We start from the raw sequence: 72,089 nt of genomic DNA on the forward strand, positions 1-72,089 counted from the left end.
GTTTGTAGGTGATAGGATGGGTGTCTGCTAATGTTAAGTGTTTGAGAATTTGGTTCGCAGCATATTGTGAGGCATTAGTGATGGTTCAAGAAGGAAAGTAATAAACAATGTGAATGATGAACAAGAAGTCAGACAAAAATCAAAGGGAAACTATTTAGGGGTCTCCAACTTAGCTATCATGTTACAATTCTCTTCTCCTCCCAGACAGCGACTCTAAAAATCACTCCATCCTGCACTTTCACCACCACCCATAGACTGTATGACTAATGGACATACCTACCGTGACATCACCCATTGGTTGGTGGACTGCCATTTTGAAGCCTGGAGTTTGGCATTTCGGACATCGCCATTTTGTTTTTTTGGAGCAAGTGACCAAATTTGGACAAGAGAAGGACAGCCTGTCGCTCAAGAAGCCCGCCCTTAAATACGCGCAACCTTGGACCTTAATAAAATGTTAATGGGTAAGTTACATAAAAACTCACCCCCTGTACAGTTGTCATGAATGTTGAAATTAGTTAAAAAGACCAAAATTGTTTTTTGTACCACGCTGTAAACACATTCATTATTGCTGTAAAGTTGGGCATTTAAACATAGGGGTCTATGGGGATTGACTCTATTCTGAAGTAAGCCTCAAGTGGCAGACATTAAAGATATACAACGCAGGATTTTCCCCAACAAAAACAATGTACAGACTGATAAGGAAGTACTTATGACCCACTAGAAGGGTGTGGCTGTGTCTTATCTGTATTTTGTTCAATTCTCTGTTTGGGATGTTTATGGGTGTGTATCTCCACAGTGCACAGGTGAGGTTGGGGCTTTATAAAAACATAGCGACCAGGTACCAGACCGTGAGCAGCAGGTATGCAAAATAATGCAAATACAGTGAGATGAAGCGCAAAACTAGAGAAAATCTGGGGTTGCTTTCATTTTTGCTGGCGAGCAGGTTTACAAACGGTAACTGACAATCCCACATAGTATATCTTTGAATCAAAATTTAATAGACACAGACGTCTAAAACAGAAATATACTCCTTACCTTTCTAAAGAGAAATTTTTGATCTGCAGGTATAGGCTGCCCTCGTTTTCTACACAGCTGAAGAGTCAGGTAGGTGCTGATGTTGTCACCCACGACACATCCAGCAGGTTCCCTTGTGTTGTAACGGATCTCACCATCCTCTGAGTACTCAAAGAACTGCGGGAGGACCAAAGCAATCATGAAAATTGTGTCATGGCAAATAAAAGCTGAATGGAAACATTCTGTGTGTGGGTGTGGCAGTGTGGGACTCAAACCCTGGCCACTGCGAAGGATATACAGGGCGCACACTCTACCAGGTGAGCTAGAGGTCACCCCAGCTTTTGCAATATTTCAGTGTCTATGTGTGACTCTGGAGAGAAGACATGCAGGAAGAAGGCAAATGGACACACTGTACCAAGAGATCGCTTGTGTGTGTGTGTGCACGTTTGTGTGTGCAGACTGCGAATCAAAGTGTGAAGTGATTCTGCAACCTGCAGAGCACTCCAATAAGGCAGACAGCACAAGCACGGCTGAGCCCACTTCCTACAGAGAAGACATGAGTGTGTGTCCACAGAGGGCTGCTGGAATAACAATGGTAAATTTCAGAGAATACTTCCTGGACTACTGTCAGCCACAGAGGATAAATGTGTTAGAAAAAGTACTTTCCTTTGTATCAGCGAGGCCAACATATCATTTTTCAACCTGGGATAGGCTATCTAGTCCACTATTCCCTGATTTGTAAAATAAAAACTACAAACCTTTGTGGTCTACGATGGAGTGAGACGACTGTATTACTTTTGCTATTGATGAATATGATTACTGCTGTCTTAGGGAAATGGAAAACATACAGTATGCTGTGTTTTTATCCATAAATTGTCATGCAGTTAAGTGGGAAAACATAAGCAACTAGATGTGAAACATAAAGACATTTTCATACACATTACAAAACACTGTAGTGACTTTTCACCAGACAATACATCATGAAACATTTAATGGCTGATGGCGTGAAAGACTGATTACCTGGTTCTGACCCATGCCGTGACACGGGTACACGATAACCCTTTGGCCCACCACTGTGTGTTCATCTACAGGATTGTAATCAAAACAGTAGTTGGTCTTCCCCCGGTTCTTCAGCTGTAATAAGCAAAAAGCAGGAACGTCAATAGATCTTTTTTTTTTTTTTTTTTACATATTAATAAAACTAGTACAGTGCATGGTCTGGCCTGTGGTATTGCTGCATGCATCTTTCTCAAGAACCACTTCACAAGAGACAACTTCATACTCAACGCTGTGCTTCTTTTGGTCCTGAGCAACACACCTGTGTCCCAAACAGCTATAGACTTACTATGATAAGTAGACATGAAAAATATTATATTATGTTGCTATTCTGACTCACTGTGCCCCGAAATAATGTCAAAATTGTAAAAACATGCAACTCAACGGTATATAGTTACTTACTGTGGACTTGTACTTCTACTTAAGAGGAAAAATATCATATGTCTACAATTACTTTACCTTTAGGCTACTAAATATGTAGTACAATGTACAAATCAGGCATTAAAAGGGAAAGCTTTCCTATAAAAATATGTTTTAAGCAATGATTTAAAAATAGATAATGTGCTTGCCAGCCTGATCTCCTCAGGCAGAGAACTGCAGACTCTCGGGGCCTTGTTAGCGAAAGCCGAGCACCTCTAGTTACCAGCCTTGATCTAGGGTCGACCAGCGAGGTCAGGCTTGAGGATCTCAGGTCATAACTTCGAGCATAGGTAGTGAGAAGCTCAGCTATATAACTCGGTGCTAAACCATGCTGAGCTTTAAAAGTTATTAAAAGAATCTTCAAATCAATTCTCAAGGTAAACTGGCAACCAGTGGAGGGAGGCGAGAATTGTGGTGAAAAATAAAAAAGTACCAGGTCACGGTTACAAACACTGGTGAAATACACTGAGCAAATGTATTGATCTCCAAAGCGCCAAATTAGTTGCTTGCTTTGACATAATTGCCGCAGTTATAAAGCAGAGCATGGATTATACAGTGGAGGTATTTTGCTTGCGGTAACATTATTAAGACATGCGCTACTCAGTCCGCACAACCTCAGCCATAAAGTAGAGCATGCATTTGTGAAGGGCTTTTTTTGTTAAGTCTCTTGGATGCATTGCTCAGCTTGATTAAATTCAATCAAACTAGTGAGAAGCGGTAAATTCATACTCCAATTTAAACCAGACAATTAGCGACTCTGAAGTGTTCTCACCATTCCAAACATGCCTGGCCGATCCTCTGGGACATGAATATCGGGGTAAACGTTATCCAGATACCACCTGAAGTTCTTACAGCCCAGCTTCTCCCTGAGATTCTTCCGCTCCGTCACGTCTCCAAAGGCTTCCTGGAAACAAAGACAGCAGATGACGTTCCGCCGTTTTATTTTAGTTCCATCTTTACACCCTTATGTGTGTACACCTGATGCAGTCGGTGTCAGACAGCTGCAGTGTCAGAGGATGTATTTATAGCATATATTTCTGCTGAAATGCAAAACAATAGCACCATAGTTGTTCCTCTACACAGTCTCATTCCTAATGATAACATGCTTCTTCACACGAAGACAAACTAGAATTGCCACGCCGCGGTTGGATGCCTCCGTGCACCAGTCAAGTTCCTCTCACAGTTTACATCCATGTCTGTGAAAACATGGATGCCTCACATCCAAACACATATTTTGTCAGTTACTGACCTTTGTCCACAAAATTCTAATCAGTTTATTCTTCAGTCCGAGTGGACATTTGTGTCAAATTTGAAGAAATTCCCTTGAGGCCTTCATAAAATATTGCGTCAACAAGCATGGGACAGACAGACAAACAGCGATAACGTCTGCAGTCACGGCCATCGCCACTTGGAGGCATAAAAACAATTCCTCCACCTTAATCAAACAACAGCACAATGGTTGACTGTGTGTGTGCTTCTTAGTAAATGCAAATAATATGTGTTTGCTTACCTTATCACCTTTATCAGGGCTTAAAATGCCACATGCACATGTATGATAGTGCACCTAAAATTTGTACCAACTCCCAACTTCACATGCAACAGTCCATGCAACTCAGGGCTGCCAAGTCTCCCGCACTGACTGTGAAACTCACGTAGTTGACACTTTGCACATGTCTCATGCCACACGTCCATTTTATCACCCAGTGAAAAACAAATTTATACCTGATAATGTTGCAGTGCAAAAACACAAAACTGACATGGCACACAGACAAGACAGAGCACTGTAAAACTTTGGTCAAGCCAGGTGCCGCTTGGACTTTGAGAAGTGTCAATTTGTTTGCTGAAATTGTGATCTGACCCTACCACAGCTGTGGTGGAAGTGCCAAGAAAGAACGAAAAATACACCAACTGGTTCAGGTAACAAAAGTTTTGGTGCATGTCATTTTAAATGTTTCATGCATCAGTGTCTGTACACAGCAAAAAAAGTATTCCGAGCCCTGTTTATGCCGACGCAGTTATGCATACACACCACAGTGAACATGATTAGTGATTTAGAGTGCAGAGAAGAATACAGTCTCCACTTTGATTTGTGAATGAGCATATGCTCGTCACACCTTCCCTGCTGGAGGAAGAGTTCAGCAGCACTACAGGATGATGGATGTTGTCGGTTTGCCCAAACACAGCTTTAATTGGCCTGTCGTCAATTTATCTGCTCAAGAGACGGATTCTGTCGTCAACTGGTACGACCGGTATAGACCATCAAAGACACTGAGGGCCACTACAGTATGCGAGGACTAGTAGTCGAGCTACTGAAACAACAATGAGCAAATGTGAGAGTGACTAGCAGTTTGATGACAATCCAGTACAAAGATCAATAAGGGGTTACTAAGGACACTTAAAGAGCAACTAGAGGCCAATGTGATGCACACAAGAGGCCGATGAGGTGCCAATTAAGGGAGAATAAAAAGACATTTAGAAAACAAGACACATGCTTACAGATTCGCTCTTTTGTCTGAGTCATACCTGAAAATCATACGCTGTTGCATTTTCAATCTACTTGCTGTATTACTTATTGACTAAGAGTTGTAAACATAACTCACATGGACTCACAGGTGACTCATTAACTTGACAGTTTCAGTGACCTGTTATCCTGCAACCCCAATGTACTGCTTTTTTTGCTCTGGGGAGGATGCACTACCTGAACCTGACTGACTAGAATATTAAAATTAACCGTCAATACATATTAGACTGACTCAGGTTTCCTAGATTGTGGGCTTGTAACCAAATCAGGACTGAAGGTTAAATAAAAATATGCAAATAAACACAATTAATACTACCTGAGTGCCGTCCTGAAGGGACAAAAGGAGAACTTTGTGTGCGTGTCGACTTCTAGCTCTAAGGGATTAAACAGGAATAAGCAACGAATATCTTGAGAAATGTGCTGTTTAAATTTACAACAGGGATTAAAACTCTGTTTATAAAGTTTGCCAAAATCTGCATCTGGGAATTGAAACTCATTAAACTGCTAGAAATGCTAGAAAACAACAGCAAACATAACAACAAATGACAGGTAAGATAAGACTGCCAGCCACTGAAAATCTTACAATATCATTTGAATGAAACCTCATTTAATATAAGATATCACAAGACTGTGTATGTATGAGGGTGTGTGTACCTATCAGAATGGGAGCACAAGAGTTAGTTTGGAGGCTTTGGCATATTGAGTTTGCCAAACCACCGCAAGGTTGGCAAGGCTACCTCCTCTCAGGGAGATGAGCGCCACCTGATCTGTGTTTAGAGAGCTTCTCCTCTTAACTACACTGTCACACACTGGCCTGGCTCCTCCCACACACACACACCAAAGCAGGGCACCCCATGGGTTTGCACTGCTCTCACCCTGTCAAGGACAGGTGGGTGACACCCGCTGGCACCGAGTGACACGGAAAGGTGGTAATCACACACCGGAACGCCCTGACACCCCTGTCACCTTGGGTGTCTGCCGCTCATGTATCCCAAGCGTCACTTAATCAGGGGAGCTTTTACACCACAGCGGGAGGGCAGTGTGTGTGTAGTTTGTGTTAACATGTAATTTTGTGCATGTTTGGCACTCAGAGAGAGTGTGTAAGAAATCAAGTGATTGATCAGTCTGACAGTTTTATGATGAGTGCAGCTGTGTAAAAAAAAATCTTCACAATACTCCATAAAGGAAACATTCAGTCATAAATACGCTGCAATGCAATGCTTAAAAAACAGTTGTGTTTGATACCACTCGCACAAACTGTACACACATGCACACGCACACCATCTGTGCAGACTCACCAGTCTTGCGTGGGGGTTTCGATGGTAGTAGATCTCCTTGTATTCATCCATCCAGACCTCAGCAGCTCTCACGCTGTTTGCCAGAGCTTTGCTCCGCGAGTACGGGGCCTTTTTAGGGAACACATGACCCACATGGGAGCATGGGTGGATCTCCAGGCTGCCCCCACACTGCCAAATCTAGGAGACATCAACAACGCCGCCGCCACCACCACCACGAGGATTTGGTTTAGCCTCTCAGCCATGATTCAATCACTCAACACAAAGCACAGCCTTGTTGTGGAGGAACTTGGAAACAGAAAAGCTGTTTTGTTGTTGAAGGGAAATATTTTTGGATCCCTCCCTTTGGGAAATTGCGGTTAATGAAGAAGAGGGATGTTCAAATTCTTCACTGCAATTAAAGTATTATAATCTTTGGCTTGTTTTCACTGGTTATTTAGTTATAATTCTTTCAGGATGGTTTTCAAAGGGAATGAGGAGTCGTCACATGATGCAGCTCTTGGTAATATAAACCAGATCTGGACGACTTTTCAGTGCTGTGTGCGGTGGTGCTAAAATGTGCATATTTCATGTCTATGCGGAGACATTAAGTGAATTGTGCCTATTTAGCATTAAGCTAGGGCCTTGCACATTCAATATGTACACACATAAATGCTCACCCTAAAGGAGAATTCCAGATTCTCTCCTCCCCAAACCTCCATCCCTGTGTCGTATGTCCCCAGGTAATGGAAGTAGTTCTTGCTCACAGCAAACAGACCACCTGCCATAGTGGGAGACCTGAGGAGAAAATGATTGGACAACTTGAAAACAATTTTCCTGCATCTTATAAATTATAGTTTATCTGGAAGAGACAGGTGATAAATCAGCTTTCGAAGTATTCATGTAGAGACTATTCTGTGAAGTTATCTCACAAGTGTTCACAGAATTGTTTTCTCAGCAGGTCCCAAAGACACACCTGATGACATCAATGGGCGAGCGACGGCGTTTCTGTTCATAGTCTGGGACTGTGTGCCAGGTAAAGACTAACCGCCAGTCAAACCCCCCAATCTGGGGTTCACCAGAGTTCCCTAAATACTGAAAGGTGTTCCAGTCGATCACATCAATGACAGGACACACCACGGCTGAGGGCTCCTCTTTGATCCTGGGAACGAAAGGAGAGAGAAACTGTTGAGGGAGAAGCGGTGCTACAAAGCAAGAAAATTGTTCATCTTTTATGTGCTGCCCTCGCTCTAAAGAGAGCCCAGTTACTGAGCACACTGAGTCTGAGTCAGATAGATAACAGCACTCCTTTAGCCGGCTGGTGGAGATTCAGCGCTTCACTCTGTGACACTTCAGTCGTGCTAAAAGACAGTCTTTCAAACCACGAAGCCACACTTTAACAAAATACTCAGTGACAGAGTCAATTTTTCCTGCTAACCTGTGGAGCAGGGGCTCTAACCAGCCTTCATGACACTCGCAGTGGCAGTCCAGGAAGGTCAGCACATCACCGGTGGTAATGGACGCCCCCAGCAGCCGGGCACGCACCAGCCCCTCCCTCTTGGTGGCCCGGATCAGACGCACCTTCCTCAAACCTGAGATGTACACTTCCAGTGGCTCCTTCAGATGGTCTTCAGGAAATTAAACAAAACAGATCAACCATCAGGTGTCTCGCCACTAGAATAGCACAACAGTACTTGGATGGGTTTGAATAATAAAATGGGCTTTGGGAACTTATCTCAGACAGTCAGCACTCCCTAAATGCTGTTTTGATGGGTTTGTTGATTTATGAGATTGAATACAAACATGTCTGTACCTAAATCTCTAGTCCACACCTAAAATGAGGCAATCTGAAGTAAGAACATTATTCTTTGGTTGATGTGTTCACCACTCTGCACATGCAGCCAATGCTCGGGCAGAGGGAGAGGCAGGCATTGCTTCATTCATATGGTCATGAGCCAAAACGTTTTAGAACCACTCCCTCAAAGTGTCTCCGCTCTTCACACAGTCTGAGTACAGAAGACAAAACAACAAATGACTACAAATTAGAACACGCTCCTGCTTGATTTTACGACTGTCCTTGCAACTTGAGTTTGATGAATGGCGCTGTGCTTGAAACAATTTATCACACTTCCAAATTACAATCCATGCAATTCATATGTCATGTTATTAATTAGCGTTTTGCAAGATGTTTTAGTGGTTTCATATGGAGGGTGAAAATGTGTCCAGATGTGCGACATTGACATCTGAGTCTATCTGGATGCGTATAAGCTTTCCCTGTATCTGCATCTTACGCTACCCACCTGTCACCAACTTCCTGTATCTCTGTTTGACTTTCCTAATTGCCAACATGTCAGTCTGTCCTCCACCCATCCATCTATGTGGCAAACCGCTGATTGTCACCTGTCTGTGCGCCACCTTGTGTGTCCCTCTGACAACCTCTCTGACTGTCAATCACAGCTCACAGCTCCTCTGCCTGTCCTTCAGTCTGTCTGTCTCAGCTCCCCTTCATCAACCCGTGCTTGCACCTCTGTCACTGTAGTCGTCCACCAGCACCACCTCCTTCAGCAGGATGTCGGGTGACGTCTCCAGCACGCTGTGGACCGTCCGCAGCAGGGTGGACCAGGCCTCGTTGTAGAAGGCGATGACCACAGAGGTTGTGGGCAGGGACCTGTAGTCATACTTAAGCTCTCTGCAGCTGCAATGCAAGGAATGTGAATGTTAGGAGACAGGTTGAGAGGGAGGAGGTGAAGCTGGGTAACTGGGTTAAGACTGCACGCTGACATCCTGGAGAGAGCTTACGCCTGGTTACCTCTGTTAATACTCAGCTACCATTAACCAAACAGAAGTGAACACACATTTAGATATGGCAAGCAGCCACTGCAAATGACTCACTGCAATTGCAATTAGTGAGCTTTGCTTTTCCAAAAAAAAAAAATCCACTTAGCCTATATGTAAGTGTGATAGTAGTGTGTCTTTGGTAAAATGGTTGACACCAATCAGCTGGTAACTTACAGTGGGTTCCATCTCTCTGGCAGGCTGCGGTGCAGCGACAGTTTCTCACTGACATAAATGTTAATCTGATGTTTTTTGATGCTTTCCTCCTCCTTCTTCTTCTCCTCCTCGTTCAGATTGAGTTTGACGGCTCTCCCCATTTCACCCAGGGCATTTAAATCCAAGGGGGGCTTCTCATAGACGGGTCTCTTCAGCTCTTCATTATCCACCTCGCGCTCTCCGGGGGCCTCTCGTCGATTTGTCGCGCTCACGTCCCCGGGGCTGTTCCTAAAAAATATTACATATCCCACTAAAGTGGCACCAAAGAGGAAAAAAAGTAGCTTGGGTCGACTCCTTCTTCCGCATAGTGCCATCGTGTCGCTTCCTGCCTGTGTGCAAACTTGTGCTGAAGTTTCATGCCCTGAGGAGCTGCTCTCCGCTGGCACCTACTGCTGCAGTGACCCTCTCACCAGCCTCGTCACGTTTCCGTTTGACGACTTCAAGTCTAGTCCGCATTCTTACAAACGAAATAAATATACAAGTACGGTAAAATAAGTTTTCATTCGGTGTGAGAGACGCCAAACTACCAAACTTTTCAGCTGTGTAAAGTAACGTTACTTGTGAAGCGGAACCTTGAAGTCTTTATCTTGACGGACGTTGGAACAGGACACTCCTCCTCCTCCTCCTCCTCCTCCTCCTCTCCTCTCGACGGTGTGCTGAGGAGAAGTGTCAACGGATTAACTAACTCGGATTAAGCTAGTTATCTGGGATTAGCTAGCTAAACCCCCCTAACCTGTAGGCTCCCACTGGCAACAAAACAAATCTAGGTCAAGTTAAAAACTCCGTCCACTTTTCCGTTTAGTTTTCAGCGAAAACATTAAATATTTCAATAAGGAAAACAAATTTCAACTCCTCCTCCGTTATAATGTACTCCAACTACTCGCTAAACCCGTTATCTGCCGCCGTCGATAAGAAGTTTGCGTCTCGGATACTTGAACTTCAGTTGAAGTTGAGCCGACAGTTAAGTGAGCCGAGCTAGCGATGCTACTTCCGGTTTGGGAATGTCAAAGTAAAATTCCGCAGCGTGCCTGAATTATAGGGGAGAGCAGGGTGACTGGAGTCTGTGGGGAAGTTTGGCCACCCCTTGTTTTTAGGCCATAAGGTTGATAAATCAAGCTTTCACCAAATCCAGTCAGACAGATGGTGAAAGCGTCTTTTCCTCTGAGAAACTCAGCAAGTGCATACTCTTGTTCTTGTTTAATGAAGTTAATGTATTAACTTAGATTCGGGAGCAGGGCCACCTGCCAAGCCTTCTTATACCTGCCAACCCTCCCTTTCCCTTCCCTTCATCCATCATCCTCCCTACCTCAACCCTACCGACATTTCTTCATCCCCTCTTCCCTTCATCCCTCATCTCCCCTTATTCAGTCTGGTGCCTACCTCTCTCGTCTCATTCTAGGTACCATCTGGGGGGCCTGTAATCAGCTCGGGTGCTCAGTTTGACTCAGGAGTAAACTCCGAAGGATGGCTGCCATTGCTGCTGGTCTGTGAGAAATGCATTCTGGGATACCTGGCTGTCAAAAGTCCACACAAGTCATCTCCCGATGCATCCCCGATGGAACGCGCAGAGCAAGTTCACTTCCAGGCATTTGGACTGTACTTGGCTAGATGCGAACTTTGAATTGGAACAGTACGCAAGTCTGCACGAACACAAGTACAGGCAAGAACGCAGATTAAGAAACGCCTTGAGTCTCCCCCTGCCCAATCTCCAGTTCATCCTCCCAGACCAACCCAACAGAAGACAGCCCTCTTCCACCTTCACCCCCACTTACATCCATTCACCAGTCCTCAACAGCTAACACCTCCTGTATTACAGTTAAAAGACATATTGTGGCGGCGTGGTCCTTGCTAGAGAGGGTGTTGTTATTGACTTAATTTGTGCAATAACTTTACTTATTGCTGTGTTTACTAATGTTAGACATAGCACTTGTTGCTGCAGGAGACACCATGACTGTTCTGCAAGCTGTGGACGCAGCGAGGAGATATTTCCCCAGTGGCTTTCTACCAGAAAGGGATCTCTTGGTCAAAGTAATGGTGTTTGTTCCAGATCGCATACTTCTTCTTTTTACTTTCATTATGAACTGCAGCTGCCCAAAAAGTACACACAGTTGCATGCAGTATGCACACAATCAGGACATACTACTTTCTCATAACATTATACACTCAACTTTGACCCTCTTGCTTTTATATCCCTCACTGTGAGATAAAACAAACGCTGCTTACCGAGTGCCCAGTCCCTGCTCATGTAATTTATTATAGGTTGCAATATTTAAGGAAAAGATATAAGCTGTTAGTACCACACATAGCTCAGCAACACACTTTTAATTTGAAGGCGGAATAGTTAAACCGGAAGTGTAATGTATGAGCATCTGCAATTTGACATAGTTGTAATAAAGCGCCATCATAGCGGCAGGTAAATCTTTATGAAGGGAAATACTATGACCTGAGATACTTAATCACGAATAGACGCTTTGAGTTGACTCCTAGTGAGTGTTTCCTAAATATGAGATACAGAGAGTTGATGTATTGACCTCTTCCTTGTTCCTAACATGCAGTAACAGCCTAGGTGGGCCATGTGACTCATATTCACCATTACTGTCCCACCCTTTAAACTTATCGCTGAGCTGATGATAATAATAACACGACCCTAAAGCTCTTTATCTCCGAGCCCTCTTCACTGACCCTGGGAGAACTCAGCACCCAAGTTTAGAAATCATTCACCACGGCGGTGGTCTCATTTCATACGCAGCCAGTTGTCACTCATATGAAACTGATATGAAAACTCTTGACACCAAAGATGAAATCTGACACAAAATGTATGTAAAAGCAAATTAAAATGCTAAATAATTAAGGCGACCGTTCAAGGCGAGAAGGTAATTCGAGTAGCATACTTTTTTTGATCGAGTACTCATATTGTGAAAACCACAAAGAGACACTGGAAGGCAACAAGTCAGCCGGAGTGTTGTAATATATCACGGTAGACTGGGCCTGACGGTGTCTGACAGAGACACAATATTAATGTTAATGCATGAGGGCGTTTTCATTTAGGACCGGATGATGGATAACATTTTCCATGCAACAGATACTGTATTTGGTGCAAATATATTAATGGGAAAATCAAACAATGGTGAACTGCAGCGCATGTGCACCTTTGGGTGAAGGTATGATCCTGTCATCTCTATTGTAACTCCATTATGGATAGGTACATGTCTGACATGCAAAAATAAATAAGAAAATAAATAAAATAAGTTTAGCCACTCAAGACTTTAGGACAGGAATGCCACTGATCATCAAAATATTACTTGTATTGCCTTTATCTCTGATAAATAAATTGGTTGTCAAAAAAAGAAGAAGCAATTTGAAGAATTGATTATGTGATGGAGAGCTTTTAATTGAACCACTCCATCTCCACTAACTTTTCTCTGACACGAGGAAATCAGTTGTTCCTGTTTGTCGACCTCATGTCAGCTGTGTGCGTTGAGGACTATGCTTGAATGTGTGCTTTCTTCAAGAGTTTTTCACCCAAAGCTGTCATTAAGCAATTTAAGGCATCAGTGGATATGAGTGGCATGAGGCGGGACAGGATCAACCAGTTTCCTGTTATGTGAGGACCTGTACAATTTAAAATGGAGTCCAGTACAACCAGTTTTACAGATTCCATGTGTGATATAGAGATAATAGGGAAAATTCAGTGCTGGAGGAAGAAGACTCGTGTGAATTTGGAGAAGTAGTTGCAGCAGGTCACACAGGGACAGCTGCGGCAGCATCAAGAGGATACAGTAGGCAACAATTAGAGCAGGTACTATTTATAGCATAAATACAAATCTGTACAGTGTGATTCAGTTTGTCTGCGGCCAAACTAAAACAATGAGTCCTCTGAATAAATCATCACAAATGCAGAGTGCTTTTATGTTCTTCTTCTTTTCTTTTGGTGTCCTCCTTTCTCTGGCTCATTATGCAGGCGAGGCCTCACTCTGACCTTGTGAATAAAGTTCCTATTTTTCCTGCTTTCTCTCTCGATCCCACCTCAATCATCAAGTTGTAAGAACCCTACTGCCCCCACCTCTCACCTCCATCAGATGATGAGGACATAGATTCCCAGAAAAGATCAAAACATTCACCTGTATACCAAAATATACAGGTTTGCAAAAACATCAGTGCAGTTTCACACTGTTTAGTCTCAGCTGTTTCCACCATCATCAGTTAATATTCCTCTCCTCACCTTGACCCTGTGGTCAGTATATAGACTATAACATGCCATTACTAGTCAGTGTTATTTGCTTTCCAACCAGTAGGTGGTGCCAAATGATTGTGCATGCTGTTATCCCTGTCTGCGTAGAATGAGGACCAGGATGCTTGGCAGATTTTCAGTGTAGGCCAGTCTTTTGCAAATTCACTCATGTTTAACGTTGTTATTCAAAGCTCCTCACAGTTAAAAGGCACAAGTAATTCACCTCCTGCAGCATTTCTCTTTTGCTGTATGAGGCATTCTTAAACCAGCAAGCTGAAAATAAGATAAAAGCTTTTGCTGCTGCATTACTGACAGTTTAACTGTACAATATATGTGTGCATACATGGATGGATCACTGAGAGCACAGGCCCAGGGGCCCAAAGTGTCAGGGCCCCCCTGGTCTTCACCTACAAAATGTCACTCTACCACATACCAACCAGAAAAAGATGATGACAAAGGAGAGATGCAAAGCAAATACAAAAAGATGCAAAAATAACTATAAAAAGGGGCAAAACAATGATGAAGAGACCCAATATTACTACAAAGACACAAAAAGACCCCTAAGAGAGGACAAGGAACTGCAAAGAGATACAAAAAGACCTCAAAGAGATGACAAGGAACTGCAAAGAGACACAAAATAACTATACAAAAGAGGCAAAACAATGATGAAGAGACACAAAATTACGACAAAGAGACACAAAAAGACCTCAAAGAGACGAAAAGAAATTGCAAAGAAACTGCAAAAAAACATAAAAAGACCTCAAAGAGAGGACAAGGAAGGCAAAGAGATACAAAATAACTATACAAAAGGGGCAAAACAAATGAAGAGAACGATGAAGAGACAAAATTACAACAAAGAGACACAAAAAGACCACAAAGAGACGAAAAGGAACTGCAAAGAGACACAAAAAGACCTGGAAGAGATGACAAGTAACTGCGAAGAGACATAAAAAAGACCTCAAAGAGATGACAAGGAACTGCAAAGAGACACAAAATAACTATACAAAAGAGGCAAAACAATGACGAAGAGACACAAAATTACGACAAAGAGACACAAAAAGACCTCAAAGAGACAAAAAGAAACTGCAAAGAAACTGCAAAAAAAACATAAAAAGACCTCAAAGAGATGACAAGGAACTGCAAAGAGACACAAAATAACTATACAAAAGGGGCAAAACAATGACGAAGAGACACAAAATTACGACAAAGAGACACAAAAAGACCTCGAAGAGACGAAAAGGAACTGCAAAGAAACTGAAAAAAAAACCATAAAAAGACCTCAAAGAGAGGACAAGGAAGGCAAAGAGATACAAAATAACTATACAAAAGGGGCAAAACAATTACGTAGAGACACAAAATTATGACAAAGAGACACAAAAAGACCACAAAGAGACGAAAAGGAACTGCAAAGAGACACAAAAAGACCTGGAAGATATGACAAGTAACTGCAAAGAGACACAAAATAACTATACAAAGGGGCAAAACAATGATGTAGAGACACAAAATTATGACAAAGAGACACAAAAAGACCACAAAGAGACGAAAAGGAACTGCAAAGAGACACAAAAAGACCTGGAAGAGATGACAAGTAACTGCAAAGAGACATAAAAAGACCTCAAAAAGATGACAAGGAACTGCAAAGAGACACAAAATAACTATACAAAAAGGGGCAAAACAATGATGTAGAGACACAAAATTATGACAAAGAGACACAAAAAGACCACAAAGAGACGAAAAGGAACTGCAAAGAGACACAAAAAGACCTGGAAGAGATGACAAGTAACTGCAAAGAGACATAAAAAGACCTCAAAAAGATGACAAGGAACTGCAAAGAGACACAAAATAACTATACAAAAAGGGGCAAAACAATGATGTAGAGACACAAAATTATGACAAAGAGACACAAAAAGACCTCAAAGAGATGACAAGGAAGGCAAAGAGATACAAAATAACTTTAAAATGGGCAAAACAATGACAAGACATAAAATTAGTACGACACACAAAAAGACCACAAAGAGATGACAAGGAACTGCAAAGAAACACTAAATAACGACGAAAAGGGCAAAACAATGAGGAAGAGACACAAAATTAGTACAAAATGACACAAAAAGACCTCAAAGAAAGGACAAGGAACTGCAAAGAGACACTAAATAACTATAAAAAGGGGCAAAACAATGACGTAGACACCAAATTACTACAAAGAGACACAAAAAGACCTCAAAGAGATGACAAGGAACTGCAAAGAGACACTAAATAACGAAGAAAAGGGCAAAACAATGACATAGAGACACAAAATTACTACAGAGACACAAAAAGACCGCAAAGAGAGAACAAGGAACTGTAACGACACAAAATAACTATAAAAAGGGGCAAAACAATGACGAGGAGACACAAAAAGACCTCAAAGAGAGGACAAGGAACTACATAAAGATACAACATATGTACAAAAACAACCCCCAAGAGACACAAGACCAGAAAAAAATGCATAACGACTTCAAAGAGCTGCAAAACAAGAAAAAGAGCCCAAACCACCGCAATGTCTCTGTATGTCTTTTGTTTCCTTGTAGGAGAGGTGGAGGGGCCTTGTACATATCTGTGCCCAGAGGCTCATTGTCTCATAATGCGCTCATGTGTGCAAAGCTTTTTAGAAACAAAGCAAAACGACAATGTCCTTTTGTGGTTAGTTTTTTATTCTCTCAATCATCCCAACAGATTTAATCATCATCGAAACATCCATCCCATTCCAGTCACCCTCTTCTTCATATCAAGTAATCCTCCCCATCATCCCTTTATGCATTATCAGTAGTTTTAAAGGTGCTTCGCGACGGCACTGTCCCACTCTGGTCCCTTTAACCAAACATTATGTACAAAAGTAACACAAAACAGGAGTCAGCTTAACATGTTGACTTGTATGAATATCTCATATTCATGAGCTCAAGGGAGCACAGACACCAAACATTGCTCAGTGATAAGCAGTCGCCGGCAAATACAGCTGCGATTCAACAAACATCGGCAACAGTTACACTGCATTTCTTGGTCACTGAATCCCAGTAGCAACACCAACAGGGGAAAGAAAAATAAAACACGAGTGTTTCTTATGCTGCTTCAAGTACAGTTTACACACAGGAGTCTTCACAAACAGTCTGGCACTGCCAAGTTAAAGGATTAAATTAAACAGGCGCTCCCTTTAAGGCTTTTTGTGTCTAAATAAAATCAAGTGTATCAAGCCAGTGTTGTTTTTAGCATTTCAACACATCTCTAAATACAATTGACATCCGCTGGCACATTTCATTTCGGCACAAACGAGTTCTTTAAGGATGACAACCTTCCAAAGGCACAGTGACAGATGAGTTTAGAGGGTATTCTTAATTTTACACAACAGGGAAGAATAGATTACAACATTCCTGTCAACTCACTCAGCCCTCGGGGGCAAATTGCACTTAGTCCAAATGCTTAATGAATGCTTCAAGTCTTGTTCAGGCAGCATTATGCCGTGAAGCGGGCTTCACAGACACGACATGGAATTGAGAGGCGGTCTAGTGTGACCGCGGTGCTCTCTTCCCGTTTTCCTCTCACATGATGGAGCATGTTAGGAAGTAGCTGGTTTGGGGCAAAATGCTGCTGACCTCACATTCCTGGCACGTCTTCTCTGAGCAGCCTGTCTTTTATTTATTTTTTTATTTTTTTTGACAACCCAACAAACAAGAATAAGGATTTAACAATAATAATTAATATTAATTGCACATCAAGGTAACATTTTTAGTGCAGCATGATTTTGCATGTTTTCTAGGAAATGCTTCAACTCTCTTTGAAAGGCACTTCTTCACGCTCTGGACTGTCAAATCAGTTTCACTGCTTTCCAGTTGTTGCATTAGATAAAAAAACAAACAAAAAAAAAACACGTGACAATAATGACACTTCGGATGTGCACTGGACTCCGGTCTGGTTGCAGAGGCACTTGGATGAAAGCAACACGAAAGCAGAAGTCTCAAGTTCATGCTGAACAAACCTTGCCTTGCAATTCTCATTCACTCTGCTGGGATCGGCACTTATTCAGTCATTCAGCTGGGTATAAAAGCAGTGAATTGGGTGATTCATTGGCTTAAAGTGACTGTTTCACCACCTTTCATTTGCTCGCCATTCCCATTCAAATGGAGAGCAGTTTTGGAGAGAAGACATCCACTGTAGTAATTGCACTGTGGTAAAAAAAAGAAGGTCACTTGAGGTTCTCTGCTACTTTCTCTCTTCCTCCTCCTACCACTCAAACTTCCACTGCTGATTCTTGTCTCCCGGGGAACACCGCCTCATCTGGGTGTCTGTGCGGCCCTCTGATGTGCGGTAGGCTGTCATGCACATGTCCGAATGAGGGTGGTAGATGGTCCCGTCCTGAAAGGATATAAATAGGAAGTTTATATTTGACGTAGGATGAGAATGTGTGTGAAGTGTAGTCTTGTGGAATCAGCGTGTGAACCCCTACCATTCTGAACTCCCAGGTGATGCTGGCAGGTCTGAGCTCCGCATCATTGGGGCAGTGTCTCATACTGATGGAGGTCTGTCCCTCGGGTACTTCCGCACACAGCTCTGTCACCGAGTTGAAACGGATCTCCTTTTGTGATGTGTATTCAAAGTACTGGAGCAGAAGAGAGACCTGATTATGTGACTGTTTGCTCTGTACATGCAGCATGAATCTTTTTTTGGAAAGAAACCCAAATGCAAAAGCAGCAGTGACTGAGTGAAACACTGCTCTGCCTCCTTTCCAATTGTTTTGGCACATCTCCCGTTCTACCTTAATCTCTCTGCTTTATTAAGAAAGCTTTTCAGCGAGCACAATAGTGCAGTTTGGCATGTTTTTTTCCTAATAGGATTACAGGATGTTTTTCTCTTAATGCTGCAGTGGGATCAAGTCCTGCCTAAGCCACCATTGCACGGCGTGTCTGCATGTGTGTCGAGGGAGCTCATCAGTAAAGACAGGGCCGTGGCCCTCTCAATCAACCAGACGTAAACATAAACCCAACTCTCCCCTCTCTGGTGTCATTTCAACATCCTGGCCCCTCGGGACAAAAGATGCAACAGTCCCTGGGCTCCCTGTTAAACAGAGGGTCAGGTAATCAATCTTTATACTTCCCCATGCGTCTCTTTACATCTCATACATCTTTCAGGTGCATTAGGGCCCATAATGGTAGTTTCTAATAAAAGACTCACTCAAGGCCCCTGTGTCTGGCTTCAAACTTATTTACCCAGGCTGTGCCATTCATTCTGCCGGCGAGGCTCATGTATCTTTTAAATGGAACGTGGTTCTTATATGGGCCAGGGAAGGGGGAGCAGGAGGGAGGCAGTGAAGTGCCCTCGTGGTTTTTGTTTCAGCGGAGAGCCATTCAAACATTGATTTTCAGTCACACATGGTGCTTTTTGTGGCGGGGGACACCTGATGCGGTGCATCAGTGGGGTAATCAGAGATATTGAGCAGGTTGGAGATTCACAGAAAGAAGCTCTGCATCTTGTCTGACTCTGGCATTAAAAATACATCCTCGCAGACAAATAATCTGCTGGTTACTAAAGCATCCATCACTGGAGCTGGCAGACATTCAGTTTAAAGGTACCCGTGATTTACTTGCACAGTGTTTTTTTGGGTATATGTGAATACGATTCCAAACTTAGTTTTTCCCTTCATTAAATTCAAGTCATGCTGGACGGACCAGCAGAGAGCAATTTTCTAGTGTGAATCAACTGTGGCAGCTTGCTTTAGGGGTTAGCAGAAAGCGTTGACATTTCAAGATACATCTCCCACTGGGGCCAAGGGAGGTTGTACGATTGTGACAAGAGAGAATACGTGCATGAGAGGGAGGGAGAAAAAGACAGAATAAATGATGTGTGAAACGCTCAACTTACCTGGTTGCCTCCCTGGCCGTGACAGCCGAAAAGAGAGAGGTGGGCACCAGTGGGACTGTGCTCTGGGGAGTTGTAGTCCAGACACTCGGACTGTATCCCTGAGCTACGCACCTGGTGGAAAGAGAACAATATGTATCAATGAAAATTCAAATGCAGTGCTTTATTGATTCTTGTGAGGAGTTTCTGTTGTTGGTTTTATTTCTTTTCAGGCAGGACAAACTGCAAGGTCACACACACAACAGCACCACAGACGCTGGTAGACTCAGTCCTCTGATTAAATCAAAGTCTCCAAAATACAACGTTGAAACAAAAGCAGACTGCTGCCTGCCGTTTGCTTATTTTCTACATAAACACACACCTGTTAAGCAATCAATATGAAATAGACCATTTTCCCTTACTTTCCTATCAAACTGCCAATATTTCTACTTCAGAGAAAATACCCTATTTTCAGGTTATGTTATTGTGTGTTAGTAGGCATGCAGGCAAATTTTAGATAGTAATACCATTTCAGATGTTTGGACTTCTTTACATATAACATGTGACTTCACTGCTGTCACGTGGCAACATGGCAAGGTGTTCGATTTTTGGATGATAAGGCCTTAAGAAATCCGCTGGTAACACTTTACTTGAAGGTATCTACATAAGAGTGACATGACACTGTCATAACTACAACATGACACAGTGGTGAACCTGTCATGAACATTATGTACATGTCATAAACATCTATGACTGCTGTCATTAAGTGTCATTCGGTTTTTGTAATGACAAGTTGACATTGTTTGGTTGTCTTGATTATGACAACTTGACATTAATCAAAGTGATATTACCAGAAGATGTCTTTGTCATAACAACTCGACATTAACAAGAAATGCACCTCTTTTTGTGTTTATGACAAGTTGACATAATGATTATTATTGCTATGACAAAGACATCTTCTGGTAATGTCATCCTGGTTAATGTCAAGTTGTCACAATAAGGACATACCAAACAGATTTAATGTCAACTTGTCATGACAAAGACAACTTCTGGTAATGTCACTTTGATTAATGTCAAGTTGTCATAATCAAGAAAACCCAAACAATGTCAACTTGTCATTACAATAACTGAATGACACTTAATGACAGCAGTTATAAACGTTTATGACATGTATATAATGTTCATGACAGGTTCATGACCATGTCAGGTCATAGTTATGACAGTGTCATGTCACTCTTATGTAGATACCTTCAAGTAAAGTGTTACCAATCCTTTTCTTCTTTCTTCACACACAGTGGTTAAATCTTTGTTGCTGAAACTGAATCACTTTAAAACCCTGGATTTCACTGGTTTTGAGTCCAGTCCAAATGGCTTTCAGAGCCTTTGTTTATCTTCATCCAGCCTTCTCACTTTCGACAGGATTTTCCCATATCCTGCCCCAGCCTGACACCCAGTCACAGGCTCAAAAAATGGAATTAGGAAAGAAGACTGCAATGCCATTTCTTTTTTTCGCCAATAAAGGTTAGTGCAAGATCTTCGATTGGTGTGAATGAAACACTGCTGCATCACCTGATTGTAACAGGACAAACAATGGAACACAGATACGGACAGCAGACACTCACAGCCCCGTGCCAGCCCCCTCTGTCCTCAGGTACATGTAGGTCAGGGTAGATGTTCTTTAGATACCAGTCAAAACTGTTGCATTTCAGCCTCTCCCTCAGCAGCAGCCGCTCTGAGATATCCCCATAGGTCTCCTGGAAAGTAAGCACACAATGATAAGTCACCTTAACCTGCAAGAGAGGATGCTAAACACCTGACAACATCACTTCATCACCACCTTTTGACTGTGATAACATTCATTATAATACACACACTGTTCTTTTGTGGCGCGTGTAACATTGTCTAAGAAAACAACTGTAACAGTTGCACTGTAAAATTAAATATTTACATCCTGGATATGACGGGATTACCAGGAAAACAACTAGCAGGTTATTAGTTGCACCTTATGTCCATATATGTCAGATAGCAGTGTTTGCTGAGGTGGAGGACTCCATAACTTGTGCAATTCAAAGTCCAGAACATTCACACACCTTTGCACTGCCTGAGGGTGGAATGTAACGACAGCGTCTCACAAATACACTATTTCTGTCACAAATTTTTCAAATATTTTAAGATCAGAACACACAGGAAATGTTGCTGGGATAAACAGTCAAGGCATTGAGTTTCTTAAACAAACACAAATAAATATTTTAATCCTTTAAACAGTTAAAGATTTGTCTCATTCCCAGGTTGTCAAATACCGACGATGTTGCGTTGGTAGTCGGACTGAATCACCAACCCAAAGCATCAGATTTCTTCAAAACTGTATACTGAACCTTTAAATCATTCTGCTATAAATCTTCACATCCAGGATACAAATAGTAATTAAAAATGAATGTTGGGTGTTCTTGTAAAAACAAGTAGGCACAGCAACTCAGAACGTGATTATAACAATAAATCTGGAAGACACGGTGAAGTGGTCGTCAATCTGTTTGAACATCTTTAAAAACTTGAATATCAAATTAATACTACTCACTAAATGTACTTTAAGAAAAAGAATTGAGCACTATTTCAAAACTAGCTTATTATCCATGGCTCCGCAGTTTGTTAACATAATGTAACAGCAGCATATAATACTTAGAGCTGGTGATCTGCTCCGACAGTGCTGTGTTCAATCTCCCCCTGACCAGGTAATTTATTGTTTGATCAAAGATCCCCGACATTAATAATGTACCTTTTTCAGATAGGTGAAACTGAGATACATGAATTTTTGATGGTGCCCAATACTCAGAACCTGAGAGGCACGAGGCACACTTACCACGTGCGCATTCGTGCACGTCCTCTCGTACATATGCCTGACCCAGTCAGACAGACAGCGTTTCATCGTATGTTGACACCACGGGGGAATCATATCATATAAAACATCTAAACCTAGCAGCAGAGGTGAGCCATTCACTGCAGCTTATTGACATGGTGCTATGAGGTGTAACATGGCATCACTGCAGGGCTTAATTCAGTCGAAGTTGAATGAAAACAGTAATATAACAGGGCTCTAGACCAAAAATCTGTCATGTGCAACTTCACATTTTCATTCCTGACATTTAGCAGATCTGTCAGTGTGCATTATAAAAAGACCCGCCCCTGGGCGAAAAAAATTAAGGTGTGCGTTTGTGTGAAACAGTGCACTGTATTAAAACATATCAGTAATTCAAAATGAGAACCAGAACAATCATGTATTCAGAAGTCAGACTGAAAGACACCCGCAGCTCACAGGAACAAGTAATAGTCTATCGTTAAATATAATATTGAGTAAAAGAAATAAAGTTTTAACAGCTTGTGTGTTCTATCCTGCAAATGAGAGCGCTCGCTTGTTTGGGTGTGTGTGTGTGGGGAGGTAACCACTTCCACACCCATCTCCTACACCCACATTTTACATGTATTATTGCAGTGCCAAAAAGCGCTGAATGAAAATGTTTGTCTACTACAGCTTATGTAAAAAGTTAGTCCTGAGCCCTCTGTAGCAAGACAGAGCTGAGCGCCTACAGTTGAGAATCCGTTTGTCCAAATATTATTCCGACAGTATTATAAGGTCAGCTTCTTGCATTCCCCCTGACAGCATCACGGCAGCACATCTAGCTGGACATACTGTTTAAAAACTTTGCTCTTTTGATTTGCAACCGTCCTACCTTTTTGGCTGGGGGATTCCTGTTGTAGAAGTGTTGTTTATAAGAGTCCATCCAAACCTCCGCAGCTCGTACGGTATTCTGGAGGAAGTTGGGCCGCGCGTAAGGGGCCTTTTTAGGGAACACGTGGCCCACATGAGAGCAGGGGTGAATCTCCAGGCTGCCCCCACACTGCCACACCTGGGAGGGTTAAACACATGGCAGACGTTGCACAGGACATCCTTTTTAGCTTCCTTTAGCCTTATATATTTCATGAGATACAGTTTTTATAAATCCACTATAAGATTAAATAATGATAAATACAGAACAACAGAAGCCAGTAATGAACTCTAATTTATGGCAGCGTTATTAATCTTTCAATGTAGGCTCCTACAATGATTTACACTATGACAGACAACCAGCTGTAACACGGATTAGGTTAATATTAACCACATAGTACATTGTCTAAATGATATCTCACACAACTGGTGAACTTTGGCACTTAAATTTGGTATTTATTACTTTGTCTGTTTGACTTTCCTGCCAATAAACTAGCAGGTAGCAAGTAGTAAATGTTTTGACAAGAGTGATTTGCAGTGTGTCTGCTTGATGGGTGTTGACTGTGATGACTGATGCAATGCTAGAAATCCTTCCTGAATGACAAACAAAGCTCGTCACCTTGAAGCTATGAAAATTCAACCCCTGCCTCTTGAGTCATGAGGCTGCATTTGAAAACAGCCTGGATTTATGGTAGAAATTTGCATTGTGTAATTGCTTGATCTTCCACCATGGAAAAACAAAAAGGTAAAACAAGAACAGCCTTTAAAGAATGAAAGGTTGTGATCACGATATTTCTTAATACTTGGCTGAGATATGTTCCAATAGCACAAGGCAAAATTATGATCATACGTCCATAGCCAAACAGCCATTACATTACAGCCCCTTCCATCTTAATTCACTGGGCATTTTACCCCACACCATTTTTTTTTTTTTTGCACTCAGGGTTGAAAACCAATTCACTAAACATAAATTATGTATGCCAAAAAGTCCCAGCGAGACGCATTTTTATTTCCACATGCATAACACATCGCTCAGGGGAACAGCCTATTCGTCTTCACAACAAAACCACATACACACTATAAATCATGCACAAACAATTTACATTGCCTACCCTTGCGTGCTCCTGCGACAAACTCACACATAGCCTAAAATCTGGGCCAATTTGATTGACGCAAACAAGTGAAAAGCGACACCGACGTCACAACAAGGTATCAGCCAATATCAGGGTGCGGTTTCAGATGGCTGACTGTGATCTGACACTGACATGTGTCTCTCTCACACCAACTACCCACTGACTGTCAGCTGTCAGATAAATGAATCAAATGATCAGGGGCATACCCTTTGACAAAAACAATTCTCTTCAAGCCAATCAGCATCAGTGATGTTTCTGCCTACTCCTACAGTAACAAAAAAGCAGAGTCAGTGGATGTTCTGTCTGTGACTAAGAGCTTTTGGTAACAAAGTAAGCTAGATTAGTCACTCTTTCCCAGACATAAAAGCCGTACTCTGGTCTCATATTGCTTCGTGGCACTGTAATGGCAAAGCAGTTCTCCTTGAGTGAGGACCACAGAGTCACTGAACTCACCCTGAAGGACAGCTCCAGGTTTTCTCCTCCCCACACCTCCATGCCCATGTCATATGTGCCCAGATGCTCAAAGTAGGCCTTGCTCACAGCAAATAATCCACCTGCCATTGTTGGAGACCTGGGAGAAACAGTGAAAATACGGTGACGTTATAATGGTAATGCTCAATTTCCTTCCACAGACATAATTTAGCTCTTTGTTTAATTAAAAGTTAATTCACTCACTTGTCTAATACACCACCTTTAAAAGACGTAAACCACCTCATTTAAAAAAAGCCTTTAAAGAGTAACTATATATAACTCTAATGGTCATCCTGCTCCACATGAAGTGCAACAGACTTAGACCGTTCAACCCATAGATGTCCATTTCTCGCTGCGTTCTAAACTGCATACTTTTTCTCTTTCCTTTCCATAAAGCTGCCCTTACAGAGTGCATACTGTTGAGAGAAATACATATCCAGTTGGGACACATAACATTATCATAAAGCAATCATCATGCGCCTTGACCTTTGACAGATCCTTATGTTATCACCTAACGGTACCTTGGAGATTCAACAAAACGGCATTTGCCAGAGTCAGAGGTGAACGCAGAGCTCCTGACAATGTGTGCTAGCTACTTCCTGACAGGGTGAGCGAGTGCAAAGATCTGTCTCGGGATGCCGAGGAAGAGCCTTGACTGTGTTGACTGACAGCGGTGCCCGTTAGAGGGTGTAGCGGGTACAAAATGTACACTTACAATGTATTATTCTTCAGGAAACATTACACATGAGCTCACTGATAACGGGGCTGTATTCAGAGCTTAAAGGATATTTAGGGTTGGCAAACAGTAATGTGAACCCCCCTCACTCATCTATTGCATACAGTCTGAAAAAGAGGGAGTTCTGGTAGAATTTGAGGGCAGAGTTACCCTTCAAGACCTCAGGAAACTGCATTAACTTTGAGGGCAAAGCCTAATTGTATCTTTTCATTAACAAATCCCATGAAAAGTTTAAAACCAGCAACCAGTTTGCATTAGTAGTGATGCAACAAAACTCTGCTACAACTGAAGGAGGGTGATCAGTACACAGGAAGACTTCTATCAATGAGATAAACCTTAGAACAGTGAAGCTGAAGTACATTCATGCCTGGTTTCCTGTTAATCTCTGACATTAAACAAACATTCCATTGGCACATCAGCTTGTTTGGCCTGCCGGGCTCTGAGAATCATATTTATATCTGGCAGACACACAGAGCGTTTGACAAACAAAAATCGGTATATTTAGTGACTTGAAGACATCTGGAAATAGGAAACACGAGATCACAACTCCGGAAGCCAAGTGCAACTACCCAAAAAAGCTCAAAGAGCACCTCCAGTTCACTTGTGCCTGAACTCAAAGCTTTGGAGAGAGACTTACAACTTAAAATGAGCTGCAGAGAAGAAGAGAGAATTACGTGATGGTCAAAGAAGAGTCCAAAAAACAAGAAAATGCTTTCTGTGCCCAGGAGAAGGCCAAGATCTCTGAGGGAGACAACGTCCTCCAACAAGTCAGATGTGACTTGGAAGAGAAGCTCCAAACAGACAAATTAAAAAGTCTGGATATGCTCGAAGCTTTATTCGAAGCCTTGGAGAGGGAGGACAGAGCCTTGATTAGTCGCATAGAGAAACTTCCAATGAGCTGAAAAGAGAATAACTTTACTTTCAAAGGAAGCACAGAGAAAGTCACTGCAATGCAGCAAGACGATGACATTCAGAAGCCCCATATAGTTGCTCAAGAAGAAAACGATGTCCACACCCAGGAGGAGCTCAAGATCTCTTCTGGGGGGACAATGCAACATTTGAATTGGAAGAGAAGCTTCAAACTGTGTCTGGATAGACCTGGACCAAAACTGGGAGCTTTGGAGAGTGATAACAAGGCCTTGACCAGTGAGGTGAAACAGCTTAAAATGCATTTTGAGCATATGGCTGAAAAGTACACAGCAGAGAGGTAAGAAGAGGAGGCCCTGCAGATATAAATCAAGAGCTTAACAACAAGCTCCAAGTTTGCTTTGTTCAAAACGAAAAAATTATGTCAGTATCAGTTTCATTTTTGGTCTCCAGTACAATATACGATCTCTCTTTTGGCACCAGTGGAAAGTCTTCAGCTTCAGGGGACCTGGGAAAGACTGATACCTCCCACACAACAGTTACAGTAGTCAAGACATTAGGGCTGTTGAGGGGGATGTCCAATTAACCGGTGGTGGTTTTAAGAGACACACCAACACCAATTTACACTAAAAGCAACTACCTGCCTTACATACCCTTCCTGCTGCGGGTAATTAGGTGGAAAACACAACTTACTATCAGTTAATCAGTAATACATACACTCATCTTAATCAGGTGCTTGAGCCTTCCTCACACTTCTGCCCCCCTGCTGAGGAGGCAACCAGGAAGAGGTGAGTGCTGCCATTGTCTGAATCAGCTGTGTGAGTTGGCTTTGACAACAGCAGATGACACAGTGTAGAACAACACAAAATACCATGCCCCAAACTGTGAACACTGCTAATCGAGGTTTCATTTTACACAGGCAGGATGGCCCGTCTCTCTGTGCTTCCTCAACCATTCAAAAAGTGATATTGTTAGTATGAATTGTATTACATTTTAGCTGTTATTCTCATAGATATTTCATTTTGTTGTTATTAACTTTATGATTATTTTTGTGGCTTCTGTCAGCAGTCAGCGAGCTGTCATCTGCAGTTCAGTTGATGTGACTTATCTTTAGGACTGTGGGACAGAACAGCCAGAAAAGCATGCTGGCTTGGATGCAGTAACACATCTTGGTATTTTTGGTACAGTGCATTTGACACATTAAAAATAGTATGGTAGTATGGGTATTGGAATGCACTTAAGATTCTGTGTGAAGTTTCTCTTTATTTAAGTATGAGCTGGTTAAAACCAACATATTTAAACAGATTCTCCTAATTACGTTGCTTTATTGATCCTACTGTTTGAGAGTTCAGTCTAACATTGTCAGGGTGTAACAGCAGTGAAAATGTAGGAAGTAATTAATACAGTAATACAACACGTGCAGTGACAAATTAGCAGCGAGAGGTGTATTACATTTTTGAGAGCAGAGCTCTACACTGGTACGTGCCAATCTGATAAAGTGATCTCCCCCTGAGAGCAGACTTTGTGAAGTACCATACTGTCACCTGATGGGGTCAATGCGAGACTTGCGCCTCTTGCGTTCCACTTCGGGGACCGAGTGCCACTGAAAGGTGAGTCTCCAGTCAAAACCTCCGATCATTGGCTCGTCTGTTTGCATGTAAAACTCAAAGGTGTTCCAGTCGATGGTGTCGATCACTGGGCACACAATGGTACTGGCATTCTCCCCGATCCTAGACACAAAGCATGGCCGGTAACGTTCAGAGAACAGGAAGAGAGTAATTTTTTATTCAGTCGTACAAATACAAAAGATTCTCAGAGAGCTCTTAATCATCTAATTTAGTAAACCTACCTTTCCAGCAGAGGCTCGATCCAGCCAGGGACACACTCACAGTGGCAGTCAAGAAACGTCAGTACGTCACCAGTGGCATAAGTGGCACCGATGAGACGTGCCCGGACCAGTCCCTCCCTTTTGTTGGTGCGGATGAGACGCACGCGTTCCAGATTACTGATGTATTCGGCTAGTTTGGATTTCAGGTAGCCTATTTTTACACCACAAACACACACAATTATCACATGTAACATTAAATTGATGTTATTTCTTTATCCTACATGGAGCTTATTATTCTATAAAGCTGCCTTAATTGCTTGTCAGCCACTAGAGGACAGGAAAATGCCAAAACCAGCTGAGAAATACACAAGCTACTGCCAAATCAGTGGCTCATAAAGCTTGTTGAGCCTAACAGATAGCTTAAATAGGATCAAAGGTTGTAGAGTGGAGTGATTATTGTCTTTAGAAATACCAGGAACTCCTTTTTAGTTACATATTTGTGTTGCGACATGAATGAATTACTGCTTTTTAAATACATTTCACAGTGACGTAACCTTAAACATCAGGTGAGTGGCATAAGCAATGCTTGGTATGCTAGACCCTGTTCAGTCACATTAGAAACCTTAGAGGCAGTCCTCCAGTCACTGTCTGTCTGTCTGTCTGCAGTAACCGTTCTGGTTCGGGAGTGGCGTGTCAGGCATTCCATTTGGTCAGGGTGGTCAGGGGAGAGGAAATGATGTCATGGCAGCTCAGTGCACACTGAAGTAATCATTATGGTGTAATGTCTCCTATACACACAGACTAGACTCCCTGGGACCGAATACTAATTCCATTAAGACAGGCAGACATCAAGCGACTCCTATATCTGGTTTCTGAGACAAAGTAGTATCATTCACAGGGGTTGCTGGTGGAGACCGTGAGATGCGGCTGAAAGCTAGGAAAAGCTAGTAAGTTGACCTTTGAGTTGTATACGATTCAAACTGAATTGCATACCTGTGTCATATAGAGGCTAACACTGTGCAGCTACATTCAAGACTCAAGAATGATAGGCAGTGCTTCATGTTTTGCCTTCTTGTTTTTAAGATTAAAAGAAAATGTCCTGGAAATAAGAGCCTGCTATCAAAGGGAAACCTCATATTAACGCATGCACGCACGCACGCACGCACGCACGCACGCACACACACACACAGACAATTAGAAGCTGGAGCAGAGAAGCAGGGGGGCTGACATGGAGTAAGACAAATAATTAGCAATTACGTTGCCAAGAACTTGCTCTTTTCTATTAATGATTGCAGCAGTTTTACAAAACCCCCTGCGGTTTAACCTTTAAAGGGACAGTTCACCCCAAAATTAAAAACTCATATTTTTCCTCTTACCTGTAGTGCTATTTATCAGTCTAGATTATTTTGGTGTGAGTTGCAGAGTGTTGGAGATATCAGCTGTAGATATGTCTGCCTTCTTTCCAGTATAGTGGAACTTGATGGTACTCAGCTTGTGGCACTTAAAGTAGAGCTGTTGCCATAACCACATTACTGCAATACCACACTACTGATAAGCCAACGGCAGGTGATGACAAGCAGCTGCCACTACCGCTTTGTTTAGGTTTTTTAGTGTAATTACACTTTGCTACTCACACAAGCAGCGTGACAAGATGCTGAGTGTCTATTCTGCACTGAGCGCTGCACGTTTGCCATTTTTTGTAGTCGCTAAGAGTGGAAACTTTAACAATCACAGTGGACGAGGGGCAGGACAAATACCACAAAGACCAACTGTCACATTGCTGAACAACAATGGAGGAGAAATTAATGCTGAACCCACAAAACCGATGGGTTCATCCTCACTATGTGCATGCTTCAGCTGTCCCTTCATCTAGAGGAAGAGCAAGAACAAGTAGGTACCTAGTGCTGAAATTTTTACCTCCAGATATTCTGTACGCGTGCCTTATTGTGCCTCATTGCCCTTCCGTGTAGTGTGCATCTAATGCTAGCTCACCTAGCACCCTGAGGTAGCTAATGTTAAAGCTCAGTCCAGGAAGATGCCATTAATGTTTACATCTCGCGCTGTCACAAGAACGAGCTGAAAATGTATTTTAGATTTTGGGGTGAACTGCTCCTTTAAAAAATACCCAAAAACAAAGTAAATCACTTCCAGTACGCCTGCAGGTAACTTTACACATTATTTCATCATTAAAGGAATGTGTCCAAACCACTTCTGAGCATGTTTTTTCTAATTGCTTTCAGAATATATCAAGAGGCATTATTTATTCACTGCTCTGCAGATAGCATCTTTTATCTTAATATAGCAGAGTCCTGCTCTCGCTCACTGTCAGTGTGAAGAAATCAAAGCACAACTGAAATTTAGTTTGTCCGCTTTACTAAACTAGGCCAATGCTGTCAGGCCTCTTTGTTTCGGAGCCTGAAAGACTTTTTCTGTCAGTTTAAATTTTTACAGACAAAAAACAGCGCATTGGTTTATGTATCAGTGTAGTGTGTCGGACCTCGGTCACTGTAGTCATCGACGAGGATGATCTCTTTCAACAGGATGGCAGGTGTGGTCTCCAGGACGCTGTGAATGGTCCGCAGCAGGGTGGACCAGGCCTCGTTGTAGAAGGCTATGATCACAGAGGTTGTGGGTAAACGCCGGTAGTCAAACTTCTTACTTCGGCATCTGAGGTATGATTGCGTGGGTGGGTTGTTGAGTTGGGGGAAGACAGACAGAGTTGACATAAGCAACAGTACACGTATACAGTGCATATTTATAAAAAGAAAAACAAAAGCATCCTAAATGAACTCATACAAGCAAGACATGATTTTTTTCCATTCGGTCAGAGCAGCTTCAGCAACTATTGTGGCAGGAGGAGGTATCTGGTCTTAATCCAGATGGCAGTCATTAAAACAATAAAGAGCCGCAGAAATATGGATGGGGGTGGGGAGGGTATCACACCAGTGAGCAACATACCACAGCAGTGCTCTGGGAGAGACCACAGAAACTTGAACAAACAGAGACGAAAAGAGCAGAACAGAGAGAGAGGACAGGGGCAGCACTGGATGAAAATCAAAGCGAAAAACTATAAACTAATAACTCGAGGGGAAGAGAACAAAAGAGGGCACGAGAGAGAGAGAGAGAGAGAGAGAGAGAGAGAGAACATGAGAAAGGGCAAACTGGCTCTATTATTTATGAATCAGTGGCGTACGACACAGAGAGTGTAACCACTGCCACAGGCTAGATGACTTCTGATAATTTTGTAGCCAACGGCTAAACCCACAGCAGTGACACTGGTGTGTGGTTTGGGATCAGAATAAATGTGTTACGCCCTAGCATTAGTCATGACTAATCAAACAAGATAGTTTCCCTTCCTTCATGAGCAGCAGTCCAAAGTCTGCCACAAAACCTGCTCCCTGAAGGAAACTGATGTCATTGTGCAGGGTTCAATATTAATGGGCTTTTTTCTCTTTTTACTTGCCTGGTCAAGCAAGTGGGTCGGAAATCCACTTACCCGAAGTCAATTTTTAATAGCCTTTATACAAATTGTTTTATTTATCTATGCTTATCACATAACAACAAAGACTTAAGTGAATTGTTATTCTAGTGCGCATGTGCAACTCTCAACAGAGATGAGAAGGAAGCTAAATGGCTCACGTCTTCGCTGCTTCTATCATCAGCTGTGGAAAAAACACCGGCCCTCATTTATCAACCCATCTCACAAACCAGTGCAAGCATTAAAGTCGTCTTACAATAGGGTTCGTGTGTGATTCATGAAATGTTCTTATCTCGCCAGTCACAACATAGGAATAATCTGGTGTTGATAAACGTGGCATTTGAAAACAATTGTCATTTAAATATCCCGCCCCGATATATTCTCGGTTTAGAGGCCTCACCCCTAGAGTTAACAACATGGAGAGACAAAACACGGCCAAGAAGAGAAACTTCACTAAGCTAGAAATGGAAACGCTGACGTCCCAGGTCTAATTTCGCCAACTGGTTCTGGTCAGGTTGTGGCAAAGTTTACTTATTTCTTTTTAATGATGATTCAATGATGAATGACATAGGTTTGTCAGTGTTTAAAAAAGAAGTTTCAAATAGAGCTGGGCACAAGCAATGTTCATCCTTCAGTCAGCCTGGAGCCAGTCCCACAGAGCCAGGCAGCTGCGAGCTGTGATAGAGAGTGCACGTCGATGTGGCGACTATACATTTGTAAGATGATTAATACGTGGCTGTAAATACCTAGATGTCAGTCAGAATACGGTCTAATAATTCTCCAACTCAGACAGATTTACTATGCTGCACTGCCAGCCCAACATGATTCAAACTTGCATACACGAGGTGGGACAGCCTCCACTCATTTCCACATTGATAAATGCCGAGCTTTGTGTGGAAATAACTACACCCAGTTTTCTGTCGTCCCTTTGTTTAAATGCCTTTAAAGACACAATTAGTGACTTACATAAAAACACCTTCTTGTCATACTTGCTGAAACTGTCACCACATCCACAAGGAAGCACATGAGACAGATAGTCTCAGGTTTCACCTCCCATTCACTGTGCATCTTATGACATTTGCTAGAATCTACCGCGGTGCTTGAACACAGCCGTGAATCATGTCAATCACTGCTCGTGAACTGCGGTCAAACTGCCAACCTAGGCAGCTGTGATCAAATATGAATGCAGATTCTTTACTGCATTGCCTATTTCTCCTCCTCAAATGCTTTTAGAAACATTTTTTAGTGCACTGTTTAGCTGTAAAATGAGAGAGTCGCTCCAGCGGGTGGGCAGCTCTGAGTTTTTAGCTTGACTGCTTCCAAGATAGCGGCCGAGACACTCTCTTTTATAAGTTCCTTGTCAGCTGATGACATTCGCATACACTGCATAACATTCCAACAGGACTGCACAAACGGACCCATACAGAATGTTAATGTTGTCAAGTCTGAAACAGTCTATGAAACATGTAATCTCTCATGCAGTTTAAGTTAAACTAGCCCGCGACTCATGCACAACACAAGCCTCTTAGATCATGAACATGTTGATGCAAAAATAGCAGAGAGCACCACTGTGTCTTGAATCATGCACCTCCGTCATGGTATGGGCGGACGGACACTGAAGCATATGAGCTCCATGACACCAAAACTGCACTTCATCACTGCTACAGCTGTAACTCACTCCTCTCTGTGTCTTTTCAATTGTGCACTTTTTAAAAATGTCACTCTGCACAGTGCGGTGGCCCTGTTTCAAAACATTTACATGTTACCGCAGAATGCCATTATGCTAAAGAACTGATAAAGATATCTCTTGTTTGAACACTATCCTTGCATAAGCACACAGGGTCTGACTTTCAACCTTCCTGGCAGTTTCCTCAGCCCACTGAGAAGATCAAAGCATCTTATCAGTCTACCTTTGGATGTGCAGACGTCTCGCTGGTAAAATGCTTTAATTCAGTTTCACCATGGCAAGATTAATTTCTCTGTGTCTGTAATTTTAAGTCCAATTTGGAAGATTTAGCATGACATGTTTAATGCCAGCAATTTGGGAAAATATGTCCTTAGATGTAATCATAGGACTGCTAAAGAGAGGCCGTGCTTAACTGGGACACTCCAGGGCATTTATAACAAACACATGGTTTTTACACAAATGATGATTCCCACCACACCGATGGATACCACATCTGGGTTTCATTAGAGCCAGTCAGGGACGAGGCGAAGGCGGAAGTAGGAACTATTAATAAAAGACATCATACTTTGTGTGTCATCACAGGGGCTGAGCTGAGAATAGCTGTGGACAACAACTGTGGATGGAATAAATCCATTCAGGCAGAGAGCTGCTTACACCAGCCTCAATAAGCCCTGCAATGCATCCCGAGAGCTTTCATCCTTGTTTCTAACTGTCAGTGGAAAACTGATCCCAGTAAAGAGCTCAACTTAATCTCTATTGAGTAATTTATCCCTGACACAGTTGTAGTATAGCTATCAGCTCCATGCAGCTTCCAAAACCAGAGACACATATATGTTAGAACTTCAAACACATTAGCAATCAATAGAAGAAGAATTAGTGATTTTCTGGAAAACAATGTGTCAACTTTCTGTCGTTCATTTGTGTGATGCCTTTTTGGTCTACTCACTCATGCATCCTGTGGTCCTGGATGTGCCGATGAAGTGAAATCTTATCACTGACATAGATATTGATAGCATAGCGCTCCACACTGTCCTGCTCCAGCTTCTTTTCCTCAGGGCTGAGGTTGAGGTGAGTGGCCCGACCCCACTCCCCTGGTGCATTGTTGTCTGGTGATGGCTTAATGTACAGGGGCCTAGCCAGCTGTCCATCAGCCCCATTCTCCTCTATGGAGAGCTGTCTCACCAGGACATGGGGGTCTTCGTCTTCTTCCTCCAAAGAGGAAGCGGAGGGGAAAGAGGAGCGCGCTAACAGAAGGTAGCCCAGCCACAGCACCCAGAGCAGGAAGCCAGCCTTGGCCAGCACACCAAGTTTTCGAGAGCAACGCCCCCTCATGACAGAAAGCCCAAGGAGGCACCGTGACTGGCTGAGCTTCGGGGTGCCCTACGGGACACAAACGTCTGGAGAGGAGAAAGAGACACAGAATGATATAAAACCTGATCATTCAGATGTTCTATACAACATGGAAGAAACATAAAATGGAGAGAAAAGAAGGAGAGTTGTGAGGAAAAATCCAACCGTTGCACCAAGTTCCTACCACTGACAGGAGGAGATTTACAAGATTGAACTCTTTAATCACAGCTCTCCCTATAAGAATGAGGTTAATCAAGAAACAAACCCATTTACAATGAAGTGAAGTTAGTCACCTAAACGCTTACACCCAAGTAAGACAGTGCTTGCCTCTAAATTTGCAAGTGCCCCGAGGACACAGCTCCGACAGAGCAGGCCCGTAGTAATCAACACCGACATCATAAATATAATCGCATGCTCAGGGCTGCATTAAGATGCTCATCAAACACAAATTGCAAAGATGGAAGAGGCTAAATTATGGCTTTCAGTACAGTAATGTGCTGACTAAATTAGGACTGTGATACACTCCAATGAGAGATGTGTTAACCAGATGAACTTCATTACAGTGCTGCAGTTTCAGTCACACTGCAGCACAGTATAAATAAGGAGTTTTACCCAAACTGTGCACCACTACCAGGAAAACCTTTAAGGTCCAGTGATTAGAATTTAGGGGGATATATATTGGCAGAAATGGAATATAATAAGAATGTTTTCTTTAGTGTATAATCATGAAAAAATAGCTCTGACGGCGGAAACGTGAATAGCCCTACTAGTCACGTTTCCGCGTCGGCAGCTATAGTTAGTAGCCCCTCCATGACAAGCCCAACAGCATCAGAAAAACAGATTTTTAACAGAAAACTGCTTTATTCTGTGTTTTCACCAATTTAAAATCACCCCGTCAGCTAGTTTTGGAGAGGAACAGACCTCTGTGGATAATTCTGTTCCTGGTGAAAACGTCTTGAACATCTGGATCTAAAGTTATCAGAGGAAAAAGGTGAGCATACATTAGCAGGTGATGAGCTAGCGGCTCGTCTGAATCAAGCTAAACAGTGCTTTGTACAATGTTTTCAACGGTTTCAATTACCTGATCTGTATGTTTCGGAGAGAAAGAGACCCCTGTGGATAATTCAGCACCCCGTAAAAACCTCCAGAACAATGAACACTGAAGGAAACCTAACCGGGAGAGGTTTTAGATAATTGCAGTTTGCAGTCCTTATGTTAGATTCCACTTAATCCTACACACTGCTCCTTTAAATCTGGTCCACAAGATCAGCTCCCCCCACCCCCAAACATGTCACTTTTAGCTACAGCTAGGATGTACAACTTGTTCTCCAGCATTCCCAGCCCTTGTGTGATATCTTAACATGATAAGTAACACATATTTTACAACCTTGACAGTAATAAAACAGTCAGGCCTCAGCTAGCCTTTTTGTTTACAATTAGATTAAGAATCGGGCGATTTGAAGTTCATTTTCGGGTTTCCATTTCCTTTCCACTGAGCCCCCCAAAAAAAAGTAGTATGCCAAAAACCTGGCCAGAATATTTGCACAAGGATGAATCCTTTTTTTGCTGAGTTAGAAATAGGATTAGCCAGGGTTTATAGGTACACAAAGATGGCAATTTAGACATCTGTGTCTGACAGATCAGCTTTGCACGTCAGGATTTGAAGAGGGCTGCCGTTTAAATAAAAAAATACACCACTTAGCTGCGTTGACACTGAACTGAATGTAATCACATAATTGTGTTGCATTAATATTAGAGTAGGGTGCCATTTACAGTTGTGCCAGCCAGTGCCAGCCAGGCTTAGCAGCAATACTGAAGTGCGTGCACACACACACACACACACACACACACACACACACACACACACACACACACACACACACACCAACAGTGCTTTTCCTTCCTCACAGCATCAGCACAAGGATTTCCTAATTCTGCAAAATTGTGGTTAATTCTGGGAAGAGTGTGGTTTTACATAGCTTTAGAGGAAACACTCCAATAAAGGTGTGCGTGCAAAGTGCTGTGAGAGTCTATACGTTCATGGTACAGAGCCAGGGGAAACTCCATTTCCACTGCAAGTCCTTCAAGGCAGCAGCAAAGCCCTTTCACTCCAGTCTGGGCCGTGGCCAGAGGCATCGGGAGTCCTGAGGTTACAAAATGGAGACGCTTGCAGACAAAACCCCCTTTTATTGGCTGTCCATCACACCTTCCACTCTCTCTGAATCTGATAGCCTTACTGGGGAGCCGTTTGGAACGAGCAGTTGGTTACAGAAGCCTAAGATGCGACTTAAAATCCTGCCCCACTTCTTTTTGGCTAAGAGGGAATGAAACAAAAAAAAAAAAAATGGGCGAGGGATAGGATTTGTATTTGCTTCCCAAGCTGCAATCTGTGGTGCATGTTTCGCCCTGTCATGCTAACAGGACTATAAAAAGAGAGAGCAATGAAAAAATGGACGATTTATGTTACAGTGATACAGAAGAAACAAACTAGGCATGATGCTGGAGCCGCTTGATTCTCAGATTTCAGGTTAACTATGTGGCACAGGAGAGAGACTCCGGTGTTCTCCATGGTTAGTCAAGACTGAACAGCACACTGTACAATATCTGTCTCATTTCCTCATCAGCCTGTCGAGAGAGAGAGAGGGACAAATATCCAACAAGCACCAGTGGAACAGGTTACACAAACAGCAGTCAAAAAGCAAAGCATCGCTCCCCACTAACCGGTTGGCCCCTTTCAGTCTGCAGGAGACCCACAAGACAGGATCACTGACTCCTCTCAGCAACACAAACATCTCTCGGCTGCTTACATTACGTGTACACAACACTGACAGCAACTGTTTTAAAGTAGCCAAGCTGTGATGAAGAATGACAGGCTTAATTTAAAAGCTGGATGGAGATTTTTTGCACCACAATGACGCACATCCAAATAAACCCAAACAGGCTTAAACTAAAAAACAGAGCTACAGTATGACAAGTTCCTTTTATCTTAATGGGATGCCAAAAAAAGCTCCATTTGAAAGCAGAAGTAAAAGCCAATGTTCTCATTATGTGTATTGAATGATTGTCATCCTATGGCTCTCCATCTTTTCTCTTTAGGACATAATATCAGATGTGTGAGGGAAGAGGTTTCACAGGTGTTGAGAGAGAGTAGAGACAAGTAGTGAGTCCCTGTCACGAGTACACACACACACACACAGTTAAGCAACAAGTCTCTTTAACTGTCAAATAAACCAATGTTGGGATTAAAATCAGTTTAAGTCGACAGGAGGGTGGGAGCTCTCAATCAATGCTGCATTAAATATGCTGATTAACGCAGCAGTGACTCAAGAATAATGACAAATGTCAACTTTCAAAGAGGCATTCACAACAAACGGATATTAGCAGCCACATATCACCAACTGTTGTTTTAACGTTAGCATTAACTTCGTTGTCAAACATCTACGCTGACCAAATGCGTGACTTTACTGGTAAACAAGAGAGGAAGTCAACTTAACGACAACGCTAACAAACAAACTACACTTTGAACATGACGTACGCGACAGTCAGAAAAGCACATTTCGCTCGACAAAGTACGACGTTAGCTTGTTTTAGCTCACCTTCGACACAAGTTACATGTCTCGGAGTTTCCTCGATGTAGCTGAGGCCGTTGTTAGTCAGCCTGACTGCGGTCGTCTTCCACTCAAACCTCTGGCTTGCAGATGTCAGCATACCCACATCCTCTCCTCCACGTTGGGCTTCAGACCTGTGTCAAAGCAGCCGTTTGAACAATAGAGGTTCCGGTGGGACCTTTCACAATAAAAGCACCGCGGGGACCGATTAGCGTTAAATGGGCACTACAGGGTACAACGGCATCAGCAAATGCAAATATATTAATATAAAATCCATACATTACTTTAATTTAAGCGTGTAAGGTCTTTTACATATAAAATAATCTCTGCCCCAACTTTTTCGCTATTTAAATACACATAAAAATGCCAGCCAACTATTTAATGCCCCTTATCTGGTGTGTAGTGTACTATTTAAATTAGTGTATTACTTCCGTTTGCGGTTTCCTCACATTAACTTCCCCATCCAACAAAAATACAGCATTTAAAAAAATTAAAATAGATAGTAAAACTTTATCGTGCCTTACTTCCGGTGTGCGTGGCATCATCTCCGGTTAACTTGACGCAGAACTCAATGCTAACCACGGTTAGCTGTCATTCGTCTCTGCTGCGTTTTGCCCCAGGCTACGTAGATTTGCCACTCTAAACGTATTTATTAATCTACCCAGCCAGTGTGTGGACTCTGAACTGAATGGCTCAGGAAAACTGGGAGACTAAAGGAGTGTTGAACAAGGTGTGGTGAATCTGAAAACTTCCAGACCTGAGTTTTTTATAAGTTTTAAGATCAGATCAAATCAAATCAGGTCAGGTCAGATAACGTTAAGCTTAATTTTCTTTAAGGAAATTTGTCTTGGACACAGCTGCATGGCATTCAAACATGATAATACATTACCACAGGACAAACCGTGCACAGTGGACACCATGATATCACTTGACATGGAACAAATATTAAGGAGAACTAGTCCATACCCATTGTTGGCTTTGTCACCTTCTACCTATGCCAATCCTCAATGCCTATGTGCAGTTTCACATAGATTGACCACATCAGTGAGTAGAAAAACGTGGGATAGACGGAATGACTGACTGACAGAATGACACACTGAAAGTTTCCGTGATTATGTACAGTATACCATACCATGACTTAGCCATACCAAAAATTAGGGAAAAAAACCCCCAACATTGGGCCACAGGGGGAGCCACAGCGATCGGTCGCATTTAGCCATTTTTAAGCATTTTTCTGTTGTTATAGCGCCACCTAGTTGCCAATTAGAGTTAAATTTCTCCAGTCACCTTGAGGCGTCCTGTTCTACATATCTACCAAGTTTAGTAAAAATCGATATGGCGGTTAGGCCTAGATAAGAAATTAGCTCTCTAGCGCCCCCATTTTGTTTGATGGGGTCAATAATGGAGGGGTCCCCTCAGATTATGTGTGGTCATATGCCTACAAAGTTGCGTGGTGATGGGTGAAACCCTTGAGATGTTATACACCTTTATGTGATGAGCCACGCCCTCCGCAATATTCATTGCCTTATAGAAGCTCAGTTTTAGTAAGTTTTCCAACTTTTGCCAAGAGGGAACTTTAGATATTGGTCCCTAGATTATGTTCACCGAGTTTCATGCAGATCGGTCAAACTTCGGTTACTATAGCGCCCCCCTTGGGCCAGTTGATGTAATATTGCTTCATTCGCATCCTCCCATGACCCTCTACCACTGTGCCAAATTTCACATGGATTGACCAAGTCAGTGAGGAGAAAAACGTGGAACAGACACACAGACAGACACACACAAAGTTTTCGTCATTATATAGTAAGATATAGCAAGATAGTAAAATTAAGAAAAGCTGAAAGCAAGGTGTGTGTGTGTGTGTGTGTGTGTGTGTGTGTGTGTGTGTGTGTCATGGTTTGCCCTAAACAGCTGACCTTGTTACCTTGTCACCTTGCCCATCCACCACTTAAGTTCATTAAACTGACAGAGATTTCCATGGATAGGCTTAGAAAGGGATCTGTAATTTATTCAGTTAAAGATATTGAGTCATCTGTATCATATTCATGAGCTACCTTTAGTCTGTTTGTAAAGGGTGGTCACAACTGTTGGATTGTCAACAACACAATACATGTGTAGAGTAAACAAGTTAAATGGACACTTCAGCGACTTTTAATTTGGCAGGCACAATCCTAAATATTAATTTATACAGAACATATATCCCATAGGTTATTTGACAGATCGATTTGTGTGATGCATCAGATAAATTGAACATAAGACTTTTCCCTTGTTAAGACTTAGTTTTGGATGAGGGATCGTGGTTGCATCATGTAGCTTTGAGCTTGAACTTGGGATAGATTTGACAGAATTGAAAGTCACAAAGTGTCGTCAATCCTGTCTTGATGTTCACAAGAATGTTGAAAGGATCTATTCGTCCACTGCATGAATGGACAATGTGCCACACACACACACGCACACACTCGTACTCAAACAGCCCTTCCCTCTGTGTGTTTGCCATGTAAGCATGGTTTGTTTTCCTATAGTCTCTAGGTCCTGCTCAAGCCGGACCACACTTGCCTAGAGTGCGCAGTCCGCTGGTGCAGCCTGTTGTTAGGCAGACACCTGCACCTCTTGGTAACTTGCCAATGTCTTTTATTCCTCCCCCTCTTTCCTTCTCCTCTCCTCCTCCTTTTCTTCTCCCCAGTTGAAACCAATTGACACCTCTCTCTGTGAGGCTGATGTGCCCCCATCCGGAACTGAAAAGGGTCCCATTTCCGTGATAGGGATCTGGAGCTTTCACAGCTACAAGGGGGGCTCTTGTACAGGTCTTGCGTTTCAACCTTTTCCCCTCATTCAAACTGTTAATTAGTGTACAGATTTAACATGCCGCGCTTGCTCTTTATTCCTAAAGAAGTGGGGGGAAAAAGTCAATCAATTTAGGATCAAGTATTGTTTTACTCTCTATTGTGAGGAGATTTGTGCATTAAAGAAGCTTTCCTATTAATGTACAGTACATGTGGCCAAAGGCTGAAGCTTAACCCAATTGGATCATTTGTCAAAAAAAAATCTTTGTCCTACTAAGTTGTTCTAAATTTAAACAAAAGTCACCTATTTCTTAAGAGGTTTTATTAAAATCCGGAGCAATTCCAGTGTTTTGACCCTTTTTTAAATAGGTTTGTAGAGGCTCTTGATTTGTTGGTCAGCAGCCGACTAAGCCTATTGCTCTCCCTTATGATAATCTGCAGTTGGACTCAGCCCAGCAGCTGCAGAGCTTATGATTGAGATCTCTCTCATTTGACAGATTTGAAGAACATGAGTCAAACGGATTTGAAGAACTGCATCAGTCAGTGTTTGACCCGGTGCCACAGGCAGTCAGATCAGATGAGAGGAGTTCAAGTAAAGATCGCCATCTAGTGCCTAAATTAAATACATCATGTTTAATTAAACCACACAGCACAGGAGTAATGCTTTGCTACTTCAGTGGAAATAATCTGATTCAAACTGATTGCCGAACAGAGCAATCACAAAGGGGTGGTGTCCTAAAATAGCTCTGTGGTTAAATCCCTCTGGAGCCAATTTGGACTCAAACTGACCGGCAGAATTGTGTCCTGCTCTCTGTCCTGAGTCACCCCTACTCCCTCTCCTGCAATATACGATAACAAATGAAATACTACAGCTAAGCGAAACATCTGCTCCTCTTTTTTAGTACACAATAACTCAGGGCCCTCTAATCTAGTTGGATGAAGGGTTCATATCTTTAGCTGGAGAACACATGTAAGATTGATACACCACTTTGTGAGACAGTAGTTTTGCTTCGCCACTGACGAATGCCGGTTTATTTGAGCAAATCATCAAACCTCTAAAATTAGAAGCAAAGAGTTGTCATGCACGCTGAGTTTGTCAAAGCACTAATAAAGTACAAGACATACAGTGATGCAGGCAATGTGTGTCCTCGCTACGACTCTATTCAATTACAGCTCTATTCACATCTGAACTGACTTAACTGTTGGGCCAATGATTTCATTAGCTGGTTGTCCTTTGCGCTTGATGTTCATTTACTCTGTTCATGCAATAAATCATAGTGAATAGAGGTCACATTGTGGGACCAGGCTCCTTTAATTTAATGGAGATGGATTCTGGCTCCCTCTCTCCCTTAGCTTATTAGCTCCCCATAGAGCAGAAGACACGATGACCTTCAGCCATAAGGACTGAATACGGTTATCAATTAGTGGTTCTGATAGTGAAGGTTAGGCCTCTTATATGACCTTGGTCACGATAAGAATCAATGGCCTATGATTACATTGACCAGTCAGAGCTCACTCCTCACACCATGTGTTCCTAATCTGGTGGGTGTGGATATCCATGCATCATTACGCTCATAGTGCTAGTTAATATTTTACATTTTATCCCTCAGAGAGGTAAGCAAGTCTGCAGTCTGTTTGGGAAGTGGGTGCATATATATATGAGTGGCTCGACTGAGACACAGATGGAGAGGGAGAAAGTAAGATAGTGACAAAGAAAATGTTCTGGACAAACAAGAAAAAGAAAAAACACATTTGATATTTTTGGCCAGAAGGACACAATAGATAATGGACAGTGTAGAAGAAAAATAACTATCCATTCTGCTCAGACTCTGTTGTCAATCTGACACTCTTCACCTTGTAAGGAGAGTTGTGCGCAGCATTTACAGTGTGTTGAATGGTCAGAGATAAGACGACTGGCACGCCCCTTTCCATTCTTTGCCAGGGGCTGCTGCGTGTGTGTGTGTGAGAAAGAGAAAGTGAGACATTTCAATCAATCTGGGCTGGTGATGCTTCATGCAAGACACAGTTTTTTTTTGGAAAATGTTTTTACAGAATTTGGCTGCAGAATACAGGTCGATTAAAGCCATTAATATGTGTCATTTCTTCATATATTTAACATCCATGATTAGATTAGATGTTCAGAAACTCATCATTAAGTATTATTTATTGATAACGCAACACTCAGAAACTCATTTGATCTGCTTCATCAGGACTTTGATTGACGCTGGCCTGACAAAACAAACAACCATCGGCGCATTAGTATTACTTCTAGAAGCCCTTCCTTCCCTTCACAATATGACACAGCAACATTTAATTCAGATCCGCCCTGTCACTTGACAGTGACAAATAGTGAAGGGAGTGTCCTCCTAATCAGTCAACAGAATATTAAAGTTGTTGATATCAGACAATATGTCAACAGTTAGTAGAACAAACTGAGGTCATCAGCCACGTAGTGTGCACAGCAGCTACAGGAAGAGATCAGTCTTTTTGTTAAAGCCCCTCAAACATCACAAGGATCTGATATAAAAACTGACAAACTGACATTGTCTTACCATCAGAGGTGCTTTCTCCTGGTCCTCTTCACTGCAGATTGTGTCTTTACGTAATGCTCTATGACATTGCGCTGAGCTATGCACAAGAATCCTCTGTGCAAATATATATTAAAGTTCATAATATATATATTTCACCTTAAGACTCCTGGTGCTTGGTCAGAGGTCCAGGGCCTGAGACTGAAGCCCCCTGTGCATTAAGGTGCCACTGCAAACAACCCAACAACTCGATCACATACTGATTCTGACATAGCAGAACTCAAATTGGATGGAAATATGTGACATCCTTTTCCAGCTGAGCCCTACTTAAAACCACTCAGAAATGTTCAGACAAAACAACACAGACAGAAAACTCTCAAATGAAATTACTGAAACTGTGGCAAAACATTTTGTGCTCATGCCAGATCCTGTCGCTCATCGTGGGAAACAGACTGACAAAGTCATGGATGCAAAGGGCCTACTGGTGGTGACATCATCCCAGGGGTGCAAAGTGTCTTCACCTGCAAAATGTCACTCAAATTAACAAGTAGTGACCAGAAAGAAACACAAAGCAGCAACAAAGACATGCAAAGGAATGACAGAGAGACACAAAATGAAGAAAAAAGGCAAAAATATACCTCAAAGAGACATAAAACAACTACAAAGAGAAACAAAACTACCAAAAAAGACACAAATATACCCCTTAAAAACACATGATGACCTAATATAGACACAAACCAATTACAAAGAAACACAAAACAACCACAAGGACACACAAAACCACAAAAAGATGATGAAAGCCACAAAGAGATGCAAAACAACAGCAACAAAAATAGGCAAAGTCAGCACAAAGTCGGTGCGTCATATGTAGGAAAGGTGGTGGGGCCCTTTGCATGTTTCTAAGGAGGGGCTCGTTGTCACATAATACGCCCACAGACAAAGTGTTTTTGGAGTCTTTACCTAAAAAGGGTAATTTTGACATAAAGTACACTGAGGTGGGGTTATATTTGAGAGTTGAATCTATTGTGGAAGTACATGTGTAAAAAGAAGTACATAAATAATATAGACTCCTCATAAAACTTTAAATTTGAACTAACTAAATCAATAGTCAGTGTTGCAAGTACCTCTACAAAGTTGAGTCATACTGGGATGTGCCGACATTTTAGATGCTTTATATTTCCATCAAATACCTGCCGGTAAGTTCCAACTCTACTTCCCAGTTCTTCATTGTTGCCGTGAGTGATTTTGGTCTTTTTGGAGTGCTATTAGTTGTCTCATGACTTCAAAGTGCAGTTTGACAGGCTGCTAATTAGCACCTTAGCCGTGTTTATAATAGGCCCATTTTACTGAAGACATTTTGACATGTCACAGTTGGAGAAGCGTAGGTGTAAACAGTGACTTTAATGACGACTGAACTCCTTTTAGTTACTTTTGTTTCCTGGTATTGTGCACTGTGCTTTAACAACAAGTCAATGACAGGCCAAAATGTGTGCTGCAAAGGAGACCAACCATGATGCAGAATATCAGCGTGGATTTTCCTGAAAGTAGTGAATAAATACTTAAAAGAAAAACCTGACATCATTTTTTTTGTTTTCTTTTGTGTGGCACTGTGCTTTTTCTGCTCTTAAGGTCAGCGTTCTTCCGGCATGCTAAGAGTCTGATCGTTGTGTTGTTCTCTTAAGTGGTTGCAAGCCAAGGCTGGCTGTGTGTGTGCTTATCATTTTTGTTGTATGTGTGCATGTTGGATGAACATTACCAAGGTTGCAGGACAATGCGCAATCCACTTGTTTATGCAGCTGAAGTAGACCCGGAGCAGAACGTATCATCAGCATTACAGAGCGAGGGAGGAGAAGGACGAGAGGGAGGAGGGGAGAGAGAGAAAGAGAGGGAGAGGAGAAGCTTGTGGTGGTGGTGGTGTGTGTGTGGGGGGGGGGGGTTGTTGTCTATGTGCCAGTCAGCCCACTCAGCAGTCAGTCCTCGCCAGCCAGGGGGCCCAATGGGAGTGTCTAAAAGACACACACACACACACACACACACACACATCCACCTCCTCACTTTTCTCCAATCTCTCATCCAGCACCAGACTCCCCAGGCCTGTCCCTCCGTCGTCCAGGCAACGCATCACATTCAGTCCAGTGAGCATCTAACTTGTTTGTTTCACTTCTGATTCACAATTGGAGGGGATAGGGTGGCAAGAAAGACATGGAGAGAGACAGAGAGAGAGACGAGGGGGGACAGAAAGGGGTGAGAACAAAAACAGAGGAGAGGAGGGTGGCATGCAAATGAAGCTGCTTCGCCAGCACAAAGTTCTGTGCCAGGCAGAACGCCAGGTCTGCCCCTTTGAAACGGGATCTGTTCAAAAATGAGCACAACTGTCAAATTGCTATAATTGGCTCCTTCTTAAATGAGTGTGACAGCTGCTGATGGTTTCTTCCAGGGAGGCGGGTTGTGATGAAGAATCTTCGCCTTTCTCGCTCTTTTTCATTTGGGACATCATTTGGGGTAGCAAACACCCGAAGGACTGGTAGACTGGAAGAGTGAGCTGTTCACATATCTGCCTCATTTGTAGGGAAACAGTGTAATATTTGTAATTAGAGACAAGACAGATAATCATCATAGGGAATTATCGCACAGCTGCCAAAGATAAAAGTGCATGTCTAGACTTTAAATAAAGATGGTATTTGCTATTGCTTAGCCTTCAAAGGAACTCCCACATCAGGCAAATAACTATCCTCCCTTATCTGATCGTCTTTATTGCAGTTCAAAATATTTACATCATGAGTGGGTTTAGCTGTGAAATGCGGCATGATAGAAGTCGTTTTTTCGGAGGTAGTTGGTAAAACGAATGGATTGCGTTGGCAATGTCAAACCAATCAGCAGTTAAGTGCAGTGGAAGAGATTTTCAATCATGGCGGAAACACCGAAATACAATTCCCTCCATCCCAGCTTTGAGCACAAGCACACACACACACATGTAGGTAAACAGAAACACATCAGACACTATCAGTCCAGCTGTATGAATCACAGCCATGCAGCACAGGGACCCACTGATGGGGGCCCCTGCTGAGCTTGAGGGCCCCTTGTCTCCCTCTGTTTGCTCCTGATAACACTGCTGGAATTGTTCCTCAGCGCCCTTCGCATTAATCAAAAGCCCTGGGACAATACAATTGTTCAGAGCTGGTCCCCACACTGGTGCTTTCACGGCCGCTGGACTCATAAAAACATCCTCACCCCACCAGCGGCAGTATAATGTACATCATCAGCAGCTGCAGCACCAAAGTTCTGCTTCCAAATGAGCGACTGGCAACTGCTGGCCGCCACATGATTCAGGTTTTTTAATATCCTCCTTTCTGCTCCAGTTGTGACTGCCATCACACTGCAGCTTCTTATCAGGTTTAGATTTTAGTGGATCCTGGAAATATCTTGCACCTTTGTCTACCACATGTTTAACCAGTGTGCATGCTTTATTTTTAACAGTATGACTTCACATCTTTTCATTTTTGTGCAAGGTTGAATGTACTGCGAGGTGAATATTTTCATGGGGCTGGTGACATAGGTGTAGATCTCAGGGTGGACGCAGGGGACATGTCCACCTCAATATTAAGAACATGTCCATTTGTCCCCCTCAATAAAAACATCAAAGTAGCATAGGACTTTTATTTTGACAAAATTAAAGACATTTACGCCATAAATTGATGCAGGAAAGGCACAAAGTGGTGCATAAAATTCACCACACTGCAGGAAATTAAAGCTCCTTTCCCACTGCAGAAAAAAAACAGCTAAAGCACGCTGACATCTGGCTTTTGTATTTAATGGGAAAGTTTACAATTGTCATTCACTCCTGGGACAAATGACTGTGAAGTAGTCATGGGTATTTATCGACTCAAGCGCCGGTTGGCTATGATCAGCAGTGATGGAAATATGACACCCGGGTGGACGTGCTAATTTTAGCCACTTTTGCAACAACAAAACATCGTCCATCTCCGTCCAAGCACCACTCGAACATCGTTACAAATTTATTCAGCACCAAGTTTGAGAGAGACAACAGCAAAACTATATCAAAACATCAATTTACAGACTATCACACAACTCAATAAAATCCAAGCCTTATTTAAGCAGTTAAACACACCCCACACTTCTATTTTACTTTTAGGAATCAATACAAATAAACAAGTTAGCTAACTCAATATTTCCAACAGGATGAGCTCAGATCTTTTCTTTTTCACAAGGTTGGATGCACTGCAAAGTAAATATTTCCATGAGGCTGGCGATAGATTTCATGAGGGACGCATGGGGACACATTCCCCTCAATATTTAGAACATGTGCATTTGTCCCATCCAACAAAAACATAACAGCAGCAGAGGACTTTTATTTTGCCAAAATTAAAGACATTTACACCACAAATTGATGCAGAGAAGGAACAAAGTGGTGCATAGAAATTCACCAAAATACAGGAAATTAAAGCACATTTCCCACTGCACAAAAAACCCACTAAAGCACGCTGACGTCTGGCTTTGGTATTTAATGGGAAAGGTTACTATCAACATTCACTCCTGGGACAAATGACCCCAAACTGTGGCTTCGGCTCTGATCTGGTGGGCATGCACGATGCAATGATAGGCCACCACAGTTTTCTCGTCTGTCTCAGTCCAAGCAGCACTCGCACATCATTCCAAATTTAATCTGCATTTAGTTTGAGAGTGAGGCAAGTAAAAGATAAAAAACAAGACGTAACCACCGTAACATTTTCAGTGTTCTCCATGCTGCTTTCTACTGTTTACCGACCTGTTTTCCAGCCTGTCTCTGACATTGAACGTGACACATCAGTAAAAAACAAACCAAAAAAAACCCAAAAGGCATACTCCTCTACTGCAGAGCCATATACACAGCTCTATACTGGCAAAGGAAAGCAGTCTATTAAAAGCAGCATACACACACTTATTTTGGTGTTAAAAGCGTTTAAGTGTTTTATGCTCAAAATGTTCTGGCGTAGGACTTCAAATCCCACATTTCATATGTGTACCCCCCTCCAGTGTTGAAACAAAACCTACGCCCCAAACTAAAAATGTGTTGATAAGGAAGGTAAAGTTGTGTCTTGATAGTAAATTAAAAGAAGAAGCCTTACTTTCACCCTGCGGATCTTTTGGAACCTTAGCACATTAAATTCACATTTCACTGATGTATTACAATCATTATCACTTGCAGTGGTAAAGCCGGCTTTGTTGAAAACACATTATCCAAGGCTGTCAGGAAATGCAGCCATATATCACTTTAGTCTTTGTCTTCTTAACCCATTTTAAAGCTCTGGCACTTTAAGGAACACCCTCATAATTGGCCTCACATCATCTCTGAGTGAATCTGACAGGCTGTCAACATTTGCGCGTTCCCCGTCGCATCTGGTGTGATTTCTCTCATTGGATGTACATCGCAGCCCCCTTTTTCTTTTTTTTTTTTACAACAAAGCACGGATGTGCAAGAATGCTTGATTCATATCGCCCTGCAGGGGACCTCTTTACCCTTTAAAGTTTTGTGGGAATTCAGAATGAATGAATAAACCATAATGACAGTGTGCCGGTGGGAGCTATGGGAGCTGAAAGTGAACACCTGTCACTGTCAGCAGTCTGCAGCTTCCTGCCACGGACTGGCTGATTCACAGAAGGTCACCTTGTGTCTGGAGGACCCGAGCAGAGGACTGGCAGCTGATAACTCAGCACTGGACTATACTCCCACTGAGGATAGAGAGGGGGACACTTATCATAACTGACCCCTATCTGCTGTCAACTGGAGATTCATTTCTCATCTTTTGAAGCTCGTATCACTCCCTCTGTCCTCTGTTTCTCCTCGTCTGTCCCGTCTCCCCCTCTCCGCCTCGGTCACATTTGCTACCTCGGGAATTTTCTGTCTGTTTTTCACACTTATCTCGAGCAGGGACGGACTCTTTTTAGCAGTCTGATTTCCTTTCTCATCTGCTTTAGTTTTTTTTTACTTCATCTCTGTCTTCTTCTCTGTTTCTCACTTTTTTAATTGCTTCACCAGCTTTTTTCTAACACACACACTTTCCTTGTTTTGGTCTCCACCATTTTTTTCTCCATGACTCTCCCTGCCTGTGCCTGAATGATAACTTTCCAACTGTCTGTTTTTATATGAGTAGCTCTTTTTTCTGAACACCTCACTTGTATAACGATTGAGAGCCTTTCCTTTACCTGGCTGTCTCTTTATCTGTCTGCCTCTGTCTATCCTTATACACACATTCCCTGCCCTGCACACCATGAGCCCTGGAGCTGGAACAGTGGTACTCATAGAGGCTGACATGAAGAGAGAGAGAGGAGGAGGGGCATCCACTCCAACACATAAAGATGAGAGGGAATCTTTCCCTCTGATCCAGTTTATTCCCATCAGTGAATGCATTTCTGCTGTGCGTATGACATCCAAAAGACAAGCTTAGATTTGTATTTACTTTGCATAAATTGCTCCTGCATGGGAAGTGAACTTCAAGTCTATTTATTTTCTCTGCAGAAAGACATTCCCCTGAAAAGTGGTGTGGTTTTTAATCTGTTGCCCGTAACTACAGGGAGCATAGAATCGATTCCACCTCAGGTGTCAACACAGTGATGGAATATGGGATTTCATTAAAATCAGAAGCAAATTCCCACAAACTACAGGCCATCAGCTTGGTGAGGCTTAGCATATGTTGACGTTTGTATTATCAAAGTCACACTTCGGCAGCTTACAAGTGCTTCCAGGGGCAACACAAAAATGTCTGACTGCCTGTTCCTGCGACACGGCTCGGTGGGTTTTACAGGAAATCTGTGATCCGAATCTCTCCATCAGCTCCATGAACATTTCAAGGGCAACTCCCAGCGCAAGGACCCACACACATACACACATGCAGACATAGCACCACACATGGACATACAGAAACAGTATATGCATGAGGCAGATTAAATTGTGCAAACATGTATTGAGAATTTACTTTCGCAGAAACCATATCCCCGTTTAACTGAGGGTGGATCATATAAGGTTCCACGTCAGCATTTGTTAACTCCCTGAGAACACAGCCAAGCTGGCAATGCAGTTTGTGTTTGGCACATGTTCTAATCATTTGCACGACTTTCCTCTTGGCATATTAATGCACCTGAAATTTGGGGATGATTTGCTTTCTTTCAAGCTCGTCTCTCATTGCTTTGAAAGCTCACATCAAAGAGAGCTGAGCATTTTTAAAGCTGACAAATGCTGGCATTGAACCTCATGTGACCTACCTATGTACTGTAGCAGTGTTTATAATTCTCATTAAAGGAGTACTTCACCCTAAAAATGACCATTAGTAGATCAATTAGTCATGCTGTATTACCTTGAATTTGCAAATTGTTTTTTCTCGCATGCCTCCATGGAAAACGGCGAACATATTGATTTTTTGATTGACTGGGGACCATAACTACAGTGAAACTGTATCAAAACATCCGTTTACAAACTCACACAGCTCATGCAGTATAATCTCGGTTGCTCAGTACTTCCCAAACACATGCATTTTCACTGAAAAACCTTTGAAATAATAATGTTTCAGCAAAGATGCATGTGTTTGTGAAGTACTGAGCATATGGCATGGAACTTAGATTATACTGCACAATTTGTGTGAGCGTTTGTAAATATATGTTTTGATATAGTTTCACTGTTTAACGTGGTCCCCAGTCAATCAATAAATCCGTAAGTTTGGTGTTTTCAGTTGAGGCATGCAAGAAATACAAAAGTTTCTTTATGAATTCAAGGTACCGCAGCGTGACTAATTGATTCACGAATGGTCATTTTGTGAGTGAAGTATTCCTTTAAGTTACTATCTGTTTCCATTATGTTTCCATTTCGTCTGTCCCCTGTAGGTAGAAGCAAAATCTATACCTCACAGTTTAAGAAGGGACACATTATAAAGCTGGTAACGACTGTTTTGTGTGCTGACGCTGCAATGGGTGAAAATGTGTCTTATTCATTCCTCCTGTCAAACTGCTTATTCCATTTCAGCGCGCCTGGGAGTGCAGCCTTGCATGCATTTGGGATTTTTTTTGGCTGGGTTTGCACTGCTACAGGTAAACAGACTCACACTGAAAAAGGACATGAACGCGGGGAGAACAAAAACAGAAACAGTGGAAACTGGAAATGTCCTGTTCCTGTATTTAAACACCACATCGCTGGATGGTGTAAATATTTATAGAAATGTCATAGTGTTTTCTGAGTATCAACAACCTCAGTGACCTCCACGGCCAGATAATCAGACATAATTCAGAACAATTTTTTTTTAGCTGAACACTTGGGCAAAGTTGTTTCTATTGACTGATGTGTCACTGTCACATGCCCGGTCTGAAACTCTGTGAAAAGTGGCAGCTGTCTCTGAAGTGCAGCCTCGTTCAGTTTTAATAAATCATCCCCAGTCACTCTATTCTCCACTTTCTATCCCCTGCCTCTCCAGCTTCGTCCCTTTCACTACTTATCTAAGCCTGCTGCCTCTCCCTTCTCGCCACTCTCTCTATCTCTGTTCTCATTCCCTCCCTTTACTTTACCCCTCTCTGCTTGTCTGTCTTTATCTCTCCCAGCTGCCAATCTCTTCGTCCCTCTCTCACCATCTCCAGCTCCCCCGCTTTAATACTTAGCTTCCTCTTCCCCCTCTTTCACTCTCTCTCTCTCCTTTCCGGTCTCTCTTTAGAAGCTCTTATCATTGGTTGCTCAAAAAGAGCCACTTCCTCTGTCAACTCCTCAGGGAGTGCTGGTACATTGAGCTTGTTCTAAAAGCTCAGGGTCCTTGGATGAAGTCAGGTATTGTGGATTCCTCAGTTTTGCAGAGTGATGGCAGAGATATGGTGTAATTAATGGAGGACTTTTGTAAAACACCATCTCTTCAGTATGTTTTCACTCCTCTTATTGCCCGTGTGCTCCTAGTCTCTCCAGCTTTGGCCTTCTTGCCCTTTATCACAAACACATACGTGCATATACACCTAACATCGATCATCTCTTTACAATGTTATGTTCTGGTGGGAAACATTGGGCCTTGGCATTCATATGGATGCTACTTGACATGCACCACCCACCTAACCAAGTACAAAGGCACTCCCCAATGCGCCATGCCACAGTGCATTGCTAATGAGTGGCCCAAGGAAGTGACAAAGAGCTCAAGGTGGCAACTTGACCTTGAAATTCTCCAGATCCCAATCAGCATCCATGGGACATGCTGGTACCCAACCTCGCAGCCCACAGGACTCAAAGGACCCTCCACCAATGCCCCGGTGCCAGACACCACAGGAACCCCCCAGGAATTCTGTGTCCATACTTAGACTGGTCAGAGGTCCCACCATGAATCAGACTTGGGGCCTCACTGCCATCAGGGAGGAGTGCCATTGCCATGACGGAGTGTACTTGGTCTGTAACGGTGTTTTGGACCTCAGATCATATCAAGTGGAATCCACATGAATGCCAGGACCTACAGTTTCCCAGTAGAACAGTGCATTGTAACGAGATGATCAATGTTATTCACTTCACCTGTCAGTGTTTTAATGTTGAGGCTGATCGGTGTGTATGTGAGTGTGAATGGATATATATAAGCCACTGGAATTGACTGAGGAATTGATTACGCTGCCATACACTCCATCTTGTAAATGAGCCTGATGTATATTGGCAATCCTTCATCACAGTGAGCAAGCCTAACTTTATGAGGCCTCGGTGTCCACTCCTTGTCTTTGACTACATTTAATATGCTGTAATTGATTATGAGCATCCAACCATACTATCGTTTATTCCCTTGTCTATACCCGCACGTCAGTATGAAGTGCTGCACGTACATAACAGTTGATTAGCCCAAATGTGAGATGTGAAACTTGTCATATAAATATAGGCCTAACTTTTCTCACTTTATCTCACCCTCTCAAATGTTATTTCCTCTTATTCAGAGCACAAAACTGACAATGTTTCACTACATGTCATTATCAAAAAAACGTCAATCCTTTCACCTGTTGCCGTGACTTTTAGCCCGAGGGTTCCTGCCATGTCATGCACTGCAGACATATTCAATCTAACACAAAGTGATGAGACACCTGTGACATGACGCTCTCGGCTCCCTCCCACTCCCGGCCCTGCTTCAGTCTCTTTCTTCATCTCCCCTGCTGTGAACTGAATAAATTCCTTGACTTGATATTGTTGCTGTAGCATTACCATACCAACTAGGCCGTTGGGGGGTGGAGTTAAAGCCGCAGTAGCAAGGGGGATATCTCTCTTTCCCTCAAGGTGTAACTGCTGATTGCAGACACAAAGTGCACTGGTGTGGAAAAATATGCGGCACAGAAAATCCTTGTTTAGGAGCAATCTGTTAGATCTCAGACTGATCTGTCCTGCTCACCTCTCTAGGTGTAGGGTGCAAATGTTTCGTTTAGCTAATGAGGTAATATACAGTATCAAGGGATGACAGCAGGTAAAGCTTGCTGTAAAAGCATTTAATTAAAGGAATCATTTTAAATTTTGGAGAAACCGCTTCCTTGCTGAGAGTTACATAAGAAGACTTATACCACTCTCAGGCTTGTAGGGTATTAAAAGCTAATACAAGCAGCTGGTTAGCTTAGCTTAGCAAGGGAAATAGCTAGCCTGGCTCTGTCCAAAGGTAATAAAATGTGCTTATACTGTAGGTACCTCTACAGCTCACGAACAAACACATTATATCTTCTTTGTAAAATCTGAGAAGATAGAGAACACTCTCATGCCTGTACGATATTAGAAGCTAGTGCGACCATCTGGTTAGATCAGCAAACAATTCCTGCTTGCCAGCACCTCTGCTTATGAGCAAACACGTTATATGTCATTTTCACAATCTCTACGAAAATTTAAGCGTATAATGAGCTCTGCCATCTTAGTTTTTAATGACCATATTTGGATGAGAGGGTGGGGCTGTAAAGGATAGGCTACACATTGACAATGTGGCCGTGGTTGCGACTTGCCACGCCCTAAAGCATACCCCACTTTATCGTCTATTTTACTCTAAAACTAAAGGAGCATCATGCTGTATTGAAGAAGACTTAAAGCTCCAGTAGGCAACATTGTTTTGGTATAACTGAGTAAAAATGTTATAATATCCTCTAAGCATAATGTTAATCAAGTGGTCTGAGACAAACCATAGTTTTCTGCACCTCACCATGGCTCTGTGTTCAGCCTCTAAAGAATCAGTATTGTGCCGATGTGCATCAACAAATCAAAGGTCAGCTCAGACCACTGCGTTCCTATTGGCTGTTCTACTGCATATGCGCGTTCCCGTGCCACCGGCAGAAGGGAAGAGCAAGCGGCAATGGCGAACAGTGCACCAGGTAAAAAAGCTATCCCAGCATTGGCTACAACTGCCTACATGGCTAAACAACCCAAAAAAAGGAAGACAGAACTCGGTGGGGGGAAGGGTGAGGTGGGGCGGGCTGCTGCGCGGTGAGGGAGAGCCGAGGCTTGGGAGTAAGTGTGGGGCCGCGAGGGAGGGATGGGGAGGGCTGCTGCGCGGTGAGGGAGAGCCGAGGCTCGGGAGTATGTGCGGGTCCGCGAGGGAGGGATGGGGAGGGCTGCTGCGCGGAGAGGGAGAGCCGAGCCTCGGGGATATATGTGCGGGGCCGCAAGGGAGGGATGGGGCGGGATGGGGCGGGATGGGGCGGGCTGCTGCGTGGTGAGGGAGAGCCGAGGCTCCCAGAGAGGGAGAAATAGAACCAAGTAGGATAAAATACTCACGTGCTCATCTGGTAGGAGGGGCTCAGGGCGGAGACAAACGAAACCTAACTCAAATATCAACCGTTTTCAGGCTTTCTACCTTCTGCAGCTTTAAAACTAGCGACTGAGACCATAAACTTGTTTGGAAAATGTTTGCTGAGGTAATAAATCGAATGAGAAATATGGCCATTTTCTCATAGACGACAGTTCTTCTTTTTGCAACCACCAGAGTGGCGCCCTGCTGGCCATTAGAAAGAATGCAGGTTTAAGGCACTTAACATCCAACTTCTGTTATATAGTCAATGGTCGCTGGGCTGAGACTACAGGAAGTCACTGCTCCTGGCTAAGAAAGAGTCCAGCACATAATCCTTACGCTCTGGTTTTTGATTATATTAGATATTAGATGATGATTTTTTCACAAGTGAGGTAGAATGGAGCTGTTTGGCGCAACTTTTGCAGTGATGCGGGCGCTGCGCTGGACCGTCATGGTGAAGAGGGAGCTGAGTCGGATGGCAAAGCTTTCGATTTACTAGTCCATCTACATCCCAACCCTCACCTATGGTCATGAGCTCTGGGTAGTGACCGAAAGAATGAGATCGCGGATACAAGAGGCCGAAATGAGTTTCCTCTGTGGGGTGGCTGGGCTCAGCCTTAGAGATAGGGTAAGGAGCTTGGACATCCAAGGGGGAGCTCGGAGTAGAGCCGCTGCTCCTTCGCGTTGAAAAGGGGTCAGTTGAGGTGGTACACACATCTGATCATGATGCCTCTTGGGTGTCTCCCGTTAGAGGTGTTCCGAGCATGTCCCACTGGTAGGAGGCCCTGGGGCAGACCCAGAACACACTGGAGGGATTACATATCTCATGTGGCCTGGGAACGCCTTGGGGTCCCCCAGGAGGAGCTTGAAAGCGATGCTGGGGAGAGGGATGTCTGGGGTGCTGTGCTTGGCCGGCTGCCCCCGCAACCTGGCCTCGGGTTAAGCGGATGAAAATAGACAGATAGATGGATGGATGGATGTTGATTCGTGAGCTTTAAACGTGTTGGTTGGCAGATTTTGTTAGCTTTGAGCAAAGTCAGGCTGGCTGCCCCCCTACCCCCCAGTTTCTTTAAGCAGGGCTGTTAACCAGCTTCTGGCTTTATATTTATATTTAGTGTACAGACATGAAACTGTATCAATCGTCTCATCTAACTACAGGCAAGAAAGCAATAAGTGTATTTAGAAGAACTTCAAACAATTTCTTTAATTTAGTCTTCAAACCAAAAGGGGACCACTGAGATGCTTTGCATTCAAAATATCAAGCATCCAAACCAAGCAGAGGAGGAAACTTTAATCTTAAAAGAAGTTCCCCTGAAGTGGTTGTGGTTAATCTCGCAGAGGCCACGAAAAGATGTACACAGATCATAACATACCATTTCAGAGTTATTTCACTTGAAGCCTACCTTAAGATCAGGTCATGGAACACTCCAGGAGGTACGCAGGTCACAAAAACATTTGGCGGCGCTCTGGGCTATATACTGGTAAATAAATAATATTGCTTCTGAGACATCTGCACCAACACGGGGTAAACACAGTCAGCCAATATCAGCTCACACAGCATTCAGCACACAGCCTCCTTTCAATCCCTCTGGTAAACAATCTTGGTGGGGGGAGATTGAAAACAGCAAGCACCCGCACCCGGATTTACATTCCAATCAAGTGACACCCCTGTCAGAAAATGGCTTCATTTTCTCCATTCTAAAGCACGCACACACACACACACACACACACTCTCACACACTCCATTATTACAAAGATGCACACATACGTAGAAAAAGCACACCTGATGTGCACAAACACAACCACTTCTGCTCACCCCACTATCTCTCCACTCTTTTCTGTCTTCCCCCCAACACACATAGTAATTTTTGGCCAAGTCTGAGCTGCTGGAGCGACAATGCAAGGTGAACGGTCACATTTAGTGACTGGAGGCATTGTACTGCATCCCTGTCCTCTTTCCTGCTCCCTCTACCTCCCTCATCTCTCCTCTTGTTATTGAGATGAGAACAAAGACAAAGGCTATCTCGTGTCACCCTCCAATCTCTTCATCTATGCCATTCGTTTGAAACCTGGGGGGAAGATGAGGAAGCATTTAAACGGGGCTCAGACAGCCCACGCAAGCCTCCACAGCACCTGCCTGCCTCGCCCAGAGGTACATCACGGTTGACCTTGTCAGGAGCTATTGCTTCACAATGATGTTTGCTCCCTGGGAAAAGTCGGAAGTGCTGCTTCATTTGATGCAAGACAAGGCTCATTAAAAGACCTTTACGGCTTGCCTTGTGTTTATAGTTTCAAAAGAATAATAATTCTCAATGGTGCTAACTTTGCTTCAAATGTCACAGTGCAAATGTGACGCGGGACTTGTTCTCTCAGGGCTGCAGCTATACGCTTTATAAGACATGACCTGAAACAAGTGTTGAATCTTAACTGGGAGCACCAAGCAGATGACGTTATAGTCCAAAACAAATCCTTGAATCAAGCTTTCATCATTTCAAATACAACAGGAGTAACATTTTTCTCTTAAGCACTTTATTGCCTTTAAACTGCGGGAGAGGACAATATATTGATTTTGAAAACTACACTTGACAGCGACAGTGATGAGGCACAAGCTAGCTGTAAAGTGAGGAGCGGGGTCGGCAGATCCATGGTTAGTGGAATCCATCTGTCCTGGGAGCTCAGTCCATCAGCGGTGGGCAGGGAGACGGGCAGAGAGGAAGACAGGCTGCTCCACTGGCTGCAACACAAGACACGAGCGGGGAGGAGAGGCAGGACCCATGTCCTGTGTTGCAGCCCCTGGCCCAGCCAACAGGTCACCTTCAGCTCGGGCCGGCAACAGCTGATCCACTGTGAAGAGGAAGACACAGAGGAAGGAAATGAGGGGGAGAGGGAGGGGGCAGAAAGAGAGATAAAGTCAATTACAATAGATTCTTGTGTGAGAGACAGAGGGAGCAGACGGGGGAAAATGAGAGGGGGAAAAAAGTGACAGAGAGTGGTGGGACCAGAGAACGAGAAAGGGAGTGTGGAGGAAAATGAACGAGAGGGGTAATAGAATGAAGGAAAATACTAATGGGGAGCGAATGAGAGCGAGAAAGAGAGCCCCAAAAGGGCGATGCACCTCCACAGACACCACATTCATCACCTGGCCAATGAAAATAGCCTTTTTCACCTTGCGAAGAGGGGGTTGGCCTTCCCAGCTACATCTCATATCCACCTTGCTCGACACCCAGAGAAAAAGGCTCCTCTGGCCCAAATTGCCTGACTAGAAGGTTAATGACTACTAGTGCCACGGGTCCACAGAAAAAGATCTGTCTGAAATGTCCTTACATAGAAGCCCCGTGGCAGAATTGGAGCGTGTCATTGGGAATAAATGTAATCATTAATATGGTTGTGCATTGCGTATTGGAAAGCAATCAGATCAGTTGGGGTGATTTGGGCGTAGGAAATCAAAAATGTGTGCAAGCAAACTGGTGTTTGTGCCGTCCATGGGTCTCATGGGGAATCAGTTAGTCGTCAGAGAGGCAGAAGGCGTGCAATCAATTCCCAAACCGCCCCCAAGTTATTCTCTCCCACTTTCTGCTCATCTCTCTCGGGGAGTCTGCCATGTAACTGGCATTAAAAGGTCAAAGTCGAGTGAACTCAAAGCCGCGCGTATCACAAACAAAGGTCTGAAAATGTCATGGATTCACAGACATGTCCTCGTATCGGCACAAGGAACATCAACAGGCAAGACAACAAAAATAATCAACCGCCCTTTTTTGTCTGTGACATTTCCCCCAAATTTCTGATGTGCTGTATTCCCGTCTGGATCGTTCTCAAATCCCCGAGTCCTTTCAGACATGCTTACATCAGCCTCACTGGTTCAACCAGACTTGTGCTTTTGTGATGCAGTACGGTTAGGCAATTACATGACTATCTTTCTCTCGCCTAGATCCTTGTATGAAAATGGGTCCAACCTAGATTTCAGACTACAGGGATATGAACTCAGAGGACAGATGAAAGGAGCTGAAGGACGAAAGAAGCAAAAAAAAGAAAGTAGAGGAGAGCCAGGGGCAAAATTCAATTCATTTAACCCTTTTCTGTTATTCTGAATATAAATGTTTTAAAAGAGAATACATATTTTGAAAAATAAATTAAATACAGGTAGGACTTTGATTAGGTTTGGGGTCAGAGTGATGCCTTTGGATGCTTTCAATGTAATGTAACAATGTCGAATAGAATTGAACAGATATTCTATCAGAGAGGAAAGAAAAGGGCTGCCTAACACTTGGGAATGATGCTTTTGAAGTTTGCTGTCAGGAAAAGCTGATCTCCTACATCATGCGCATGAGGCAATACGGGGCATTGGCTCCTTTTGTAATCGAAGTCACAGTGCATATCTCTTTTCATACAGGACATTTGACCAAAACTGACAAATAATGGATGGTGTACCACTGGAAACTGCTCAAGGCAACTTGACCGTGGTGAGAAAGAGGCCACCCAGATTGTATATTTAATCCTTTACGTGAGTTGCCTTTCATTACTGCAGCAACAATGGCTTTTTGACTGAGCTGAAATGACTTTGCCAGGTGAAAATTGCCACAGTCACAGTGTGCAATTAATAGGACTTGTAATTGAAGTATTGATGTTGAGTAATAAGTCCCACTTATTCTCCGTAATCGGGACAATGATCACACAGAGTGTAATGGAAACGTGCCGTGCGTCCCTTCTACGGAAACCTTATGATTTAAACAGATCCTCCCTTATTCAAAGATTCACACAATGGGCAACTCAACAATGGTGCATTGTGGCAGCTCCAACAATGGTGTAGCTCCTCCGATCAGTTTGTGATATGGAGGCAGATTTTAGTTTGCCGGTAGATCATAAGGAAGCGGTTACACATTTTATCCTACATTCACAAGGAAATGGTTGGAGGAAAAGTCAAAAGCAAAAAAAATCAGCATACCAGATTCACACATTTGCATAATGCCAGTGCCCCTGTCTTGCCCCAACTTCATCTGCAGTTTATGTTTATTAATATCACTGTTGTATAAACATGTTCATAATGAGACAGTCTACAGAGTCAAAGGCCTAAGTGAAAAAAAATACAGCTGTCAAATTACTCACGGCAATTACTCAGGCTGTTCATTATCACATAAGGCAAAACACATCGCTGGCTCCATCCATAATTTAACAGCGACGACTGCATAAAACTTTGTTCATTTGCATGTGGATCCATACATGTGCATTAAATGCGTCTGTATGCTTGAGGTCACTCAGCCTTGAAGATTGGCTCTGCAACAATCCGTTAGCTGTCTGGGATTTGACTTAAGAGGGAAAAGAAAGGTCTGGCAGCCACTTTGGGTGTGAGGCTCTGTGCCCATTCATTTATTCTTTAAGCAAGGCCGCAGGGAGCTAACAAACAAACAAGCAGGCACCATAAGATTTTACACCCTAGTCGTAGACATAACTCTGAACTTTTAAGCCTAATATCCAACCGGCAACTTTTAATAATGACTTTAAATGGCAGTTGTATGAATCAGATCATGGGCCAGACATTTAGGTAAATCCAAGGTTTGGTATCTGTCAAATACAGCAGTTAAACTTCCCTATCATACCTATTCAAAACAGACATGCAAAGAGGCTTACTATTAGCCACCTCACCGTGAAAGTTGTGTACTCAAATAAAGCCTTTCAAAGCTTTTCAGGGCATGTCTTTGGACGCTAACCTTCAATCATTTTCTTATGAAAAGCACATAATAGAGGAAGGCTTTACTATTCCTCACTATTCCTCTCCTTGTTATTCCCCAGGGATACCCAACCTTTTACAAAGACCTTAGCTGGTCCCTCCACTGGGTCCCTCTCTCTTGGTGTCTTGTGAAAGAGCCACTGTTCTCTTGGGTCCTGGATGCTGGGATCATCCTGATCCAAACAAACACTGTTTGTAGAACCAACATCTTTGTTCCCCCTCAACCTGATTATGCATGGTGTAGCAAAGTACCAGCAGCTCTGCTTCCCAAGCGCACACAGTGGCCAGTGCATATGTTCAGAATCTATAAGCTCACTCTGCTTCACTCAGAGACACACAAACACACATTCCCTCATTGCCTGAAAATGGACTTTGATGCTGAGATCTATAAAGAATTATGCTCCAGGGCACTGGCTATAAAAAAACTGTGGTAAAGGATGTAACAAGGTCGAATAACCAGATCACCTCCTTTTGAGTTTTCACGTTTCACCATCAAGAAGCACAGTACGTGCTTCTGTTGAAAACAGCCTGGGAAAAAAATGAAATCTCTCTCTTGGCCTGCACAATCCAGTAACAGTTTGAGTGGTTCTCTTCACAAATAATCTCCACGGAGGGTGTAATCACTTCAAATGCTGACTATAAAATTATATTGATTTCGCACAGTGTCTCTCTGAAACTGCATTTCTGATCCCACTGATTGTGAATGAAGCAGAAAGGGAAGTCCTTGAAGTGATGTTTATACAAATGTTCGTTAACTCCCAAAGACGCAGCGAAGCACTTGAGCAAGGGATGCTGTGACCTTGGTTGTCTCTTCCTCTGTGCGCCTGCATCGGACCATTCATCCACACCGTGATTCGAAGAATGGCCTGTGATAAGTGCATCACAAGCAGGGGGTGCTTGAGGAGTGCTTGTGCTCTAAATGATGCATTACAATGATAAATGCTTCCATAACTAAGAAGCAGAGGTCTGGAATACAAACATGCACACACGTACTCGAGCATACATGTTTGCACTGAGACACAGGAGCAAAGACAGAAGGACTGGCTGCTTAAAAGTAGTAAGTCAGCGAAGGATTAGCAAGACTGCACTAACTAACAAGATGTTTATGCACAAATGGCTAAAACAAATGCAGCCAGTTATCAGTACACAGCATAAAATCTGACTCACAGAATGACCTTCTCGCTATTAATTATTAATTCAAGTGGATAATTACACTCATTATAGAGTATAGACTATTAAACTCAGCAATGTTCCAGCTGGAGATGTGTGAAGTCAGGGAGTTCTGCAGGGGGATGACCTCAGATAACAGCCTGCAGACAAATGCATATCTGCGACTCCCATCAGTATGCAGGAGAAAACTGATTGAAGTGGACCCTTGAGTTGTTCAAGCTGCATGACAGCGAGAAGTCATCACAAAGATGTACAACACACACAGCTGACTGTAATCGAGCACACTTAAGCACACACATTCACACACACATGCAGCATTACAGTGCATTGTGCCCTTTTTCTCCCGAGCTTTCTCAGCACTATTGGAGTTGGTGTTGCGTTTCAGAAGTGATAGCTGGCTCGATGGCTGCTGGGATTGGCTTTTCCCCGCAGATGCTGACAGGACATTTTGGGACGTCTCTGCTCCTCTGTGAGGTCCACCATGTAGGTGAAAGAGGAGTCCTGCCGGCACCAGTGAAACCACAGCACAATGGAGGCAAGTGTGGTGGCTCAGTGTGGTGGTGCATGAATACAATCAGAGCTGCAGGTTCCATCATGTGTGAGTCAGCGCAAGGCACGGCAATTTTAGGGTCCCACTGGTAAGTCTAAAAATGTGCATAACTCATTGTGGACTCAGAAGCAAAAGCATCCATTGGATTTCTAATGTGTGGGGAATGTATTTCCTCACATCTCCAGGCCGCCTTCAAAGACTTCCTAACACAACAATACTGCCTGATAGTTAGATGATTGATCTCCACAGGCTTCAGGGTTCCTGTGCCCTGCAGGAAATTAGGTTCATTTCTAACTGCACAGACCAGTGGAGAACTATTCCTCAAGTCTTTGATCATGCATTTGCATCATCTCATCACAACAACATTCATTTGTGCCAATTTACTGCGAGACCTCAGACTCAGTAAATAATAGTCAGCCTACCTTTCCATCACTGTCCTCCCGGCTCTTTTTCATTTCAGCAGCACGCGGCAGCAGGGAAGACGGGATGAGGATGTGGTCGCACTTTGAGCATCAGCCTCTCTGTCTGCCTGTCTGTCTGTCTGACTCTCTCTCTCTTTCTCTCTCGCTCTCTCTCTCTCTCTCTCTCGGAATCGCGAGTCAATTTAGTCCTGGTAGTGAGGGAAAATCCGTTTATCCGCGGACTACACTTACGAGCTGCACCGCTTGGCTATTTCAATCTTGTGAGGAAGCGCCTGCCTGACAGCGCCTGATAAAGTGAAGATTTACTCGCGGACAAAGTGAGGAGCAATCCCTCACACTTTAGCTTACTCTCTCAGTTTCTGTGCGCTCTATACTGGCCCGGTGATTTAATATCTCTTCAGTATCTGGTGGCAGCCACCCCTCCTCCCTCCCACAATAAACGGACACACGCACACGCACACACATGCATTACAAAGAAAGAAGTATAACCTATAAAAAACAATATTTTAGAAGACTATAAATAAGAAAACGAGACTATAAATGATGGAATTGGACTGTAAATATGCATGGAATCAAAACTCACTATAAAAAGAGGAATATTAGACTATTTGTGGTGTGTATTAATGTCCTATATAGTGTGCCAAAGTTCCAAAAAGCAACATAATAGGATGAAAATGATCACTTTACAATTGAAAGGATGGCTCTAGAGGCTATTTCTGTTTTAATTCAGGTTCACGTGGGGCTGTGATAAATTATAATGGGCTATAATTGTCTGCCTTTGACTAAAAATGCAGCATTTGTCTTAAATAAATGCGACTAACCTGCCGTTAAGGAGGGTGGATATTCCCGGAAAAGATGTGCGTAAAACGCACCGGTCCGGCGATCAGTCCTTGGGCACCCTGAGACGAGCAGAGCAGGAGCTGTGTGTGTGTGTGTATTGTCGCCAGTGCTGACTGAAGTCCTCTATTGTGTCGAGCAAAACCTCCTCGGAACTTATGTCTTGTCATCCCCGTGTCACCGGGCGTGTGTCTGACCGGGTTGCTTCATTTGATATCCGTACCCCAGAGGGTACCCGCGGTGCGCACTCAGGCTCTCCCTCCCAGCTGCTTCAAAATATCCAATTTCACATTGTAGCTTTTTTTTCCCCTTCCTCCTCCCAGCAGAATTCCCTCTGATCCCCGATGCAATAATTTCTCTGGATCCTGCAGGGGTTTTTGAGACTCAAGCGATTCCTCGAGTCCTTGTCGGATGGCATAGGTTAATGTGTGCTCTGGACTCAAGAAACCTGGCTGGTTAGTGCGCAGGATACAGCCATAATGATGTCAATATAGACCACTGTCGTCTAACATTGGTAATTCTTACTGTCCAATAAGATCTAAGGAATGATGACATCAAAGGATATCTGTTCAATGGAGATAGGTTGCAGTAAATTAATAACTTATCTCGGAAATGCAGTCAGGAGTTGGTGAGAATTTAACTTTGACTGTAACATTACTGAAAGATAAATTACCACATGCACTGGCTCCAGACTGGGGCTGATGGTAACCTAATTCCTGACACCTGAGCCTTAAACAAGCCTTTTAAAAGTTAACCTTAAATCAGATTATGCAAAGTAAAGCATTTTTTATCTATTATTTTATTGTTAATTTAAAAAAAACCTATTAAAGTTGAGATTATATTTTAAGGACTAACCAGTAAGTGGATGAGAATGATCTGTCACAGTAATACCAGTAAACTACCACACAATACAGTCGCACCGCAGTATGCCTCTGATTTACTCAAACTCCCACAATGCACCGCGAGCTACGTCAGAGTCTTGCGACGCAACGTGCATTTTCAGTTACTCAGCGACCTCTCAGCTTTTTCTAGATTTAATTTAACACCTTTACAACATTTATCAACCGCCACAGCTTTAATAATGTGTGTGTGAACGTCTTTTAACCTCCATTTCCACCCCGTTAGCCACTTTAACGTTTCCGGAAGAAGTTTAAACGCGGTGTTTCCGTGGAGCTCCAGTTCTTCACGAGCCGCAGCAGTGCCGTGTGGAAATGAAGACTCTTGAGGAACGAACAGCCAGCTTTCTGTTTAACGCGTCCGTGCTGTATAAAGAAAAATGCCCGGAGCTATCACGGTTCTTAATGTAAGAAACTTTGTTTAAAACGCTATATGAATGTGACTAACAGCTGAGTCCTCACTGTCTGTGCTGTATTGTTGTAATAGCAACATGGCGGCGCTAGGTGGAACAGCTCGACCAGTGTTAGCCGTTGACTTCCTGCCAGCGTGATGATAGCTGTGTTTATGGACTGATGGTGGTGACATCACACTGAAATCTTTATTTTCTGACATTAGTTTGTGCCACAGTGGTGTCTAAATGCTTCAGATAGTCCAAATGAAAAATACATTATTTAAATTCATTCTGTAGCTGATAGTACAAAGTGCCACTGAAAAATAATGGCTGCTTTACTTAGAACATGTCTCCTGTGACACACAGTAGAGCAAAGCACAGCTGTTACAGGCCTAGTCAGTAATTTTCAGTCCATATACAACAGTCAGCCAAAACATTAAAACCACTGACAGGTGAAGTGAACAACATTGATCATCCTGTTACAATGCAATGTTTTGTGGGGAAACCTTGGGTTCTGACATTCACATGGACGCCACCTGACATGCTCCACCCACTTAAACACCAGTGCAGACCAAGTACCCCCCATTATGGTTACGGCATTCCCCAGTAGCTGTGGCCCCCATACTACACCACAAAAACTGCTCAGGAATGGTCCAAGGAACGTGGAGGACAAAGAGCTCAAGGCATCAACCTGGCCTCCAAATTCCCCAAATCCCAATCTGATCAAACATCTGTGGGACGTGCTAATACCCCACCTTACAACCGACAGGACTCAAAAGATCTGGAACTAACGCCCTGGTGCCAAACACTATAGAACACCACCCAGAGGTCCTGTGTCCATGCCTTGACAGGTCAGAGCCAAATACGGTCTAAGGAGGACCCACCGTGGATTGGGGGTACCTCTGGGGTACCAGCACATCCCTCAAATGTTCAATCAGGTTGATCCCTTGAGCTATTTGTCCTTTTCCTCGGGTCATCCCTGAGCAGTTTCTGTGGTGTGGCAGGGTGCATTGTCCTGCTGAAGGGGCACTGCCATCGATAAGTGCCTTTGCCATGAGAGGGTTTATTTTGTCTTCAAAGGTGTTCGGGTGGGTGGAGCGTGTCAAGTAGCATTCACATGAATGCCAGGACCCAAGGTTTCCCAGCAGAACATTGCACTGTAAGACGATCAACTGTATTCACTTCACCCAGCAGTGGTTTTAATGTTTTGGCTCATCGGTGTATAGGGTGTGAATCACTAGAAGCCCCCCGATACGATATTGTCACGATACAATGTTAATCAAATTTTATATGTTTTGCGATATATTGAGGGATAACGTATATTGCGATTTATTACTGTTTTTCAACTGCAAATCTGTAAAGGAAAACTTTGGCAACATCTGTTTTTATCTAATAAGAAAAAGTTTTCAGTCTGTCAACTCACTTCAGTCATTTTTATAGCAGTGATATGTTTTTAGTGGACTGCAAAAGTAATCGATTTTACTTTTCTAGTATACTACCAGAAGCTTAATGTGTATTTGCAATATTAATAATTTACATTTAAAAAATCGATACTTGGCGTCTGTGTATTGATACAGTATTGTCATGCAAAATATTGCGATACTATTCTGTATCGATTTATTCCCGTACATCTAAAATATACTAGTGCCCAATCAATAAGGGGTCTTTGAAACTGATTCCAATTATAGATGGGAAAATTCACAGATTACGGATATGGTGGCCGATATACTGAATATTTGACCTAGAATGGAAGAGGACCTTTCCTATGTGGATTGTGCACTAACGTTTGCACCAATATGACCATGCAAAATGTACTTAGAAGGCTGCTTTCTTAAATATATAACTTTATTAAAGATTGTACAACATTATTATACACTGTCAACAGATTCTAAAAAAATGCTAGATCCCTGACTTATCTTTGCTTTGCAAGTATTTCCAGACAGCTACATCACCATCTTTAGAGAAGTTGTACCACACCTTTACTGTTGCTTTCCAGTTCCTCTGTAGGTACTATACTTTTACAGCAATGTCTATACATTAAATTGACCGGTTTGACTTAGAGACAAAAAAATCAGCTTTTCTTGTGGTCATAACGGCACTAAGGGCTTGTTTTACTGGTGTGTAAACAAATAAAAATAACTGTTATCAGAGTTTTATCCGTATTAGAAAGCATCTGTAACTGATTTCATTGATATCTGGTGCTGCTACATTGTGCCTTACAATACCTGTCTACCAGTTTAAGAGTGATAAGCAGTAAACTTTGGTGGTATGACTCTGCTGTGATTGTTCTCGTAACATAAAACCTCTGTTCAAAGGGCTGAATATATACATTTGTTAGAGAATTGTCTGTGGTTGTTTACAACGCTGCTCATCTTACCGCATATCTGTGCATTTTAAATTCGAATATGATTATTTGTCACGCTCATAGCTTCTCTCCTTTTGTAAATTTGCCGATATGAGGATGTGTCACATCCATCTTGTTGACAGCTCATCAGTGACTGATGTGCATTCACTGTTTGGTTTATCATTGTGTTTGTACCTCCAAAAAAAAAAGACAACTTAGCCTATGAGTAAGATTTGGCTGGTGCCTTAAGTGATGACACACTATCAAGATATTGTTGTTTGTTTGAGCAGTGAATTGTTGTTCTTATTGTGAGGGATGACTGTTTGTGTAGCTTCAGTGGCTCTTCGTATTACACGTGCTAGTTGTGTCCGGTGGTTGCTCATGTGCAGGTCGTAGGAATTTGTGGACTCGAATTGTTGTGTGATTTTAAGGGGAATTATGAATTATCACTTTGCACGACTCAAATATGAAATTATTTGTCCAGCGGCATGACTCATATTAGAAAATGTATAATAATTAGGATAAATTCCTCCTTGTGGGCCACACAAGAGAGGAGGTAAGTTAGAATTATCTTTGTAATTAATCTTAATTATGATTTTGCAAGGGCATAGGCCTCCAAGGTTAAAGGTCCAGTTTGTAGGCTTTAGTGGCATCTAGTGGTGAGATGGCAGAACTGAAAAATCTCTTGTGTGCCAAGAGTGTAGGAGAACTACAGTGGCCGACGTGAAAACATGAACAGCCCTATCTAGAGCCAGTGTTTGACATGTTGGTCTTAGGCTACTGTAGAACAACATGGCAGACTCCATGTAAGAGGACCAGCACTGTATGTTGATATATATGGGTCATTCTAAGGTGACAAAAACACAACTTCCAATCGATGCCCCTAAATCCTACACACTAGACCTCTGATTGATGGAGATGCATGCACAAGAAAACATCAGTCAATACACATTTAGTACTAAGACACTACCTCAGTTGTCCTTGGACAAAACCCGAACTACGTTTTAGTGGAGATCAGAGTTCTCAACGGGATTAAAGTTGGTCTTTGCATCTCTGGCTCTTGGAGATCTTGAGAATCAAAGGTGGTTCGGGTCAGTGGTCTGGTTTAGTGGCCATGTAGGACAGAAGGTGTCTTCTTCTTGTCTTAGTTGTTGCTGTTTGCAGAATATTGTAAATATCTCTAAAGTCTTGTTAGTCAGCATTCCTGGGGGAATGAAGAAAGCTTGTCCTTGGAGTTTGAATGTTGTGTTGTCTGAACTGGAGACATGCAGATTCTTTCCCCTAAAATGGTGTCGCATTCGTGCAGCATGTGTGAGCTATGTCAACTGACGCATACAGCTTGACTTGACTGTCAATTCAGCCTTATGCATTTGCAAAGTGAAGTAGATTTCACAGGCGAGGTCACAACAGCACCTTGCTAACAAGCAGAACAATACCAGGAAAACACAGTGCCGCAAGCAAAGACAATCCCTCTAATCATTGGATAGGAGAGCTAGACAGTCAGTCGGTAAAGCTCGCCTCTTCTCTTGTATCTTCTGCAAGATTGTCAAAAGGACCCATACAGAGAACCTCTATGTCTTCTTCAACTGTCTTTATCTAATTAGCCTCCGGTCGTCAGGTTTATTTATCTGTATTACAATTAAGTACAACAGTAATTAATGCAAGTTTCTAAATTGCTTCATTATTTACAGCTCACTGACTCAGTTTAGTTGCCTCTGCCAACATAGGAATTATTAGTTGCTATTATTAATTATTAGTATTTCCTTTGATGGTGTATCCCACATAGTGGTGATTGTCTTATTGTGTGGAAACTGAAAGTAATTTCAGGAGAAATCCTCTTAAGCCTTAGTCTGGGTGTGTATGTGTGTGTGTTTATGCCTGAAAGAAAGAGAAATAGATTGTGTGTGTGAGCCCTGCACGCTCACAGGTGTTCATTCTGTGCGCTCAGATTTTCTCTGTCAGATTATACGGGTATTAATGCATTTAAAGTGTGTGTGTAGACTTTTGTGGCTCGTGTTTGAATTGGGTTCCAGCCATGTCCCTGTATCCTCCGGCTTGTTTTCACTTTCACCTGAGCCAGGAAATCTGTGGGCACAACCATGAATGGAAACAAAAACAGAGGTTTTAATGGTGAAACCCCAAAGTCCGGGTCGTTTTACGGATGTGCGAGCCCGCTGCTATTTTGATGCACTGATCTGTTCCACAGATTCCCTGGCTATGATGAGCTGCGGTTGTAGGGAACATTTTGACCACATTTCACTATGACCGCCGGCTGTCAAGCAGAAAAGACACGAACCTGAATGTTTGGACCACTAGTTGAAAGATCTGGTTGGTTTCATGCCAAAGAGCCTGGCAAAGAAGACACAATTAGCAGCCACAGCCAAAACTCACTCTTAAGTATGATGAGCTAATTGACGAATAAATGTGATCTTCAGCCAGAGTGATAATATGCAATATATATCAGGAGAAGAATTACTGTTAAGATCGAGGTCTTGGAAACATTTGGTCGTTTAACCGAAGGGAAATGAAAATGTTTTTGTCAGCATCCACTCAAATAGCTGGCATATGTGGTGGTCAGTGTGCATTGATGATGTATTCAGTCCTAATGAACCACAACTGTCTTGCAGTGTTCTTTGGGGGTTTCCAGTGTCTTCGCTTTCTCCAGTTATGGCTCTCGTCATGCGTCACTGGAGTGTTTTGTGTCGTGGGTGTACTCATACACATTACTACACGTATTTGTTGGAGATCGTGTTACTCGCCTTCTGCCACCGTCTTCACCTTCTGTCAGGCTGATGATGACTGAATGTGCTTGTGTGAGTGTGTGTTTGCATCATGGTTACACTTAGGTTTAAGTGTTTTTGTGGTTTTTGGTTTCAGCAAAAATGTCACAGTGTTGACTTTTACTAAAGGCTCTCACTAAATTATGTCAGTCGACTGTTAGTGGTCTGTGTGTGTGTATTTCTAGGAGCGTATTTAGTGAACATGACAACCTGTTTCATGTGTGTGTTTTTGTCCTTGGATGCAAACTGACGTCACTTTTATTGTGGCTCATGTTGCCGGACTAGTGAAGCTGTTTTCCAGTAAGTTCATAATCATGGTTGTGTGTGTGGTAACCGGAACCTCACTGAGTGTTCTGATAACCAAAATATGCAGGATGTCTGCTGGACAAACAGTGTCACAGTGACTTGGCTTTGAAATAGCCTCAAGTGCTTTTGCTCTGCATCAGGTATTATGTTGTTTTTCTCCTCCCAGAGACCAGCATTTTGTCTTTGTTGATACTGATATATCTGTGATAATCAAATATCAGCAAATGGCTTTGGAGCTCTGATATATCAGTGAAGCTCATACTTGCTTCGGCACAGCGTTGCTTCCATGCTTACAATTAGGGCTGTATAGCGGCAAGAATCTGGCTATGCATTACATATAATGAATCGTGGGTTATGATTCCATATATTGTAGTTCTTTAAAATTAAATAAACCTTTTATGGATCTGCTGCTAGTACAACCAGGCTTGTTTTTTGCATGGGAGCTAACTAGCTAACAGGGACAGCATGCTGTTTTGCGTTATCACCACAAACACCACCAACTGGGAGGAAACCACGGCTACCTAACCTGCTTACCGGAGGTTGATCCATCGCAGCAGGACCAGTCTTTGGGCCTGTGCTGGTAAATCTCATTTCCAGTGTGTAACCATACAAGTCTGCTTTCCACTGTGGGCTCCACTGAGTCTATCCCTGTGTGCAACTGTGCAGAAATACCAGGTTTAAACAGAATGGACATGCAAAGAAAACAAAACAAAACAAAAAAAAAGGCAGGGCAGCTTTCAAATGTTGATTTAGAATTGAATTTTAGCTTATTAATGAAGTTTCGAAGCTTCAAACCATTCGGTACAGCCCTCGTAAGCAAGGAAATATATTTTATTTAATATATTTTTAAATGTAATTTTAGGAAAACTGTATATAGTATAAAGAACACAACACCATATGCATAAAAAAGAGTCACATGAGTAGAATATGTATTTGTATTTATCTCAGTCCCAGAAACATCCAGCATCGTAGTAATCTGGGCAAAGGAATTATCATATGTTTATATCAGTTGGAAAAAAGTAAAAGTCTGCGCAGTATTCTTTAGGTAAACAAAACAAGAAAATATGAAGTTGTAAACAGTTAAAAACTAATACAGTGTTTTCGAAAATCAATACAGTATCACAAAACGTAATGCAGAGATACTAAAGTGGACAGATATTTTCTTGCTCCCCTGCCATTGATTGTATAAAATAATCTTCGTAGCCACCATGATGTCCCACACTGGTTTGTGGACTAAAGTTTGGCATCTTGTTTTGGTG

General features: G+C 42.8%; 3 protein-coding genes across 5 annotated transcripts in view; 1 reads left to right on the plus strand and 2 right to left on the minus strand.

Annotated features, from left to right (window-relative positions):
* The window catches only part of galnt12 (UDP-N-acetyl-alpha-D-galactosamine:polypeptide N-acetylgalactosaminyltransferase 12), a 15,977-nt gene extending 5,693 nt beyond the window's left edge, over positions 1-10,284 (minus strand). The window contains exons 1-9 of the mRNA XM_050033838.1: positions 9,298-10,284; positions 8,811-8,980; positions 7,724-7,913; positions 7,262-7,447; positions 6,966-7,083; positions 6,310-6,486; positions 3,263-3,394; positions 2,035-2,148; positions 1,036-1,191 (exon numbers count right to left, since the gene is read on the minus strand). Coding sequence (XP_049889795.1) covers positions 1,036-1,191; positions 2,035-2,148; positions 3,263-3,394; positions 6,310-6,486; positions 6,966-7,083; positions 7,262-7,447; positions 7,724-7,913; positions 8,811-8,980; positions 9,298-9,650 — 1,596 coding nt within the window. The 5' untranslated portion in view covers positions 9,651-10,284. The remainder of the gene's footprint in view (positions 1-1,035; positions 1,192-2,034; positions 2,149-3,262; positions 3,395-6,309; positions 6,487-6,965; positions 7,084-7,261; positions 7,448-7,723; positions 7,914-8,810; positions 8,981-9,297) is intronic.
* A 6,793-nt stretch (positions 10,285-17,077) lies between these two features.
* poc1bl (POC1 centriolar protein homolog B (Chlamydomonas), like) lies at positions 17,078-38,482 on the minus strand. Of its 3 annotated transcripts, XM_050033837.1 has the most exons (13): positions 38,339-38,474; positions 35,824-35,912; positions 35,664-35,711; positions 34,339-34,789; positions 30,725-30,894; positions 28,249-28,438; positions 27,944-28,129; positions 24,779-24,896; positions 23,158-23,334; positions 21,055-21,186; positions 19,457-19,567; positions 18,045-18,197; positions 17,078-17,953 (listed from the first exon to the last, which is right to left on the minus strand). In XM_050033837.1, the coding sequence occupies exons 4-13, from the start codon at positions 34,722-34,724 to the stop codon at positions 17,822-17,824; spliced, it is 1,755 nt and encodes a 584-aa protein (XP_049889794.1). In that variant the 5' UTR covers positions 34,725-34,789; positions 35,664-35,711; positions 35,824-35,912; positions 38,339-38,474; the 3' UTR covers positions 17,078-17,821. The 3 variants fall into 3 exon arrangements, with proteins under 3 accessions (XP_049889794.1, XP_049889793.1, XP_049889792.1); XM_050033836.1 differs by lacking the exon at positions 35,824-35,912 and having other exon boundaries at positions 38,339-38,477; XM_050033835.1 differs by lacking the exons at positions 35,664-35,711; positions 35,824-35,912 and having other exon boundaries at positions 38,339-38,482.
* A 26,599-nt stretch (positions 38,483-65,081) lies between these two features.
* Positions 65,082-72,089, plus strand: part of c22h18orf21 (chromosome 22 C18orf21 homolog) — a 30,371-nt gene continuing 23,363 nt past the window's right edge. The window contains exon 1 of the mRNA XM_050033839.1: positions 65,082-65,415. Coding sequence (XP_049889796.1) covers positions 65,324-65,415 — 92 coding nt within the window. The 5' untranslated portion in view covers positions 65,082-65,323. The remainder of the gene's footprint in view (positions 65,416-72,089) is intronic.

Source organism: Epinephelus moara, chromosome 22 (genome assembly GCF_006386435.1).
Source record: "Epinephelus moara isolate mb chromosome 22, YSFRI_EMoa_1.0, whole genome shotgun sequence".
Lineage (NCBI taxonomy): Eukaryota > Metazoa > Chordata > Actinopteri > Perciformes > Serranidae > Epinephelus > Epinephelus moara.

What these genes read in the sequence shown, in the direction of transcription:
- poc1bl (XM_050033835.1), bottom strand. Translation starts at nt 34,724, where the DNA reads ATGAGGGGGCGTTGCTCTCGAAAACTTGGTGTGCTGGCCAAGGCTGGC. An exon ending in ACCTGGAGCTGTCCTTCAGG is followed by an intron (nt 23,335 to 24,778) that starts GTGAGTTCAGTG and finishes TAACCCTCCCAG; the next exon opens with GTGTGGCAGTGTGGGGGCAG. An exon ending in GAGGGGGCTGGCACGGGGCT is followed by an intron (nt 19,568 to 21,054) that starts GTGAGTGTCTGC and finishes TCTTTCCACCAG; the next exon opens with GTGCGTAGCTCAGGGATACA.